At 39.6% G+C, this 72,089-nt stretch overlaps 1 non-coding gene and 1 pseudogene across 1 annotated transcript; one reads left to right on the top strand and one right to left on the bottom strand.

Annotated features, from left to right (window-relative positions):
• The first annotated feature begins 43,761 nt into the window (after nucleotides 1-43,761).
• On the top strand, nucleotides 43,762-44,455 carry LOC133100224 (large ribosomal subunit protein uL13-like; annotated as a pseudogene).
• Nucleotides 44,456-52,981: 8,526 nt separating this feature from the next.
• LOC133079046 (U6 spliceosomal RNA) lies at nucleotides 52,982-53,085 on the bottom strand. Its single transcript, XR_009698018.1, has one exon. It is a non-coding gene; the product is annotated as a U6 spliceosomal RNA (small nuclear RNA).
• Nucleotides 53,086-72,089: the final 19,004 nt, after the last annotated feature.

Here is a 72,089-nt window from a genome sequence, read left to right as displayed (position 1 = left end):
CGATGGCAGAGCAGGAATGAGCAAGGTGAGCTGCTTTGCTGAACTGCCTGGTATGTCTTAGAACAAAAATGTCTGGCTGCGTGTGTCAGCTTTTATTAGATATCTTCAAATTTATGGCACTGCAACAAGGTCGATCAGTCCATCGAGGTGGCGTTGTGGAGGCATGTACTATTTACAATGCATTTAATGTGTTTGGAAACTGAGTTATTGTTTCCAGGACTGGGGGAAGATGAGAGTGGCTGACACAGGGCATAAAACCATGGCTTCACAGAGAATTTCATCTGCGTAAACTACAGTGACTAATTCAAACAATGAAGTATTTAGTGCTTCTGAGCCTATTTATAGTAGAAAATTAGTGGGTCTTTTACACCTGATTTAATGGCCTTTTAAAGAGAAAAAGTATAATCACAGCACAATCAATGGAATCAGTGATATTTACTCATTGAATGAGTAAATTGAGGTTGAATGACGATTAACTATGTGAAGAAGGAGACAAATTTTTCTCTAGAACTTTTGACAGTTGAGGTAGCCTTGAGCTGTGGATGGAAATAAATAACATTTTTGTGGGTATGTGTGTGTGTGAAGCTGGAGACTTCAAACACTGTGGGCAGCAGGCAGAAGGCATGGACTGTTTGCCTCTTATAGCAGCTGAACTGCTTTTTAGGATTTGTTTTAGTAGATCATGGTTTCAAGTGATTCGCTCTTTTTTCCCCATACTGCTAGGTATGTGTTTCTTCCCGCATGAACATTGGCATTCTATCCAAGAGGAACACCCCTAACAATTCCATCAACACTTAGATTTTTCACTGGCTCAGATTTTTCACTGGCTCCACAACTTGCCCTTTGCTTTGATGGTTTTCAGCAAAGTATATTGTATGTAAGAGGGAGTCTTGTTGGAACATTTAAATATGAACCTGCCTCCGAGAGATAGCTCTAGGTCAGGGTTCCCCAAGGTGGGCACTATTGAAATTTGGGGCTGGAAAATGTTTTGTCGTGGGACTATCCTGTGCACTATAAGACATTTAGCTGCATTCTGTTGGCCCCTACCCCCCTAGATGCCACTAGCAACCCCCCAATTGGTGACAACCGAAAGTATCTCCAGATATTGCCAAATGTCCCCTGGGGAGTGTCTGTGCAAAACCACTCCTGGCTGAGGACAACTGCACGGATTGTGAAGTGTGGAGTTGTTGTACGGTGTGTTTAAGAGATTGGGAGTGTGGGATTAGCAGATGCAAACTATTACATAGAGGATGGATAAACGACAAGGTCCTCCTGTAAAACACAGAGAACTATATTCAATATCCTGTGATAAACCATAATGGAAATGAATATGAAAAAGAGTGTGTATATATGTATAACTGAATCACTTTGCTGTACAGCAGAAATTTTCACAACATTGTAAATCAGCTATACTTTAATAAAGAAGAAAAAAGAGTTCTCTCACTTGGGGCTTGCTGGGGTGTATTGAGACATGTTTGTGAGACAGAGGACGTGATGCGACCGTCAACTCTGCCGGGCCTTTGGGTGGTTTCTGAACAATACAGTTTCCTCATCTGCCATGTAGCACTTACCCTCACAGAGTTGTGTGAGAGTTAGAATAGAAAATTAATATTTATTGAACATTTACTGTGTTCTAGGCCCTGTTCTAGGTGTTTCTAGTGAAGTAATTCATTTAATCCCTGTATCAACCTATGGGGTAGGTACTATAATTATCCCCATTGTACAGCTGAGGGAACAGAAATAATTCAGCCAAGGTCATATGGCTGATAGCGGCAGAGCTGGACTATGAACCCAGGCGCTGTGGCTTTGACTCTCCATCTCTACCTCTACACCACGTAGCCCCAATCTTAGAATTGAGTGGATATAGCAGTCCCCCCTACCCTTATCTGTGGTTTTGCTTTCCACAATTTCATTTACCCACAGGCAACCGCAGTCTGAAAATATTAAATTAAAAATTCCAGTAATAAACAACTCAAGTTTAAATTTCACACTGCTCTGAGTAGCCTGAGGAAGTCCCCCACCGTCCCGCTCCATCCTGCCAGGGATGTGAACCATCCCTTTGTCCAGAGCATCCCGCCCGCTGGTCACTTAGTAGCTGATTTGGTTACTGTCATAGTATCGCAGTGCTTGTGTGCAAAGAACCCTTATTTTATTTAGTAATGGCCCCAAAGCTCAAGAGCAGTGATGCTGGCAAATCAGTTATTGCCAAAGAGAAGCCATTAAGTGCTTCCTTTAAGTGAAAAGGTGGAAATTCTCGATCCAATAAGCAAAGAAAAAAGATTGTATGCTGAGGTTGCTAAGAGCTACAGTAAGAAAGAATCTTCTATCCTTGAAGTCGTGAAAAAGGAAAAAGAAATTTGTGCCGGTTTTGCGGTTGCACCTCACACTGCAAAAGTTATGGCCGCAATGCGGGATAAGTGCTTAGTTAAGACGGAAAAAGCATTAAATTTGTACAATAAGATATTTTCTGTGTGTGAGAGAGAGACCACGTTCACATAACTTTTACTACAGTATATCGTTACAATAATTCTATTTTATTATTAGTTAATGTTGTTAATTTCTTACTGTACCTAGTTCATAAATTAAACTTTACCAAAGGTATGTATGCTAGGAAAAAACATAGTTATACAGGGTTTGATAGTATCTATGGTATCAGGCATCCACTGGGGCAGGGGGTCTTGAAAAATATCCCCCAGGAATAACGGGGGACTATTGTATAAGCGCTTTGTAAATGTTAAAGCAAGAAATCCATTGTTAATAACCTTCCAGCGCATGCCCAGACCACTCTCCCTCAGGCTAAAACATCTTAGCAAGAACCTCTCTGCCACAATATTTTTCATTTGCATTGTTTACTTTACATCTCTACAGATTAAAATTCTACACATCTTTGAGACCTAGCTCAAATGCCACCGCCTCCAAGGAGCCCTTCCTCTTAATTCCTTTTAATTTCTGCCGCAAGTGCTTCACACCTCCTTGAATCACCTTCACACTTGATACTGATATTATGGAACTCATCATCCTCTAAAGCAGTGACATGTGTGTGATCCCCCCCCTCTAGTAGCAAACTCCTCGTGTTCATCAGGGACACTCACAGTGACAGGCTCTCACAAAAGCTGACACAGAACCTTGTCATTGTATATATTGAAAGTGAAAGATTTCTAAATTAATGGATGGATTGAGAGGATCATTGGCTTGAACAACAATGACTTCTACCTGTAACCATTTACCTCTATTTTACAAGTGGAGCAATCGGAGGGGGTTGAGGAGGAGAAGTCACCCAAGGAGGAATCTTTGGACTCTCCCCATACCCAGAAGCAGCAGAGATACAGGTACCATAAGCACCTACATAGCGTAGAAATCAGCTGAGCATAGCTGCTTGCATAAAATAGTGACTGAATTCTGCTGGGTGAGCAATTGGTGACAAAAGAGTTCTGAAAGTTGTAATCTACCATTTGCAACTCTCTCCTCAATCTAGGGGCCCTTTTCCTACTTTGTTGTTGTTAGGTCATTGCTCTTGAGCATCACCTTACACTGATTGATGATTTGCCATAGAGGTTGAAAAATATCTCATTGATCACATTTTACCAATTGTTCAGGCAAGAGATCATGAGAGGAGAGACCGGCTGACATGGGCCTGATTACTTTGCTTACAAAAGCTTTTTGTAGCTGTCATTACCTGGGCTTCGCTCCTGTAGTCTACAGTGTCAATTTCTTAGAGAGATTGAACAGGGCTACCAAAGCATTCTTCTTTGTCACATGTTGCACTTATTATTGAGTTTGTACCCAGGGAAACATTTATCTCTTGTGGCAGCATTGCTGCCATGCTTGCTTCTCTGATGCCAGATTTGGTCCCAGGGAAGTTTAAGGAAGTCTTGTTAGAGTAGAAGGAATGGGTGTTGAGCGAATGAGACTAATTAACTTGAAGATGTGTGATCAGGATATCAGCATAGTAAATTGCCACAAGGATGGAGAGTCAGAGGCCTTCCACAGCTGGAGATACTCAACATTAACTCATCGAGATCATGGTGTGTTTCTTTGGTTAACCTTTATTCCAGACTCTGTTTTTAAAGGATGCAAGTCTACAAGGATTCTTCATTAATGGGAGGCAATAGCAACAAATCAAGTAGTATTTGATTTGTTGGTGATTACAGTGTTTTTTTTCTTTTTAAAATCATAATCTAACTGCACCCTAATCCAACATGTCATCATAACACACAATAAAATCAGAGAGATTGTGGTTAAAATGGCATTGTCTCATGGGCTATTTCTTCCCTTTTCTATCTACCTTTATTATAACCACGGGACCAGTGCATCCCTGAAAGAAGCAAAGTCTCTATCAATTGCTAACTAATTGTTATAATATATAAGACCATATTTTATTTTTTACTTTTTATTTTTTTAAATAAATTTATTTATTTTATTTATTTATTTTTGGCTGTGCTGGGTATTCGTAGCTGTGCAGTCTTTCTCTAGTTGTGGCGTGCGGGGGCTACTCTTCGTTGCAGTGCATGGTCTTCTTATTGCAGTGGCTTCTCTTGTTGCAGAGCATGTGCTCTAGGCACACGAGCTTCAGTAGTTGTGGCACATGGGCTCAGTCGTTGTGGCGCACGGGCTTAGTTGCTCCATGGCATGTGGGATCTTCCCGGACCAGGGCTCGAACCCTTGTCCCCTGCATTGGTAAACGGATTCTTAACCACTGCGCCACCAGGGAAGCCCAATATAAGACCATATTTTATGATGCAAGGTGGAGAAAGAATGTAATTTCTACTTCTGATGCAAGAGGCAGAAATACCCCAACTTTGATGAATGATCCATGTTTGAGCATGCAATTAGAAAAACCCTTCTCTCACTTGTAAGATGAGTATGATACAGATGTGACTGAAAACAAATGAATATCTAATTCTTAAGTATCCTGAGCTAAGGAACTCTGCTTCATTTTCTCTCCCCAGGCACAGCCATATTGGGGAAAAAAAAATAGCACAGCAACTTGACAAGTTTTTTTCAAAGGTTTATTTGTTGCAAGAAGCCAACTTTCCTTCTGTCTCTGACTTTTCACACCATGTGAATTCAGAACACAGATCCTGTTTAAAAATAATATTTCTTCAGAAGAGAAAAATAAACTTGCCTGTACATGAAAGATTTCCAAAGAGAGAACATGAACAAACAGGTTTTTAATTTGAACAGGTGGAGAGTAGACCTTTTGGCCCAAATTTCACTGTAGATAAGAAACTCTCACGTCTAGGACTTAACTAGCTACCATCCAATGATGGCTTATTTTACATACACAAATTAAGAGCAACTTATTTATTTACAGAGGAAATGGATAATTAACCATATACAACACACAGCTACATTTAGAGATCTTGGTTTTCCAGAAATCAAGTAGCTGAGAAAGTTTTTGGCATCATCTTATAGCTCAGGTACAAGATGATGGTCTCCTGCAGACAAGTAGCATAAAATGCTTTCCATGTGAAAATCAACAACCTGAAGGGCTATAGCTTACAGTGCAGAGTAGAAGAATGCTTGCATGACAGCTTCCAACCTCTGTGACAGTTTAATCCTTATGAACTGTATCTTTACCCATATGACTTTCTATTCCAGAGAGAAAGAGTCTGACTTCCTGTTTCATACTCTGCTAGGTTTTGAAAACTGGAAGCACATTGTTCAATTAAGAACCAATTAATGTGACATTCCAGCATGAAAGAAGTGTGAGGCAAGAGGAGCCCACTGCAAACTAATCAGTTTAAAGTTTCATTGACTCACAATCTGCTGTTTCTTAAAGGCAGAAGAGTGTTTTGCATTCATACCACCTCTGGCTCTTGGAACTTGTCTGAGTTCATAAACTATGTAGGGTCAAGTTGAGCCAGGATCACATGGTGACCTTCCCAGAGCAGCCCAATTTCTGCAAAAACATGCACACCTCGGGTGTACTGTTTCTCTCACGTTGGTACCAAGTCATTGTTTCCCTGCTGATGCTCTTGTTTGCCATGTGACTCAAAAGATAAATAGCAACTGGAAACTCAAAAGGCATGCATCACAACCCAATTCTCTTGGGCACAGTTTGTGGCCCTGAGCTTCAGTTTCCTCATCTCTTAAATGGAAGCAACAGGATCTATTAAATGGAACTAAGTGAAGAATCTTGCTCACTACCAGAGAAGAATAAGCCCTGGTTTTTTGAATAAATGCCAGCCTCAGCAATTAGTCCATCAACTAAAATTCTTCTTGCAGTTTCAATTAGATTGAGAACCCTTCCCTGGTTTGCACTCAGGCGGTTGTGCAACATTTCTGCAAGGCTAACAGCTGTCTTATTCCACCCCAGAGAGAGCTCTATTTTAGCTACTCCTGCATTTGTAGTTCATAAAGCACTCTGGGATCCAGTGGGTGAAAGGCACTCTTGAGCATCGCAAGATGATATTTGTTAGTAGTAAATAAGCTATGGTAAAAAGGCAAGCAGCGAAGATACCCTTGGTAACAAGTCACTCAACACTCTAGTTGTATTCACTCTATCGAGAGCAAGTTGAATACCAAAAGAACTTGGAATGGCAGGTTTTATAGGGGATTTTTTTTTTAAATGCCCAAAGCTCTCATAAAAGAAAAAACTACCAAAGATGGAAGTTCACAATCTCTCAGCATCATCTCCCGTTTCAAAATGAATGTGCCAGGAATAGTCTATACAGTTGTTTGGCAGATTTATTTATTTTTAACATCATTTAAGGCAGCTTTTCAAATAATACTCTAAAAGGGAGAGCATCACCCACATTCTAGTCTGACCCAGAGAGCTATATATTTGATTACTTTTTCCTTCATTCTCTCCATTCATCTCCATATTCTTGTCCAGCCATTCTCAGCTCCTTCCACTGTGCTCCTTTTCACAATATTAGGAGACCTCAAATACTGCCTTCAGTAAGGTCTCCTTTGAGTCCCCCTTTAACATCTCTGTTGCTTATTGTTCGTTTGTGCCTCTGCCTATCCTTTTCCTGCTCTGAGCCAGAGAGCCTGGCCCTGGTGCCTCCCTCACCCAGGCTTCCTTGACAGCTGGCATTAGGTTGGGATTGGTCAGTGGGATGGGGGAGGAGAGAGGTCCAGGTATTTCTTCCCTCCTCTCTCCTCCCTGCTCTTCTTCATTGTTTGGCCAGGGGCTTCATCCTTCCATGCAATGGCTCCTGGTGCCGGCTCCTCATCCAGAGCTCCAGATCTTACAGGGCTCTGCCAGCATTTCCTCCCCTTGCCCTTCTTCCTAGAGGCATTAATGAAATTCTGCTGTTGCTAGTCTCTGGCTGCATCCACCTTGCAGGTTCCCTCACTCCTGTTCACAACTCTGCCATCAGTCCTTTAAATAAATGATTTGAGCTGGATTCTGAATCCTGCTAGGTCTCTGGTTTTCCTCCCTCTCACCTCACATACACACAAATGAAAAGACAAATACAAAACTGTGCTGAATGCATATGGGGCTTGCTGTCTGATTTGAATTGATTGACTAAGTTCTTTCAGACTCTGAATATACAAGCCCTTATTTCTGTTCTTCTTAGTTATATAATGCAACTTCTGTCATATGATAGAATTAATCATGAAGGAATACTACTTTATTTGGGAATTATGTTGATATAAAGGTAGAAATGAAATAACCATCTAAAATGGTGAGAAAATTATAATTAGTCATATTCAAATAACTTAATAACAGCAAAAGTGAACTATTAGCCAAAATAAAATTTCTACTTATTTTTTTAAAATAATGAATGTCTTTTATTAGCTACTAGTGGTACTAGTAGCTCTCTTGGGGATTAAGCCTAATTTCAGTATAGTCCCAAAGGAGTCCTATTAATTTAAAAGGCAGTAGGTATTTAGTGAAAGGGCTCAACTTGAGGAAGTATAAATTTACTCTCATTACATTGTAAAGGATGGAAGATATTTTTTAAATGGTAACCAAATATTTGTAGCTTGTATACTTCCTTTCACATTACAATATTTGTCATGAAGATGAATTAATATTGTGCCATTTTCTGCTTTTATTACAATCTTGGGCCTGAGATGAAATACTGGATGTTTAATATTTTTATGAATTATAGAAGAAAACTGTACAATGTTGACCTTTTTAATATGCTGGTTTCTGACTGGCTGGCACTTCCACTCCTCCTCTCCCTGCAACAATTTCTACTAACATGGAAGAAAAGTTTAGGATAGATAGCCAACGAGAAAGCAGAGTATTAAAAAGGTCAACAGAGTAAATCTTTTCTATAAATTAAAAAAAATTTATTAAGACATTCAAATTCAAATACTATAGCTCATAAACAAAACATGTAATTCATACTTACGAAAATAATCTTGCGTTAAAATCTTCTCATTACTGTGATAAAGGTACAGCATGATTATTCAAGACTTAAAATAATCTACTAAATATTTTATAATAGACTGAGAATATTTTTTAAAAATCACTAAAGAGGGACATAAAGATCACTTTCTTCTCTTTCCTTATGGTAAAAAAAATTGTATTATTTCTTCAGCAATAGCACCAATATCAACAGAGAGCTGTAGACATGGAAACTTATTTTAAATGGTTGTAATGTTATTCACTGTTTAAAGAATTCTTAATTTAGATTTTAGCAAATAAAAACACCCAAACATTTAAAATTTTATATTCATATTCACTGTTTTATCTAGCACATTTTAATTGTTCAATAAATTATTGGCTGAATGAATGTATATGCAGGAAAATAAAACAAACTGTAGAATTATAATAGCCTTTGCATTATTTTTGGAGGGGTATATGAATCATGGCAAACAATAACAACTGCAAAAATAAGAAAGGGATTATAAGATACAACTGGGCTTTATGGTTCACTGGTGTGTTACTCTTCTTACAGCACCTGATGTAAAGTGAATCTTCAAAAACGCTGCATGAATGAATGAGGAAAATGGAGAATAGAAGCAGAAAAGGGTGGCTCCACAGCATGTGGATTGCAGTAACATCCATCTATATTTTAGTCTCTTCATCATTCTGGCCATTTATGAATTGCGCAGGCCTAATTACAACCCCTCCTCTGCCATTTTCCCCTCACATAATGATCACACGATCTTGGATGACAAAGATTTCTTCCTCCTTGGATACTAGGTTTGGGTGAGGTGGGCATTTAACACAATCAGGGTTGATGTAAATCCACACTGAGGGACTGATAGGAATGCTGAATGAGAGAGAAGCTGCTCTTTTTTTTTTCCTGGCTCACTGGTTGTAAAGACAAAATATCCCTGGAACTTCTGTGGCCATCGTTGCCACCAACTAGAGAAGATCAGCTGGAGACTGAAGCCAACAGATGAAAAAGTAAAGTTACTAGATGAAGAGAGGGAGAAAAAGGCATGGTGACATTATTTCAATGCCTGGATAGGGCTTTGTTTAAAACTCATGCCACCTCTTGAATGTCTCAGTTATTAATTCCCTTTTTGCTTATGCTAATTAAGCTAAGTATGTGTCTCTTATAGTTGGAAGACTCTTAACTGTGGAGTTATTGTGAAGGTTTCTAAGATCCATATGGACCAATTCTCAAGGAATTTAAAGCTCATCTATTTTGCATATATAAAAATGCCAAAATGGTAAAAGATCAATCCTAAGGGAGTGTCCATGAGAGAGGGAGATGGCTACAACTAATTCCCTTCTTCCATTGGCGAAGCAATTCAAAGCTTACTCTGAGACGACTGCAATTCCTGAGCATGTGAGGCTAACTTCTGCCTTGGCTCATGCTGTCCCCGCTGTATAACATGTCCTTCACTCTCCCATAGTGGACACGTCTCTACCTTCCCCCCTGGCCGCCACTTCTCCTACTCCTGTTTAATGCCCCCTCCAGCATTATCCATTTTGCTGAATAACATTGTTGGCCCTGACCTTCTCTACCCTGCCCTCTGCCTCTGGGGGCTGAACTTTAGGGACTGCATCAACCAAGCTTTCTGTTCTCCTGGCTTCCACTTGGGCTGAGCCAGTGGGAGGTCTTGGTGGAAGATGAGAGCTGGACGGGAGGACAGGACCAGGGTATTTCCTCCCCTGGCATCCTCTCTTTTGAGTCACTGCAGGTTGATGGGATCCTTCAAACAAAAGTCACGACTGCTTTCTCTGAGTTCTGGTAGTGCCCCTTCCTCTTGCTCCTTTCATGCTGAGGGCAGGGAATGGGTCCCCACAGTTGGTGGCTTCACCATCCATTGTTGGTTTTCCCTAACCCAGCCACACTTTTATAAATCATCCCTCATTAACCTCTCTGACTGATATGCTTCCTTTTTGAATCCCATCCTGCTGGTCCTTCATTGATGCCTAGTTGAAATGCCCGCTCCTTCCTTTGTCCCCACTCGTATCCTTGTGACCCCTTGAATCATTGCACCTGTCGTACTTCACTGCCCACTTCATTACCATGTTCATCTCCTCCATGGTCTAGGAGTTCCTGGAGAGTAGACTGTGCCTATTCCTCAGTCTTAGGGCCATAGCAGGTGCTTAAACGCCGAATGAATGGATGAACAGCTGAGAATAGTGCCCTAAGTCAAAGTCAGTACCACAGACATTTATATTAGAGTAGTTGGAATGTCACAGTATTTTGGAGGGTCTTAATTCTTGCTTCATCATGGTGAACTCCTATCTAGACAAGGGTTTGATCACTCAAGCTTACCAGGTTTAGAAAGTCCATTCTTTATCTCACTTAGACTGTAGTTAATTGGTTCAAATTTGCCAAACTCAAGAGATACAGATTTTTATAATAAAGTAATTCCATGTTAATAGTTGATGATAGGAACTATAATTGCCAAATGGACAGCAATTATTTTTCCCTGAGTTCTATTGTGAAATTTTTCAAACATAAAAGCTTTGAAAATACAGAACATCCTTATACTCACCACCTAGGTTTAATAGTTAACCTTTTTTCCATATTTGTGTCATTTAACCATCTATGTTTATAGGTGTATAGCTATGCATACATGTATTACATCTATAATATTTTTTGCTGAATCATTTGAAAATAAATTGCAAACATCATTAAAGCTTCACCCCTACATACTTATTCATGCATCTCCTAAGACTATGCCCAATCTCCTTCTAACCACACTACCAGTATCATACCTAAGAACCCTAGCAATAATTCCTTGATAATATCTAATACTTATTGATGCCGTGTGTTTGCCAGCCAGACTTGGGGAGAAGGGGAACCTTTGGACCTCAGAGCTGCTCTGGTTTAATCTCAATTTTCTCTGGCCTGCAGCATTTTGTCTAAATGTCGATATCTGTCAGTTTCTGCTGCAACCACTGAGATCAACAAATTTAACTGTGCACATAATCTGAGAGTCAAGACTAAAGGGAGTTCTTTCTGGGCTTCTCTGGAAGCTCATTCTCAGGGATGAGGCCAGGACTGCCGGAGACAATGGGAGGCAGCGTCTCAGCAAGAAGGAGTTTTAGATCTGCCTCCTTTTATTTCTTTATCTTTTTCCTAATCCTAGGCCACGATATCTTTCTTTCTCTGGGATAGAATTTATTTCTATCTTTTTCCAAAAGAAAGAGGGGAGAAACACCTAGATGTAAAAGATGACCCTCATGTGGAACTTGTAAAATAATCCAAGCAACTGCTAGACCCTTGCTGGGAGGCTGCCCTGGGCCACCCTCTCTCACTGACACTCCATGGTTGTGCTGAAATATATGCTTTATTTGTCAAAAAGTTTTAGGTCCTTCATTTTTTTTTTTTAACATCTTTATTGGAGTATAATTGCTTTACGATGTTGTGTTAGTTGCTGCTGTATAACAAAGTGAATCAGCTATACATAAACATATACCCCCATATTTCCTCCCTCTTGCGTCTCCCTCCCACCCTCCCTATCCCACCCATCTAGGTGGTCACAAAGCACTGAGTTGATCTCCCTGTGCTATGCGGCTGCTTCCCACTAGCTATCTATTTTACATTTGGTAGTGTATATATGTCCATGCCACTCTCACTTCGTCCCAGCTTCCCCTTCCCGCTCCCCGTGTCCTCAAGTCCATTCTCTACGTCTGTGTCTTTATTCCTGTCCTGCCCCTAGGTTCTTCAGAACCGTTTTTTTTTTTTTTTTTTTTTTTTTTTTAGAGTCCATATATATGTGTTAGCATACGGTGTTTGTTTTTCTCTTTCTGACTTACTTTACTCTGTATGACAGACTCTAGGTCCATCCACCTCACTACAAATAACTCCATTTCGTTTCTTTTTATGGCTGAGTAACATTCCATTGTATATATGTGCCACATCTTCTTTATCCATTCATCTGTCGATGGACACTTAGGTTGCTTCCATGTCCTGGCTATTGTAAATAGAGCTGTGGTGAACATTGTGGTACATGACTCTTTTTGAATTGTGGTTTTCTCAGGGTATATGCCCAGTAGTGGGATTGCTGTGTCATATGGTAGTTCTATTTTTAGTTTTTTAAGGAACCTCCATACTGTTCTCCATAGCGGCTGTATCAATTTACATTCCCACCAACAGTGCAAGAGGGTTCCCTTTTCTCCACACCCTCTCCAGCATTTATTGTCTGTAGATTTTTTGATGATGGCCATTCTGACCGGTGTGACGTGATACCATGTAGTATGCTTTGTATTATAGGGTATAAAAGCTACCCTCCATCTGTGGAATGTTAAGCTGACACCCAAGACAATCAAAACCTCTCATATTCAATATCCCACTATTTTCTGGTTGTACCAAAAAACAACCAACCAGCAAATGATTTCATCTCTTAAAAAAAAGCATTTACACTTAAAAAATGGGATGAGGTGGGATTCCCTCCTTTGAAAAAAATGTTTCTAGAGCTACTAAAAAATTTGCATTTACAAAAGAGTTGATAAAAATATTCCTCTGGATTGTACAAGAAGGGAGACAGGGGCCACTGATAGGACCAGGTGTGTGATATTAATCAGACTTGGCTTCTTTCTCTCCTGCTTCATCAGAAGCTGGGCTCTCTTTGTTTTTAGTTTCTCCATTTTCTGCAGGTAAGTCGTCTTTAGTCTCTTGGTTAGCCACTTCAGCCTGTTTTCCCTTTGCTCCCCTTTTCCCTTTTTTTTTTTTTTATTAGCACCTTTATTTATTTATTTATTTATTTAATTTTTCGGCTGTGTTGGGTCTTCGTTTCTTTGCGAGGGCTTCCTCTAGCTGCGGCAAGCAGGGGCCACTCCTCATCGCGTGTGCGGGCCTCTCACTATCGCGGCCTCTCTTGTTGCAGAGCTCAGGCTCCAGACGCGCAGGCTCAGTAGTTGTGGCTCACGGACCTAGTAGCTCCGCAGCATGTGGGATCTTCCCTGACCAGGGCTCGAACCCGTGTCCCCTGCATTAGCAGGCAGATTCTCAACCACTGCGCCACCAGGGAAGCCCCCCCCCCCTTTCCCTTTTGTTTGCACTTTTTTGTCTTAAGATTTATCCTTTCCTGCCGCCTTTTTTGGCTTCGTTTCTACTTTTGCAGGAGCCGGTTTAGCTGACAACCTCGCCGATCTCCTCTTGGGCTCCTCCTTCGCCGCCTCCTCGGCGGAGCTGACCTTCCTCTTGGGCATCGTGACGGCGGGGCAGGCACATGCGCGGTGTCTGAGGGTGGCGGCGCGCCAAGAGCCTTGCAAAGCTGGGCTGCCCGCCGCTGCCGCTCCTCCCGCTGCCCGAGCTCCTGGGACCCGCCCCTCACCGTAGTTTTGATTTGCATTTCTCTAATGATTAGTGATGTTGAGCATCCTTTCATGTGTTTGTTGGCCATCTGCATATCTTCTAGGTCCTTCATTCTTAATTTACAAAAAAAGCAAGAGAAACCCCTAAACTAACAAATTTTAGTTGTTTTCACTGATTTTTTTCCCCCTCTACTTGTGGATCAGTTGACCAGTTATTTTTTTAAAAAAAAGTTTTTCACACTTTGGTTGAAATAACAACATGGCAAATAGAATTAGGCTTCAGGTTTGAGGGCTACTTGGTGCATACTGAAGTAGCACGAATGGAAGTGGATCGTCTTGAAGAACCTCCATGTGTTAGTGGAAGTGACGCACCGAGCACACCAGAGGAGTGGGTCAGGCTCCCAGGGACCACGTCCTCTTTCCTTCTCCATTTACTGAGAAGAGAGTGGTGGGGACCTGAGGATATGGGGAGGGGGAGGGGTGAGATGTGACAGGGTGAGAGAGTGTCATGGACATATATACACTACCAAATGTAAAATAGATAACTAGTGGGAAGCAGCCGCATAGCACAGGGAGATCAGCTCGGTGCTTTGTGACCACCTAGAGGGGTGGGATAGGGAGGGTGGGAGGGAGGGAGATGCAAGAGGGAAGAGATATGGCAACATATGTATATGTGTAACTGATTCACTTTGTTGTAAAGCAGAAGCTAGCACACCATTGTAAAGCAATTATACTTCAATAAAGATGTTTAAAAAAAAAAAAAAAAAAAAAAAAAAAGAGAGTGGCGGTAGGAGGGGACATGGGTATTTCTCCTCTGTCTCTGGGGCCTCCAGCTTTGGGTCCATCTCCACAAAGACCCCAGATCCTACAGCACAACATTCCCTCCGTGATACTAGTTCCCATTAAACACTTCTTTTAGCACCATCTCCTCCCAATTTCCCTCCATTAATAATCTCTGATCATTACCTCACCATCCCGTTTGTCTTCCCAGTTCTTCCATGCTATGTAGCTAATTTCCTATACTATATATCCCCTATAAAGATGGGGAGTAGTTTCTGTTTCCTTGGCTGGACCCTAACCGGTATATCTTCCCACTATGGCCACTTCGTAACTTCATGTAAGGATGGTCAGGACAAATTCAAAGTAAATATGAATTTTCTCCCAAAGTTATTTAGTGCCCACTATGTGTAAGGCACTGGGTCTAGGCACAGGGGAAGCAAATAAATAAATACATATTTTTTTATTTTAAGGAGCTCATAATTTACTGGAGGAAATACATCAACAAATAATTTTAATAAATGGTGATAAATGCTATAAGGACACAGAAAGTATATTCCGAATACCTTCACGGTTTTGCTTTATTTACAGGCTACCTTTGGTGGTGTGGCATAGGAAATGAGCACTAATTAAGAGCCATGAGAATTAGGCTCTAGGTTGGGTCTATTACCACTAACTAGTTGTGTGGCTTTGGGCAGGTCACGGAACCTCTCCAGGCCTCCGTTTCTTCATTTATGAGATAACATGTGCGTTTTCTTTCGGTTTGCCAACATTATTACTATGACCTTTCAATCCCTCATTTAACAATCCGGAGAGCCCACTGGCACTTATTTTAAAGTTCTTTCCAAAGGGCATGACTGAGGCATGACTCACCCCTATTTAACCTAGGAGTCGTGCTTCTCCAATCCACTATACAATACAGCACAGCACAGGAAAACATGGACACACATGCATACACACACACACACACATACGTGTGTGCGTGCACAAATTTGGCACTCCAGGGTCCCTTCTGGGGGGGATGCATGGCTAGCAATTTATACAACCCAACACAATAGACATCACCATCTGAGAGTCAGCTCAGAAGCCGGAGAAGAATGAAGAAATGCTCCCCCCCTGCAGTTTTGGGCTTTGCACATGCTGGTGAGGTGCATCCGGCTTGGACAAGGACAGGTCTCTCTGGCTGAGTTCTTCACAGAAACCTCCGTGATTTCACAGCCCTTAAGTGGTGGTTCCATTTCAGTAGGAACAAAACAGCTTCTTAATGGGGGAGCTGTACAGGAAATCAATCATTTAAATATATTCTTAAAAGTACATTTTCACCAATTTGATTTTTTAGTTACTATATCATCTGGAAAAAAATCCCTTAATCAATTAAATTATTACACTTGAATATTTAATTCCTGCCAATGTACAGTTTAAATAATCTTTTCCAAATAATTTGCTTATGGCCGTTAGATATACCGAAGGTCCTCCCAAGATGTCTCTTGTAGAAGCATAATGACTCCTTTTGCTGATGACAAACTGAGCATAAGAGGACATTTTCAGCCCTACAATATTATTATAGGTGCTGGAGGTATAGTGGCGGGCAGAACAGATAGAGATTCACAGCAATGTAAAGAAAGGGAAGAAAATCTAGACTGGAGAAAAATGCAGAGATTGGTGGGCCTTAAAACAAAGCAAATTTGCCATATTATTCTCAAGAGAGTTATGATTTAAAATGTATTGCAAATATATGGAGAAAATCCTGCTTCAGCTTTATTCAAGTGTTCAACACAAACCAGGTTTAAATTCTAGCAGCAAACTGAATTTTAGAAATGATGCATTTCAGCCCTGTGAATTGTAGGAAGTGCAGCCCACCTGCTGTATCTTCTGTTATAAAGGGGAATTATATGCACTTTATACGGCAGACCAGAGGCTCTTCCTTTCGGTATAGAAAGTGGGGTTCACATCACAGGAAGCTTCTGCTTTTCTTTTTCCCAAATGCTCCTAGGCTTGTGCTCAGATGGAAGGGCCTCCCCTGGCCTCCCTGTCTCCCTTTCCCACGGCCCTAGAATTTGTGTCTGTTACTTCCTGGCAGTGACCAGCTGCTGGGTTTCCTTCTCATCTTTTGTGAAGGCAGGAAACACCGAGGGGGTGCCTTGAGACTGAGGGCAGCTTGCGCAGTGGCACGGCCTCTGAATCACCCTACTTGGCCCTCTGCCAAGGGCACTGGGGCAGACCTGTGAGTGATCCTGATCTTCGGACACAGAAGAATCCCCCTGCCTCCACCCTGGCTACCCCAGTACCAGGATACTGGAGCCCGTTCTGTTCCCTTAAAATTAGGTTTGATGACAGGAAGGACTAACTGGATGCAGAACTTCAGCAAAATCTGCAGTTAGACATTTGTGACATTCCAGGTATAAAAAACGCCAGGAATGCACGCTTCACACTGTCTTGTTTAAATAGCGCTCTCAACCAAGGGCGTTTCATAAAACACCTTGAGTTTTTAATTGCTTTGTTGTGTCCTTAGCCACAGTCTCAACTGAAATAACAGAAGGTATGAATGTATCTGTTAAAAATTAGTTTGCCTGTATATAACAGAAATACTTCCAATGATGGTGCCTTACACACAACAGAAGTTTAATTTTTGTTCACCTAAAAGGAAGTTGACACTAACCCAAGCTCTTTGTAGCTCATTTCTCTGCCATTCCTGGAATGTGGGACTAGACCAGTTTTAGTTTTCAAGTTTCAGGCACCCTTTACACCATTAACACCCTTAAAAATTATTGAGGCACCCCCCCCAAGAATTTTTTTAATGTGGGTTACCATGATAGAAATTAAAACTGAGAAATTTTTTACAAACTTATTTTATTTTAAAATAATAGTAACCCCATTGAATGTAAACATTAATAACACAGATTTCTGAAAATTAATGTTATTTTCTAAGACAAAACAAAATTATTGAGAAGAATAATTGTTTTACATGTTTGTAAATCCCTAGCTAGCTTAATAGAAGACAACTTGAATCAAACATCTGTTACTGCATGCAATCTGTTGCAATGTATTGCTTTGGTTGAAGTCTATGAAGAAAATTCTAGGCTTCACATAGATATGTGATTGGAAAAGGGACTTGAAACTTTTGGGCCTCCCAAATAAGGATTTAGGGGACCCTATGTGTCCTCAGTCTACACTTTGAGAGTTGCTGTCTTAAACCTCATAGTCTGAAGTAGCTGCTGGAGCTCCAGCCATTATATTCACATTCAAGGTGTCATGATAAAGTTTGAAGAAAAGATTGGTACTTTCTCTTTAAGAAGAATTCCTGGAAGGCTCACAGCATTCCTGCTTACATCTCTTTGGCCAACACTTTCATATGGCAACATTAAGCTGCAAGACAAATGTTTCAGTGGGACAGCAATGTACTCAGCTAAAATTTTCTAAAAAGGAAGAGGAAAAAAGCTACCTAGAAGCAATTAGTAGTCTCTGCCACAGGAAGAGTGAGTTAAAAGCATTCCAATGACCCAAACACTTCATCTGCTGTTTCCATGACTGCAGATTATCCAAACACCGCAGATCCCCCTAGGAGTCCCCTGTGAAGAAATTATTGTTTACTCTGCTACGTGATTGGTCTATGGTGTTCAAGTGCATTTGAAAGTGTCTGCAGAGGGATGGGGTGTGAGACGGGAGTCACCAGCTAACTAAAGGAGGCAAGGTTTGGGCTTTCTGAGAAGTACTGACCAGAACCAGGTTCTGAAATGGTAATGAAACTAAATTAAAGAAGGACCATTGTGCTAAGATTTTGCTGAAGCTGTACAGACATTCCTTTATTTTCAAAAATTTTGAAAAACACTCAAAGAATAGATGTCAAGGACAGAGTTCGTTGGAAAACAAAAAATTAAACTATTTTCTTTCTAGTAAAGAGTGACAACACAGAAGTTTCTTATCATTAATAAGAAAGTGTTAAGAAACTAATTTAAGAAAGGAAGGTGCTGTTATTTTTCTGATAAGAAATTGTGGCACAGAGAAGTTCAGCCACTTACCTAAGGTGATGAAGCTGATGAAGGCGAATTTGGCTCCATATACCATGTTCTGAAATCACTAAACAATCCTGTACATATACTCTGAGGAGGAGCTTGGAGCTGAGGTGAAAACTTGAGGGCGTGCATTGGATGAGATAAAAATTTATCACAATACAAGTTAGTAATGATGAAATTTAGTGACAGCCAAACATTAACTGTAACTGAATGCTATTTATTTGAATATGTATTTCAGTACTCTCTGTGTTTAAAAGGAAATATTGGCTATTATTAAAAAGCGTCCTTTCAATTTGTTAGAGTGATCTTTCTATAGAAGGATTCTTAGTTCATCAAGGTAAACCTCATGCCCTCTCTGCCCCTTTCTTTCAATAATTCAACCATAACACTGCGTCCTCACTCACAGCCTGTGGCTTCAGATGCCCCTTCCATCATTAACCCAGTGTCAGGCACCTAAAGTGTGAGCCTACGTGCCTAACACGAAGTGGCACCTAACAGGAAATAATCAGCCTCATGGGACGCATATTAATAACCCAAACCTTTTCAGCAGAGAGTGCAAATTGGTAGCCTGCAGGTGAAATTTTGCTTATAATATGCTTTATTTGGTTTATAGAGTGTAATTTTAAAAAATAGATTTTTGGGGGGACCAAAATCCCAAACCAAAATTTCCCATAAGAATCCAGATGAGAACTTCTGCCCCTTTCATGTTCTCTCCAGTTCAGCTTAGTCCCCGCCACTCCTCTCTTCCCACACCCAGCCTCTCCATGCCTTTATGTTACATTACCTGTCTGTCCCCTGCGGGCAGTTGAGTTTGCAACCCTGTCTTTACGGATATCAAACTCCAATCATATTAAACCCCATATTCTACTGCAGCAGAACCTGTTCTGAAATGACTCCACCTGCAATTTTCAGTTGAACTGATTATTTAGTCACAGCTTATCCACACGGTAGGTTCTGCAATCAATGGAGACGTAGAAGGTATGTGTCCAAATTGCCTGCTCGTACATAAATGATAGGCTGAACAGGACAGGGCTGATCACAAAATAATGGGGCAGATGTTTGGAATACAGTAATGCAGAGCCTGGCCCCTAGTAAGAGCTGAAATGTTTTTGATGAAGGGTTGATGGTACATAGGCAGAGGTTTACTAACTGGAATGCTGGAATTTCTGTTTTGCTTTGATTATCACTATTATACCTGTGAAGGTCATTGCTGTTCTCCAAATATTTCTGGCTCTCTGACTTTGGGTGCAGCAATAGGCTTGCACTTCCTGCCCCCTTGAGGTTGGGTGGGGTCACGTGACTAGCTCTGTCGAATGTGTTGTCAGTGGAGGGATATGTGTCACTTTGGGCAAGACCATGTAATTGCCAGAAAAAGATCCTCCAGATCTGTCTTTCCTCTCACATGGTGACCAGCAGTGTTTGAGATGGTGGCAGCTCCAGTAGCCTGGAATTCTGAGTGTCTACAATGGGCAGAGGCTTCTGCCAACCTGTGATAGACATATTACAAGAACCAGAAATAAAACTTTATTAACACCCACTAAGATATGTGGAGTTTTTTTTGTTTTGTTTGTTTGTTTGTTTTACTGCAGCATAACCTAGCCAACCCTGACTAAAATAGTCACTAAATACTGATAAGTACTAAGTTAAGATTTTTAAAAATCTGAATTCAGTGACTTGGGCCATCAATTTAGAAGTAATGAAAATGCTTCTTTAGGTTCTAGGTCACCATGACTCCAATTCTGGGTCCCATTTTTGAAACCTCCTGTTACCCATGAACTCTTCTCCAGCCTTTCCAGCCTTTATCCTTTGTAACTGAACTGGTCAGTAACAGAGCTTTTTTGTTTGTTTAGGGAAAAGATCCAGCAAGCATCAAGAGGCAGCGTGACCTCTGAAAGCAAACGTGCAGGGTCTTCCCAGGGCTACATTTTGCAGCAGCCTGACACTCAGAGCCCACAGAGAATAGAAACCAGTGTTGCCCAGCTCCTCAGAGCCTTGGCACTATCCCTTCTACAGCAGTTGTGTGTGTCTGGTGGTAACAGAGCTAGGAAAGGCCCAGGAAACTACTGCTCTTTAGAAAGACCTAGACCTGACCAATCCAGTCTGCAATGCAACCCATCTCTTTCAGGTTTCTTTCTCTGTGTGAGTATGTTAACTTTGCATCCGCAATTGAATTTACTTTCTAAACTAGGGATGCATTTTATATTGTTGCTATCAATAATTTAAAAAGAAATCTCCCTTAAGTTTATTTTTCAAAGTGCAGGAAATATCCCCAAGGACCTACTGCTTGGAAGCGTATGACCGCATTTATTGGCACAAATCACCCGTCTGGATGGGAAAAGCTTTACTTAGACCTTATTTTAGACCTTTTTGGTCTGAAAAATGTGAGTTTGGGATGCTCACTAGTGGTTTTAATATACTGTTGGAGAAGTAAGTGTCTGATTAGCTCTTCATTCTGAGCTTTTTATATGATGTTTTAAAGTATTTCAGTAAACATAGAAAGTGCTATTAAGTAAGCAGGATGGTCTATTTGGAGGCTTCATAATCCGTTTACTTTATCAGCAAAGAATTTATTGAGCACGTACTAGACTGTGACTGACCTCCTCAGTGGAAGGGACTGTCTTGTTCACCTTTTATCTCTACTGCCTAGCCCAGTGCCTGCAATATAATGGGTGCCTGAAGTATGCTTTCATAATTACTATTCAAAGTGCCATGCAAATGCACCCAGAGAAACACAAGGAAGTCTTCATATTTGATGAACTAATAGTCTAGTGGATTAAAGTAAATGCACAATGAATTGTAGTCTGTGACAGCAAAGAAAGAATGATTTGAATATTAGTGGTGTAATACAGAAGTATGATGGAGAAAGAAAGGATGTGTGATGGATCCACAAATAATGCAGGAACTTGGGGTCCCTGGGTTCTACTGAGTCTCCACTGACGAGCACTGTGACTGTAGGAAAATTGTTCAACCTTTCTGGACCACTGGGTCTCCAACTGTTAAATGAGGAACTGACAAACTTCTGACAATTACAAACTTTTAAAAATTGTATTACTGCACTTGAGTGCATTCTTATGAATTTCAAACAAGGCAGATAGGGCAAAAGTTCTCCACTGCTTTAGCTGCATCCCATAAATTTTGGTAAGTTTGTTTTCATTTTCATTCATCTCAAAGTATTTTCTGATCTCCCTTGTGGTTTTATTCTTGGACCCATTGGTTATTGAGACTGTGTTGCTTAATTTCTACATTTTTGTGAATTTCCCAAATATCCTTGTTATTGATTTCTAACTTCATTCCACTGTGATTGGGAAACACATGCTTTGTATTATTTCAATCCTTTTAAATTTTTTGAGACTTTTTTATGACCTAACATATGGTTTGTCCTGGAGAATATTCCATGTACAATTGAGAAGAATATGTATTCTGTCATTATTGAATGGAGTTTTCTATAGCTGTCTGTTATATCTAGTTGTTTTATAGAGTTATTCAAGTCTACTTCCTTGTTAATCTTTTGGCTAGTTGTTCTACCCATCATTGGAAGTTGTGTATTGAAATCTCCCATTATTGTTGTTGCATTGTCTATTTCTCCCTTTAATTCTGCCAGTTTTTGCTTCATGCATTTTGGGTGCTCTGTTGTTTTATATATATATATACACACACTATATGTATATTATAAAATATATATTTATTTATACAATATATATTATACATCTATATTTAATATATAATATATATATTATACAATATAATATAGATGATAAAGTATATAATATATAATGTATTTTGGGTGCTCTCTTGTTAGGTGTATATATATATATACATAATATATAATATATATATTTATACAGTATATATTATACATCTATATTATATCATATAATATATACATATTATATATTATATATAGATGTATAATGTATGTAATATATAATACCTCTGTATGATGCATATATATCCTATATTTTCTTGACCCTTTTATCATTATAAAATGTCCTTCATCTCTGGTAACAATTTTTTCTTCAAGTCTATTTTATCTTCAGTCACTTCAGCTCTCTTTTGATCATTGTTTTAAGGTGTATATTTTTCTGTTATTTTTACTTTCAATCTATCTGTGTCTTTGAATCTAAAGTATGTCTTTTGTAGACAGTATGTAGTTGAGTCAAATTTTTTTAACTCATTCTGCCAATCATTTACTTTAACTGGGGTGTTTATTCCTTTTACATTTACTGTAATTACTAAGATAGTTTTATTGACTGTGCCCCCTAAAATTCATGTGTGGAAGCCCAAACCCCCAATGTGACTATATTTGGAGAAAAGACCTTAAAAGAGGTAGTTAAGGTTAATTGAGGTCATAAAAGTGGGGTCCTAATCCAATAGGACTTATATCCTTCTAAGAGAGGAAGAGACACCAGAGGTCTTTCTCTCTGTGTTCACAGAGAAAAGCCCATGTGACGACACAATGAGAAGGTGACCATCTGCAAGCTAGGAAGAGAGTCTTCACCAGAACCAACCGTGCTAGCACAGTTTCCAAAACTGTGAGAAAACAAGTATCTGCTGTTAAAGCTACCTAGTCTGTGGTATTTTCTTATGGCAGCCTGAGCAGACTAATAAAGGTAGGATTTACATCTGCCATTTTACCATTTGTTTCCTACATATCTTATGGCTTCTTGTTCCTGTATTACTCCTTTACTGCCTTCTTTTGTGTTAAATAACTATTTCTTGTGTAGCATTTTAATTCTCTTGTTAATTCTTTTACTATATATTTTTGAATTATTTTCTTGGTAGTTGTCCTGGGAATTACAATTAACATCTTAATTTAAAACAGTCCAGTTCAAATTAAAACCAACTTAATTTTAATAGTATACAAAACATTGTTCCTATATAACTTCTTTGTACTGTTATTATTATAAAAATTACATATTTTTGCACTGTGTACCCTTCAATACAGATTTATAATTATTATTTTCTGTAGCTGTCTTTAAAGTTAGGAGAAACAAAATGTTATAAACAAAAAATACATGAATACAGTCTCAGTGCTTGTTTATTTGACAATGTCTTAATTTCTTCTTCAAAGGATAGTTTTGCAGTACACAGATTTCTTGATTTACACCTTTTTCTTTCAGCACTTTGAAAGAAACTGCTGTCAGCACTGCTTTCTGGCCTCCATGGTTTCTAAAGAAAAATTGGCTGCTAAACTTATTGAAGCCTTTTTTTTTTTTTTTTTTGTATGTAATGAGTTGCTACTCTCTTGCTGCTTTCAAGATTCTCTCTTTGCCTTTGGTATTAGAGAGTTTGAGTATGATGTATCTAGGTATGAATCTCTGAGTTTATACTACTTGGAGTTCTTGGATATGTAGATTAATGTTTTTCATCAAATTTGAGAAATTTTCAACCATTATTTATTCAAATATTATTTCTGCTCTTTTCTCTGTCTCCTCTCCTTCTGGAACTCTCACTGTGTATATGATGGTATGGCTGACATATCTCAGACTCTGTTCTTTTTCTTTTTTAATTCTTTTACACTTCTTTCCTCAGACTAGATCATCTCAATTAACATGATCAAGTTCACTGTTTCTTTCTTCTGGCTGATCTAATCTGTTGTTTAACCCCTGTAGTGAATTTTAAAATTTCAGTTATTGTACTTTTCAACTTCAGTGTTTCTATTTGGTTCTTTTCTTGTTATTTCTGTTTCTTTACAATATCCTTTATTTGATGAAACATTAATCTCATACTCCCCTTTAGCTCTTTAAACATGGCTTCCTTTAGGTTTTTGGTTTGTTTCTTTGTTTGTAACATATTTTAGACAGTTGATTTAAAGTCTTTGACTAGTGAGTCCAATGTCTGGGCTTCCTCAAGGACAGGTTCTATTCATTGCTTTTTCCTCCCTCTGTGTATGGTTTATACTTTCTTGTATATTTGAATGTCTTATATTTTTTGTTGTTGTTGAAAACTGGACATTTAAAATAATACAATGTGCCAATTCTAGAATTCAGAGTCTGCCCCATTTCCAGAGTTTGTTATCATTGCTGTTTTTTGTAGTTGTTGTTTACTTAGTAAATTTTCTGAACAATTCTGTAGAGCCTGTATTCTTTGTCATGTGTGGCCACTGAACTCTCTGCTTGGTTAGCTTTGGTGGTCCCTAGTAATTCACCAGATATTTCATTATCCAAAGGTGAGAGCTTAGGGTATTCTCAGGTCTTTTCTAGTCATGTGAACAGTCCTGACATGCTCACAGCCCTGTGCATAACTTCTTTGCACAATCACTGAAATTGTACAATTTGTATCAATGTATCATGGCTTGTACATGCATATGTATTTTATTCTTACTAGAATGGTGAGAACACTGTACAAAACTAATTCAACTTTTTAAATGTCACTTTTTGATACATGCACATTCCATCAACACTCTCTACCTTAAACTTACTGATTAGTAAGGAATAACAGAAAGGAAAAGGAACTTGCTTCTGTGTTTGAAGCAAGTTCTGGTTTGAATGGAAAACATGCCTCTTAGGGCTGTCACAGCCCCCACTTCCTCAGTTACAGATACAGTGTGCTTATTTTGTATTTGCTTTGAGTCTCACTGAATTTCCATGTATCATGGATCCACTAGAATTCTTTGCTCATTGGTCATCATGAATGCTATACATGAGCAGGGCAACCAGACCAGTGAGCATGCATATTGCACATACCTCCTGGGTTCATGCACCTGCTCCATTGTCCCATTGGACGTCACTTACAACACACAAGTTCAAAGATAAAAGAATTTTAAGATGACTATAACTCGTGTTGTGATGGCATGACAAGAGTTCTCACCAACGAGATGGAGGCAGAAGCCTACTGGGACTTCTGGAAAAGTCCTGCTTTCAAGAAACATTCGTTATTCCTTGTTTCTTTGATTTTATTTTTTTACTCCTGCTTAAAATGGGGACATGAGACTGAAGGATGGGCAGCTGGTTGCCTAGGAGGCAATGAACATGAAGGTAAGAACATGTGGTTAGGAGGTTGGAATAAAAAGCTGAAGGGAACATGGATCTTCAGAGCCTCTACTTCTTATGTGAGGAAAATAAATCCATGTTTGATGAAGCTACTATTTTTAAGGAAAAAAAAATTTTTAATTAATTAATTAATTAATTTATGGCTGTGTTGGGTCTTCGTTTCTGTGCGAGGGCTTTCTCTAGTTGCAGCAAGCGGGGGCCACTCTTCATCACGGTGCGCGGGCCTCTCACTATCGCTGCCTCTCTTGTTGCGGAGCACAGGCTCCAGACGCGCAGGCTCAGTAATTGTGGCTCACGGGCTTAGTTGCTCCGCGGCATGTGGGATCTTCCCAGACCACGGCTCGAACCCATGTGCCCTGCATTGGCAGGCAGATTCTCAACCACTGCGCCACCAGGGAAGCCTTGAAGCCACTATTTTTCAGGTGTCTGTTATTTGTTGCAGAATGCATCCATAACTTATACTTATACTCATTAATTTTAAATACCACCTTTATCATGTACTAAATTCCCATAGACACATGATTCTCTTTCTATACTTTTAAACCAACCCATCCCACTGATTTTTCCCACTGATTTTTAAAACACATTTCTATGCTAAAATCACACTCTTTTAACAGCTATAGATTTATGGTATGTTTTGCAATCTGTTAGAGTAATGCCTCTGTTTATTTTTTTTTAAAGGCCTTAGTTAATTCTGTCCATATTCACTTCCATATGAATTTTAAAACAAGCTTGTCAATTTCTGTGAAAATTCAGTAGAATTTTGATTGAGATTACATTGAATTTATGGATTCATTTGGGAAGAATCGAAGTCTTAAAATTTTCAGTATTTCCATCTAGGAGGAATATAGCATAACTCTCCATTTATGTAGATCTTCCATATTTATTTAGATATTCCATATTTCCTTCAGTAGCATTTTAGTTTTACTTACACAGGGCCTGCACATTCTTGTTAGATTTATTGCTAGGTATTATATCTTTTGTTTCTATTGTGAATGGGATTTGTTTTTTCCCATTGTATTTTCTAATTGGTTTTTGCTAATTTATGGTAAAGCTATTATTTTTTATTAATCTTGATTTTGTATTCAGCCAGCTGGCTAGATTATTTCCCTCAGATGCTTTCTAGGATTCCCATTTCAGCTCTAAAAGTGCTAGAACTTAGGTGTTACAGAACTTCATAATTGGAAGGTGATATTTGGTCAAGGTCAAAGAGCTTCATGGAAGGGGTGAGATTTCATTGTCATCATTATTTAAGGCTAATTCTACTGGAGGGAATGTCTCCAAGTCTGTGTGTTTGTTTATTTTTAGTGGTTTGTTTATTTTTTTTTTAATTAAATTTATTTATTTTATTTACTTATTTTTGGCTACATTGGGTCCCCGTTGCTGTGTGCGGGCTCCCCCCAGTTGTGGCGAGCGGGGGCCACTCTTCGCCGCAGCGCGGGCCTCCCACTGTGGTGGCCCCTCTTGCTGCGGAGCACGGGCTCTAGGGTGCATGGGCCCCAGTAGTTGTGGCTCATGGGCCCCAGAGCGCAGGCTCAGCAGTTGTGGTGCACGAGCTTAGTTGCTCCGCGGCATGTGGGATCTTCCCGGACCAGGGCTCGAACCCGTGTCCCCTGCATTGGCAGGTGGATTCTTAACCACTGCACCACCAAGGAAACCCGGTTTGTTTATTTTTAGTGATAGGCTATTTCTACTTCCTTCAGGCTCCTCTGCATTTCTTTATTGTTTAATCCCTGCCTGCACAATTGTTTCCAAAGGTGCTATAACATGATAGGCTGAGTAAGCATTGCAGCAGAAATTCCCGAAACAGTTCCAGCATTGCTTACAGTTGTTCTTACTGGTAATCAATATCTTCTTTTGTCCCCAAATCCAAAGAGCTAAGACGTGAATTCAGATTTTTTTACTAGGAACTATATTGGAAGTCCACAGCCAAGTTTTTCATTAAACATTTTAGATTTTTGGCTTACTAGGTTGAAATTGAACTTGGAGTGATTCTGAAAGAATAACTGGTAGCCAAGAAGTCATATTACCTTCTCTTACTCCACAACCCTCACTCACAACCCCAAGTCCCTAAAAAATGTGTCTTCTATTGATAGTGTTAACAAATATTTAGCACCCAGCTTCCAACGTCTTGCTTTTGATCATGGGAATACACATGCTTTAATGGACCAGTGTTCAAACTTGGACTTACCATGACAGCTGTATTGCATGTCATGCATGTATCTTCACATCTGGAACATTTTAGGTGTTTCCAAACTAAACGAGCAGTGGGGGAGAGAAAGGGAGAGATGGGAAGCCTTCATTTCCAAATAGATAAGTCTCTGAAATTTTTCCTGAAACTCTTTGAAGATATCTGAGGGATAGTACTCTTTGAGTCAAGAGGCGTGTGTTGAAACCTGGCTCTACTACTTGATAGCTATGCCACTCCCATAATTCATCCTCCGCCTCCCTAAGTCTAGTTTTCCTCTCACAGGAGTGTTGTAAGGGTAAAGTGAGATGAGGTTGACAAAAGAACCATGTAAACTGTAAAGTACTATGCAGATGTGAATTGTTAGTACCTTCAGAATGTTGAACACTTCTCTTTACCTGCTGTAACATGCTTAGAGACGTGTAACCCAAAGGTGAAAAGAACCCCAAAATGGTCCCAATACATAAGAAAATCATACTTCAGCATGATGAAAACCTTTATAAAATATATAATTAAAGTAAAATGCGTGACTTCACGATAAAATATTGATGAAAAGTTTCAAAAACAAGTCATAAAATATAAATGCAAAGTAGTTAGCATTGTTTTGATGTTTGAACTAGTGGCTTCAAAATCTAAAAAGAAAAAAAACAACTGTGACAGCTTGACTGAATCAAATGCACAGAATCACTTCAGTCTTGTCAAGCCCCCTACCTGATATCTTTCCCTAGGGTTAGAGAGCATACACTTTTCTGATTGGTTAGATTCTGTTTCTTGATTGTGTGTAGGAGGCACTGGCTTTCAGATGATCATCATCATTATCATCATCATCGCATTAATTCTTATTGCTGCTGTAACAGATTCCCCCAAACTTCGTGAAAACAACACAGATTTATTATTTTATAGTTCTGGAGGTCAGAAGTCCAAAATGGGTCAGCAGGGATGTGTTCCTTCCAGAGGCTCTGGGAGAGAATCTGTCCCTTGCCTTTTCCAGTTTCTACAGGCTGCCTGGGTCAATGATTCTCTCAGCGTCTCTCTGACATCTGCTTCCATCATCATCGTACCTTCTCTGAAATCTGACCCTCCTGCCTCCCTCTTATAAGGATCCTTGTGATCATCACATCACATCAGCCCACCTGGATAATCCAGGATACCCTCCCCCCATCTCCAGGCCCTTAATCACCTCTGCAAAGTCCCTTTTGCCATGTGAGATAACATATTCACAGATTCCTGTGGAGGTGCACATCTTGGGGGAGGGGCAACATTCAGCCCATCATAATCATTGACAACACTTAACACTCATGAGCACCATTCTAGGCACCTCAAATACATTAAATCAAAGCACCATTCTAGGCACCTCAAATACATTAAATCAAAAAACCTGATGAGAAAGATAATATTCTCTCCACCTTAAGGTCATGCCATTGAGGCGCAAAGAGGTTAAGTAACTTGCTCAAGGTCACACAGCTAGGATTTCAACCCAGGTGGGCTGACTCCAGAGCCCAAACTCTTCACCAGTATGCTTTTGCGAAGTGAACAGATTGGTCCACTCGACGTTGAGGAAGCAGAAACTCCTAAATATAGTTATTGCAGAGGCTATGATTTTATAACAATGATGGCAATATATTTTTTAATCGTGGTTTACAATTTCTAAAGCACATTCCCAGCAACTTCCATGAAACTTTCCCATAATCCTATATCTCAAAATAATCTTTCTTTTCACTAAATCCTCTTCTTTTTTGACTTATTTAAATAGCAAGGGTTTGTAATATGCCTTCCACTGGAATTTGTGTACATGTGTATTTGTTCTGTCTGTTCAACTGTGAGACCCCTAAGTAAAGCAGAAACAAGCATCCATTTCGTAAACAAAGCAAAACAAAACGAAACTTAGTAGAGTCACTTGAAACTGATCATATTCATAAATATGTGTTCAGTTGAATAGTATACATGAGACCGAGTACTGTTTTGGAAGTACTATAGAACCTACAAAGTAGATATGATAGACTGTTACTTTGATGACCCCAAAGAACCATGCCTTTCAGTATCCAAGTTTTTGAGTATTATCCTCTCATCTGACTCTGGGCTGAGTCTACAACTGCTTTAACCAACTGAATATGATGAAAGTGATGTTTTCTCCCTCTTTGAATGGATTTGTACCCAGTGCCTTACATGTCCCTGGATCTGGGAAAGAATTGAGAAGCTTTCATTTTCCAAAGTCCAGACCCCTGATGCCATGGGACTGGATTGTCTCAAAGTGTTTCTCAGGGTTGAGGGGGCCCAATCTAAAGCTGGAAGCTGGGCTCTTCAGGGCCCTGAGAGGGTCAGGGACCTGCACCAGGGTAGGAAGGACTCAAATAGGGCTGGCTGCATGGGTCCTGGAGAGGCTGGAAGCTGCAGGCCACACTTGGGAATCTCAGCCAAGAGTCAGACAGCCCAAGGCTGGTGCAGAGGAGGCTGAGCACAGTGCCTCCTAGTGGACGGTGAGGGCTGTGGCAGAAAGGCCAGGAGGGATCCCTCCTTGAGGTTTTTCTTAACTGCTTAAATGGTAGAATTCATGAATGGCTTCAAAAGGAGAAAAGGGGTAGATCTCACTTCCACACTTGGGTAAGCCCACCCCAGTGTTGTTGAAATGAACATATTTAATGAGCAGTTACTGTGTGCCTGGTCCTTGCAGACATTTCTTCTTTGATGCTCATAACAGCCCTATTATCATGTAGACCAGGTCTCAGAGCAGGACATGTTTGCACTTCAAAACACACATCCAGCTTACCTGAAGCTCAGGCTTTTAGCCACCCTCTTATACCGCCTTTCCCAATTCTAAACTCAATTTTAAATTTGAATCAAATTTAGCAACTTAACCCTCTGATGCTGGGGGTTGAAGTTCAAGAAACAGGTTTAGGAAGGTTTTTCTCCTTAGGCTTTGCAGAGGAAAACCATCTGCAAACATCAAGTGCTGCTGGATTAAAGAGAATATATTTCAAAGAGAGTTGTTATTTTTATTTTCAGGATTAAATGCCCTCCTTTTTAAAATCCTGGGTTTAAAATTTTAAACATAGACACCCAGTTTGGTGGAGTGCTAGCTGAGAACGGACATCTCTCGCCACCACATGCCACCCTAGTCTTAGCCATGCGTCCCCATGTCCAGGTCACTCTGCTACAGTCACGCCTGAGTCACCATTTTTGGACAGAGTCTGTGGCCCCCATGAAGGGCCCTGTAGGGACCAGAAATCCAGCACACTCACAGGAGTCAAAGATGTTTACAATGTGAATCAGCAGTTAAGAGCAACTTCTTCCCCCCTAAAAAGTCACATCTTTCATACAAACTATACTAATTATGCTGTTTAGTTTTGTTTTTCCAAGGCAAATGACAAGAAAAATGTATAACCAAGGGACTGGTTGACAGAAGTGAAGAAATATGAGACAACTAAAACAGAGAACGAAAAATAATGAGAAAAATGATTAAAAGAACTGAATTGTGTGGCTTGCTTTATGGGTAATGAGCCTGAACTAAGTGAAGAAGTTGCATATATTTATGGAACCTACAGGATAGATGGGGGGAGTAGGTTCCTCCCAATCTCTGACTGGATTTTGTTTCCAAACTGGGTGGATAATTTAACAGCAGAGTGAGAGAGCTGTCCTGGGGTCACCCTGGCTGTGACCCTGTAAGAGAAGCTGGCCATGTACACAATTTCCGCTTTTATTATTATTATTATTTTTCTCCTGCCCTTAGATTCCACTCTGTCTGGACTTATCTGGAATTTCACACCCATTCATACTCATATATTCATTGCCTCCCTCCCCAGCCTCAGATCTGCTTACCAAGAGTCTCCCTTTCACCCTATATTAGTTTCCTGTAGTTGTGTAACAAATTACCCCAAATCGGGAGGCTTAAGATCAACAGAAACTCATTCTCTCACTGTTCTGGAGGCCAGAAATCTGAAATCAAGGTGATGGCAGGACTGAACTCTCATTCAAGGGTCTAAGGGAGAATCCTTCTTTGCCTCTTCTGGCTTCTGGTGGCTCCAGGTGTTCCCCGACTTGTAGCTGCAGAACTCAAGTCTCTGCCCCTGTCTTCACATAGCCCTCTCCTCCTCTCCCTCTGCCTTTCTCTTATAAGAACCCTTGTCATAGGATTTCGGGCCCACTCAGATAATCCAGGATGATCTCATCTGGAGATCCTTGACTTACTGGCATCTGCAAAGACCCCTTTTCAGAGTAAAGTCCCATCAGAGGTTTGGGGTGGTCATATCCATTGGTGGGGAGCCATCACTGAACCCCTTCTTCTAAATTCAAGGATTTCTTACTCCCTAGGCAAGAGAATAATCAATCAAAAAGGAATCCATTTATATCCACCAAGGCATTTTGTAACATACTTTCCTGGCCTCTCCAGTTTTCTTATAAGCCAAAGCTGTTTAAGATCATCATTCACTTGTAATCTCTTTCTCAGATCTCCCTTGAAACTCATAGTCTGCTTGGCTTTAGGGTTCTATGTATTCAGCTCTCATTCTAGTTGGTATACCTTTCATAGTCCTTCCTTTGGTACTTTACTATGTATCAATAGATCAATTTAGATTTCCAGACCAGAGGCTGTATACCCTGGTTTGCCTGAGACAGTCCTGGCTGATCTCAGTGTCCTTTCTGGTTGGTACCCTCTTATTTCTCAAAATCCTGGTTTGGATGATACCCCTTAGCTGGAACATTTTCCTTTTTAGAGGCAGGACTTAAGCGACAATTGACAGAAAGGATTCTGTTTAGTGAGTGATGAGTGATGAAGAGGGTGAGGCCTTTGCCTGAACTTGCAAATTTGGAGGCTAAAAAATGAGAGTGGGGAAGGTCTGAAAGAGAGAGTAGCACACAGAATAGGCCACAGAGTAGATCAAGACCAGACTTCTGTCCCACTGACTAAGGGGAGAATGAGCATCTCCTAACAGCTTGGGGGCCTCAGTTTCCCTGTCTGAAATAGTCTAAGAGCAATTAGCTTCTGAAATTTGAACCTCTGATCCAATCTTATTATTTGATTTGGTGAAATATGGTCTCTACAAGTTTGCAAGCAAAATACTTCCCAGAATGATTTGGTGACAATTTAAGCAACTTAAAAAAATTTTTCCCCACCTCTACGCAAGGAACCAAGGGATTCTGTCTTTCGGGGAAGGTGCTCATAGGACAATGGACTTCACCTCTCTGTCTCTCTCAACACTCAAAACACAGGGAGCTGCTTAAAGAGCCGGGCACATTGTTCAGTTTGAAAGAACACGCCTGGTTTTTTGCACTACTCTCACAATCCAATAAATCATCAAAGGGAGGATGAAATGGTGCAATCACTTTGGAAACCAGTGTGGCAGTTTCTTAAAAAGTTAAATATACCCCTCCCTCATGACCCAGCAGCTTGCCTCTTAGGTATTTACCTAAGAGAAATGAAACTTTATGTTCATAATAAGGGTTGTACAGGAATACTGACAGCAATGTTATTCAGAATAGCCCCAAACTGGACAAATCCCAAATGTTCATCCACAGGAGAATTGAGAAACCTATAATAATATAATCATGTAATGGAACAGTAGTTAGCAATTAAAAACAATTATTGATTAAATCAATTGATCACCAAGTCCGATGGACTGTACTCTCCAAAATCTATCTGCTTCCCTCCCCTCACTATCACCATGCTGGTCCAAACTCCTGTAATCATCCCTCACTCTGAGGAATGCAGCAGTCTTCACCTGGCTTCCCCCCTTCTGCTTGTCCTTCCTCACATCCATTCCCCACACAGCAGCCAGAGTGATCTTCCAAAACATGACTCTGATCTTGGCACCCACTTACTAGGACCCTTCCTCCCCTCCCCCATATCCAGTGAGTCAAATTCCTTCATGCACTGGGGTCTGCAAGGTCATTCTGCCCGCAACACAGCACTCCCCATCTTCTCCTGCTCAACTTACTCCTCGTCTCCTCCAGGGAGGTGGGCTCTGGTCCTGTTTTAGAGCAAGACTCTGTCACCCTTTCTAGTGGCATCCTGTGCTTTCTCCTCATGGCGCCATCACAATGATTGTGAAACAGGGTTTAGACTGATTACTTGCTTTTTTTTTTTTTTTTGGTGTTATTTGCCTATTGTGGCTATAACAAATTACCACAAACTTAGTGGCTTAAAATAACACAAGTTTATTATCTTACATTTCTGGAGGTCAGAAAGCCAAAAAGGGTTTCCCTGGGCTGAAATCAAGGTGTCAGCAGGGCTGCATTCCCTCTGGAAACTTTAGGGGAAAATACATTTTCTTGCCTTTTCCAGCTGCTAAAGGTCACATACATTCCTTGGCTTGTGGCCCCTTCTCTCTCTCCTGACTCTGCTTTTTTATCACGTCTCTCTTGACTCTGGTCCTCCTGCCTCTCTCTTATAAGGATGCTGGTGATTACCTTGGGCCTACCTGGATAATCCAAGCTCATTTTTCCTTCTCAAGAACCTTAGCTTAATAATATCTTCAAAGTCCCTTTGTGCAAGGTAACATTTACAAGGTCCAACAGTTAGGAAGTAGACATTTTGGGGGCCACTCTTTGGCCTATCACATTTGTCTTCTCCCCAAATATTGAGCTCCACTGAAGATAAGGACCACACCTGTCTTGTCCACTGCTGCACTTGGACTGCTAGCAGGTGCCTTGCACATTACAGGTGCTAAATAATACATTTGCTGCATAAAGTAATAACACTGGGGCCACTTGCATGCAATTCACTTAGATTTTATAATTCCATGTTTCAGTTTTATTTCCAAGTTTAAGACTGTAATGTCTGTTGTAGTTCTGTAGCCATTAAGGAAAGAGGGCCCATTCTACCTGGACCTTCTAGCCTCAAGTCAAAATTGTTCTAAAAAACACCTGTTCCACGACTCAGTGATTCACTATTTTTGTCCATAGAGTTTTTCTACATTAAATTATCTTTGCCTAATTATCTAACGCTTGGGACCAAACTCCCTTGAACTCCTTCTACTTTAAAAGTGTTCTCACCTGCCTCATGAATGCCACAATTTGCAGGAATCAGCTGCATCCTCCAGCCCAACAGGCTTCTAAGAGATTTTTGGCCCAACAGTGTATCTCCAAGCCAGAGTTCTTCAAACACTATTTCCAACCTCTACATACTACTTCGTTGGCAACTCCGCAAATGGAGTACCTGATATCAGTATTCTTTTTTTTTTTTTTAAACATGTTTATTGAAGTATAATTGCTTTACAATGGTGTGTTAGCTTCTGCTTTATAACAAAGTGAATCAGTTATGCATATACATATGTTCCCGTATCTCTTCCCTCTTGCATCTCCCTCCCTCCCACCCTCCCTATCCCACCCCTCTAGGTGGTCACAAAGCACCGAGCTGATCTCCCTGTGCTATGCGGCTGCTTCCCACTAGCTATCTATTTTACATTTGGTAGTGTATATATGTCCATGACACTCTCTCACCCTGTCACATCTCACCCCTCCCCCTCCCCATATCCTCAAGTCCATTCTCTAGTAGGTCTGTGTCTTTATTCCCATCTTGCCACTAGGTTCTTCATGACCTTTTTTTTTTTTTTTCCCTTAGATTCCATATATATGTGTTAGCATACTGTATTTGTTTTTCTCTTTCTGACTTACTTCACTCTGTATGACAGACTCTAACTCCATCCACCTCATTACAAACACCTCCATTTCATTTCTTTTTATGGCTGAGTAATATTCCATTGTATATATGTGCCACATCTTCTTTATCCATTCATCCGATGATGGACACCTAGGTTGCTTCCATGTCCTGGCTATTGTAAACAGAGCTGCAATGAATATTTTGGTACATGACTCTTTCTGAATTATGGTTTTCTCAGGGTATATGCCCAGTAGTGGGATTGCTGGGTCATATGGTAGTTCTATTTGTAGTTTTTTAAGGAACCTCCATACTGTTCTCCATAGTGGCTGTATCAATTTACATTCCCACCAACAGTGCAAGAGTGTTCCCTTTTCTCCACACCCTCTCCAGCATTTATTGTTTCTAGATTTTTTGATGATGGCCATTCTGACCGGTGTGAGATGATACCTCATTGTAGTTTTGATTTGCATTTCTCTAATGATTAATGATGTTGAGCATTCCTTCATGTGTCTGTTGGCAATCTGTATATCTTCTTTGGAGAAATGTCTATTTAGGTCTTCTGCCCATTTTTGGATTGGGTTGTTTGTTTTTTTGTTATTGAGCTGCATGAGCTGCTTGTAAATCTTGGAGATTAATCCTTTGTCAGTTGCTTCATTTGCAAATATTTTCTCCCATTCTGAGGGTTGTCTTTTGGTCTTGTTTATGGTTTCCTTTGCTGTGCAAAAGCTTTTAAGTTTCATTAGGTCCCATTTGTTTATTTGTGTTTTTATTTCCATTTCTCTAGGACCTGGGTCAAAAAGGATCTTGCTGTGATTTATGTCATAGAGTGTTCTGCCTATGTTTTCCTCTAAGAGTTTGATAGTGTCTGGCCTTACACTTAGGTCTTTAATCCATTTTGAGTTTATTTTTGTGTATGGTGTCAGGGAGTGTTCTAATTTCATACTTTTACATGTACCTGTCCAATTTTCCCAGCACCACTTATTGAAGAGGCTGTCTTTTCTCCACTGTATATGCTTGCCTCCTTTATCAAAGATAAGGTGACCATGTGTGCGTGGGCTTATCTCTGGGCTTTCTATCCTGTTCCATTGATCTATATTTCTGTTTTTGTGCCAGTACCAAACTGTCTTGATTACTGTAGCTTTGTAATATAGTCTGAAGTCAGGGAGCCTGATTCCTCCAGCTCCATTTTTCGTTCTCAAGATTGCTTTGGCTATTCGGGGTCTTTTGTGTTTCCATACAAATTGTGAAATTTTTTGTTCTAGTTCTGTGAAAAATGCCAGTGGTAGTTTGATAGGGATTGCATTGAATCTGTAGATTGCTTTGGGTAGCAGAGTCATTTTCACAATGTTGATTCTTCCAATCCAAGAACATGGTATATCTCTCCATCTATTTGTATCATCTTTAATTTCTTTCATCAGTGTCTTATAATTTTCTGCATACAGGTCTTTTGTCTCCTTAGGTAGGTTTATTCCTAGATATTTTATTCTTTTTGTTGCAATGGTAAACGGGAGTGTTTTCTTAATTTCACTTTCAGATTTTTCATCATTAGTATATAGGAATGCAAGAGATTTCTGTGCATTAATTTTGTATCCTGCTACTTTACCAAATTCATTGATTAGCTCTAGTAGTTTTCTGGTAGCATCTTTAGGATTCTCTATCTATAGTATCATGTCATCTGCAAACAGTGACAGCTTTACTTCTTCTTTTCCGATTTGGATTCCTTTTATTTCTTTTTCTTCTCTGATTGCTGTGGCTAACACTTCCAAAACTATGTTGAATAATAGTGGTGAGAGTGGGCAACCTTGTCTTGTTCCTGATCTTAGTGGAAATAGTTTCAGTTTTTCACCATTGAGGACAATGTTGGCTGTGGGTTTGTCATATACGGCCTTTATTATGTTGAGGAAAGTTCCCTCTATGCCTACTTTCTGCAGGGCTTTTATCATAAATGGGTGTTGAATTTTGTCGAAAGCTTTCTCTGCATCTATTGAGATGATCATATGGTTTTTCTCCTTCAATTTGTTAATATGATGTATCACGTTGATTGATTTGCGTATATTGAAGAATCCTTGCATTCCTGGAATAAACCCCACTTCATCATGGTGTATAATCCTTTTAATGTGCTGTTGGATTCTGTTTGCTAGTATTTTGTTGAGGATTTTTGCATCTATGTTCATCAGTGATATTGGCCTGTAGTTTTCTTTCTTTGTGACATCTTTGTCTGGTTTTGGTATCAGGGTGATGGTGGCCTCGTAGAATGAGTTGGGGAGTGTTCCTCCCTCTGCAATATTTTGGAAGAGTTTGAGAAGGATAGGTGTTAGCTCTTCTCTAAATGTTTGATAGAATTCGCCTGTGAAGCCATCTGGTCCTGGGCTTTTGTGTGTTGGAAGATTTTTAATCACAGTTTCAATTTCAGTGCTTGTGATTGGTCTGTTCATATTTTCTATTTCTTCCTGGTTCAGTCTTGGCAGGTTGTGCATTTCTAAGAATCTGTCCATTTCTTCCAGGTTGTCCATTTTATTGGCATAGAGTTGCTTGTAGTAATCTCTCATGATCGTTTGTATTTCTGCAGTGTCAGTGGTTACTTCTCCTTTTTCATTTCTAATTCTATTAATTTGAGTCTTCTCCCTTTTTCTCTTGATGAGTCTGGCTAATGGTTTATCAATTTTGTTTATCTTCTCAAAGAACCAGCTTTTAGTTTCATTGATTTTTGCTATTGTTTCCTTCATTTCTTTTTCATTTATTTCTGATCTGATCTTTATGATTTCTTTCCTTCTGCTAGCTTTGGGGTTTTTTTGTTCTTCTTTCTCTAATTGCTTTAGGTGCAAGGTTAGGTTGTTTATTCGAGATGTTTCCTGTTTCTTGATGTAGGCTTGTATTGCTATAAACTTCCCTCTTAGAACTGCTTTTGCTGCATCCCATAGGTTTTGGATCGTCGTGTCTCCATTGTCATTTGTTTCTAGGTATTTTTTGATTTCCCCTTTGATTTCTTCAGTGATCACTTCATTATTCAGTAGTGTATTGTGTAGCCTCCATGTGTTTGTATTTTTTACAGATCTTTTCCTGTAATTGATATCTAGTCTCATAGCATTGTGGTCGGAAAAGATACTTGATATGATTTCAATTTTTTTAAATTTACCAAGGCTTGATTTGTGACCCAAGATATGATCTATCCTGGAGAATGTTCCATGAGCACTTGAGAAAAATGTGTATTCTGTTGTTTTTGGGTGGAATGTCCTATAAATATCAATTAAGTCCATCTTGTTTAATGTATCATTTAAAGCTTGTGTTTCCTTATTTATTTTCATTTTGGATGATCTGTCCATTGGTGAAAGTGGGGTGTTAAAGTCCCGTACTATGATTGTGTTGCTGTCGATTTCCCCTTTTATGGCTGTTAGTATTTGCCTTATGTATTGAGGTGCTCCTATGTTGGGTGCATAAATATTTACAATTGTTATACCTTCCTCTTGGATCGATCCCTTGATCATTATATAGTGTCCTTCTTTGTCTCTTGTAATAGTCTTTATTTTAAAGTCTATTTTGTCTGATATGAGAATTGCTACTCCAGCTTTCTTTTGATTTCCATTTGCATGGAATATCTTTTTCCATCCACTCACTTTCAGTCTGTATGTGTCTCTAGGTCTGAAGTGGGTCTCTTGTAGACAGCATATATATGGGTCTTGTTTTTGTATCCATTCAGCCAGTCTGTGTCTTTTGGTGGGAGCATTTAATCCATTTACATTTAAGGTAATTATCGATATGTATGTTCCTATTCCCATTTTCTTAAATGTTTTGGGTTTGTTATTGTAGGTGTTTTCCTTCTCTTGTGTTTCTTGCCTAGAGAAGTTCCTTTAGCATTTGTTGTAAAGCTGGTTTGGTGGTGCTGAACTCTCTCAGCTTTTGCTTGTCTGTAAAGGTTTTAATTTCTCCATCAAATCTGAATGAGATCCTTGCTGGGTAGAGTAATCTTGGTTGTAGGTTTTTCTCCTTCATCACTTTAAGTATATCCTGCCACTCCCTTCTGGCTTGCAGAGTTTCTGCTGAAAGATCAGCTGTTAACCTTATGGGGATGCCCTTGTGTGTTATTTGTTGTTTTTCCCTTGCTGCTTTTAATATGTTTTCTTTATATTTAATTTTTGATAGTTTGATTAATATGTGTCTTGGTGTGTTTCTCTTTGGATTTATCCTGTATGGGACTCTCTGTGCTTCCTGGACTTGATTAACTATTTCCTTTCCCATATTAGGGAAGTTTTCAACTATAATCTCTTCAAATATTTTCTCAGTCCCTTTCTTTTTCTCTTCTTCTTCTGGGACCCCTATAATTCGAATGTTGGTGCGTTTAATGTTGTCCCAGAGGTCTCTGAGACTGTCCTCAGTTCTTTTCATTCTTTTTTCTTTATTCTGGTCTGCAGTAGTTATTTCCACCATTTTATCTTCCAGGTCACTTATCCGTTCTTCTGCCTCAGTTATTCTGCTATTGATCCCATCTAGAGTATTTTTAATTTCATTTATTGTGCTTTTCATCGTTGCTTGGTTCCTCTTTAGTTCTTCCACGTCCTTGTTAAATGTTTCTTGCATTTTGTCTATTCTATTTCCAAGATTTTGGATCATCCTTACTATCATTATTCTGAATTCTTTTTCAGGTAGACTACCTATTTCCTCTTCATTTGTTAGGTCTGGTGTGTTTTCACCCTGCTCCTTCATCTGCTGTGTGTTTTTCTGTCTTCTCATTTTGCTTATCTTACTGTGTTTGGGGTCTCCTTTTCACAGGCTGCAGGTTTGTAGTTCCCGTTGTTTTTGGTATCTGTCCCCAGTGGCTAAGGTTGGTTCAGTGGGTTGTGTAGGTTTCCTGGTGGAGGGAACTAGTGCCTGTGTTCTGGTGGATGAGGCTGGATGTTGTCTTTCTGGTGGGCTCGTCCACGTCTGGTGGTGTGTTTTGGGGTGTCTGTGGCCTTATTATGATTTTAGGCAGCCTCTCTGTTAATGGATGGGGCTGTTTTCCTGTCTTGCTAGTTGTTTGGCATAGGGTGTCCAGCACTGTAGCTTGCTGGTCGTTGAGTGAAGCTGGGTCTTGATGGTGAGATGGAGATCTCTGAGAGATTTTCGCCGTTTGGTATTACATGGAGCTGGGAGGTCTCTTGTGGACCAGTGTCCTGAAGTTGGCTCTCCCACCTCAGAGGCACAGCCCTGATGCCTGGCTGGAGCACCAAGAGCCTTTCATCCACACGGCCAAGTACGTGGGGATTTTCTTGCCTTTTGGGAGGTCTGACGTCTTCTGCCAGCGTTCAGTGGGTGTTCTGTAGGAGCAGTTCCACGTGTAGATGTATTTCTCATGTATCTGTGGGGAGGAAGGTGATCTCCGCGTCTTACTCTTCTGCCATCTTGCCCCTCCACCACCTCTTTTTTTTAAAATTTATTTTATTGAGGTATAGTTGATTTCTAAGGTTGTGTTAGTTTCTGCTATACAGAAAAGTGATTCAGTTGTACATATATATACACATTCTTTTTCGTATTATTTTCCATTGTGGTTTACTATAGGATATTGAATGTAGTTCTCTGTGCTGTACAGTAGGACCTTGTTGTTTTTCCATCCTGTATATACTAGTTTGCATCTGTTAACCCCAAACTCCCAATCCATCCCTCCCCTCCCCTCTCTCCCCCTTGGCAACCACAAGTCTGTTCTATATGTCTGTGAATCTCTTTCTGTTTCACAGATAGTTCATTTGTGTCATATTTTAGATTCCACATGTAAGTGATATCATATGGTATTTGTCCTTCTCTTTCTGACTTACTTCACTTAGTATGATAATCTCTAGGTCCATCCATATTGCTGCAAATGGCGTTATTTCATTCTTTTTTTATGGCTGAGTACTATTCCAGTGTGTCTATATGTTATACATATGCCACATTTTTTTCATCCATTTATCTGTTGATGGACATTAAGGTTGTTTTCATGTCTTGACTATTGTAACTGGTGCTGCTATGAACATTGGGATGCATGTATTTTTTTGAATTATAGTTTTTCTCAGATGTGTGCCCAGGAGTAGAATAGTTGGATCATATGGCAACTCTATTTTTGTTTTTTGAGGGACCTCTATACTGTTTTCCATAGTGGCTGCACCAATTTACGTTCCCACCAACAGTGTAGGCGGGTTCCCTTTTCTCTACATCCTCTCCAGCATTTATTTTTTGTGGACTTCGATATCAGTATTCTGAGAGCCATATGATAGCACAAAAAGTACAATAATTTCAACTGAGTTTTAAGAGTATTGTTTTAGCCTCTGCCATATTGAGAATCTCCCAGGTCAGGAGAGGGAAAGAAGAGATGAAAGAAAGGTGTGTGTGTGCGTTTAAAGCAGGGACACACTACAACTGCATACTGAACCCATTTCTAAATGGAAACTTTCGTAGATAAGTGAAATAAGTGAATTCTTTCAATCGACTAAAACAAAAATAGAGAAAATTGTCAGTCAAACCAATTCCTCAATATCATGTCCTCAAGAAAGGAAAAGTTGGTTATCTAAATTTTTTGTTTGTTTTTACAGCTGTTTTGATTCTATGTAGGACCAGTCTGATTTGAAAGTATTATTCATCTGGTAAATAACCAGATTTAGGACACTGCAAACCTAATTCCACTCACGAACATCTTCTTGTCTTATCTGTTCTGTTTTGAAATCTTGTCTTGGCTTGTTTCACAAGGACCTTATGAAGTGTTCCCCTCCACTCCGCTCTGGCCCCCCCCCCCCCAAAAAAGTGGAGCAATACAGTCATTAAGCCCATTGTCTCCTCCTAGCCTTGCCTGGACTTAGAGCACAATGCCTGGATGTATGAGGCTGTGGAGCATTATTCATTGCTCACAGAGAGGCCAAGTGAGTCGGGATTAGCCTCAACAATGCACCCTGCTATTTGCTATTTGGCCAGGAGCAGGGTTCTCATCCAATACAATGCTTGTGCACATTCAGCTCATTGCTTGTCCGTGTACATCCCCACACACAGGGAGGAGTTTTACAATCCAAAGTGACAACCATGTGTCCTTGGCTTTGTTCCCACCAGGGACAGGAAGGAGACTGCTCTGCGCTCTGCATTCTATCTCCTTGGCTGCTAACCCTCTAATGCAATTATCTGGGCAAAGGACTCGAGTTTGCTTGTAGCCTTTATATGGACATCTTGTGCTGGTTATTAAGGAATTTTCTTTAATAAAGAGGCATTTTGACTTAACCTCAAGTGGTCACTAAGGTATCCAGGCATCATGACAAGAACGTCACTGGATCAATACTAGAAAATTACTTCAAGAAAAGGGAAATCAAGCTGAAGAGAAATATGGCCAAGAGACTCATATATAACTAGTCCTCTGTTTAGGGATATTAAAGCCTGTGTTGCTGAACATAAGTAGGAAGCTTGAAGAATAGGCTTAAATTTTACAAAGGGAAGAAGACTGTTCCATTGAGTGCTAAAAGTATTATAAAGTTTCCAAGTCCAGGTCTTGTAAAGTCATTGCCTCCCTTCAGTCCTTACGTGATTTAGATCCCCTTTGGCTGTGAGGGTAGAGTGTGAGGGACTCCTTCCGATTCATAGGAAACCAGTGTAGCTACAAGCACCTGCCTAAGAACTACCTATCATTTTGAGTCCAAATATTTATTCCAGCAGCAGAGGCTGACAGAAACTGACAGGCATTTTGAATTCAGTCCTTCATACAGCAACAGGTAAGCAATGATCACCTGTGTATGAGGAAGCCGCCATATGAGAAATTTACTCAGCCAGGTACGTCCCTGCTGTGACCAGAGGAAAAAGCAGCCCTTCAATTCAATACCTGTATTATTTTCCTGTCGCCTCTGTGACAAATTACCACATTACTGGTTTTAAGCAACACAAACTTAGCATCTTATAATTCTGGAGTTCAGCAGTCCAAAATGGGTCTGACTGGACAAAAATCAAGATTTCAGCAGAGTTACTTTGCTTCTGGAGACTCTAGAGGGAAATATGTTTCCTTCCCTTTTTCAGCTTCTAGAAGTTGCCCTCAATCCTTGGTTCGTGGCCCCTTCCATCAATCCCACCACTGTGACACCTGCTTCCATTGTCACGGTTCCTTTTCTGACCCTTCTGACTCCCTCTTTCTCTTATAAGGACCCTTGTGATTACATTGGGCACAACCAGATAACCCAGGATCATCTCAAGATCATTATATTTAATCACATGTGCTGAATCCTCTTTGCCATGTAAGGTAATATGCTCACAGTTTCAATGACTAAGACTTGGACATCTCTGGAGGCTATTATGCTGCCAAACTCAGTACCCCTTTCCATTTTCAAGCCAGAAGCTATTGGACATTTCTATATTTAACTCTTCTTGCTCTACTCATCTCAACTGACCCAAAGTATTACTTGTAGCTTCCTACTCCTTTACAAGATTGAGAGCGTCTAAGAAAAGCAGATGCTGTATTCTGCTTACTTACTATTGTATTCTTCGTAGTCCTTAGCATGATGGAAAAAAAAGTCAATAAAATGGACTTATTGAAAATTAAAAACTCCTGCTCATTGAAAGACATCACTGAGTGCTTTGCCAGGCGGCTGCCGAAGATGGCGGAGGGGCAGGTCCTGGCGCTCGATGGCCAAGGCCATCTCCTGGGCCGCCTGGCGGCCATCGTGGCCAAGCAGGTGCTTCTGGGTCGAAAGGTGGTGGTTGTGCGGCTGTGAGGGCATCAGCACTTATGGAAATTTCTATAGAAACAAGTTGAAGTACCTGGCCTTCCTCCTCCAGCGGCTGGACACCAACCCCTCCGGCGGCCCCTACCACTTCCGAGCCCCCAGCCGCATCTTCTGGCGGACAGTGCGAGGCATGCTGCCCCACAGGACCAAGCGAGGCCAGGCGGCTCGGGACCGCCTCAAGGTGTTTGAGGGGATCCCGCCACCCTATGACAAGAAACAGCGGATGGTGGTTCCCGCCGCCCTCACGGTGGTGCGTCTGAAGCCTGTGCGGAAGTTTGCCTACCTAGGGCGGCTGGCTCGTGAGGTTGGCTGGAAGTACCAGGCAGTAACAGCCACCCTGGAGGAGAAGAGAAAGGAGAAGGCCGAGAGCCACTACCGGAAAAAGCAGCAGCTCCTGAGGCTACGGAAGCAGGACAAAAAGAACAGAGAGAAGAAAACTGACAAATTCACAGAGGTCCTCAAGACCCATGGGTTCTTAGTCTTAGCCCAATAAAATTGACTGTTTATTCTTCATGCTTGGCCTGGCCTGCCCTTCCTCCATCGCCACCCTAGGATGTGGGGGCCCCCAGGGGTTGCCATCCAGGTGCCACAGGCAGCCTGGGGCTTAGAAGACTGGGTACAGTGAAGCGGCCTTAGCCACTGCTGTTTAAGAAAGGCCATTTTAAAAGCGTAGACAGTTATACGGGCTGTGCAGGCAGAATTCGCCTGTGACCTATTCATTCATGAGAGTTTTAGGACACAGACAGTTGGAACAACCAGTGCTGTTGCCATATTGGCAAAAGTGAGCTGGAAGACCTAATTGGAAGGGACCCCCGCATCGCTTACAGGGAGTCTGTTTAAGTGTCCCACATGGTCAGTACTATACTCTGCAGCTGTTAGCGTGTGAGAGAATGCTTGGGCAGCACGAGTCTGGGGTTCTAAAAGGTGTTTATGGAAGGGAAGTATGGCCCAAGGGGTCACAGGCATCGCCCTTGTGTCTTCCCTATATTTTGTGATCCAAAACTACTAAATTATTTTTAAAGAAAAAAAAAAAAAAGAAAAAGAAAGACATCATTGAGTAGCGGGGCAAAATTAGATGGGATTTCTGCTTCCAGCAATGTCTAAATAACAGAGACTAGGTTTACCTTCCTTCCTAAAACAACTTTAAAAATCTGGATAAAATATATGGCACAATGGTTATTAAGATTTGGACAACAAACAATGAAAGACAGTGAACCCTGAGAGATGGGAAATAAATGCAGTGAACCCTACGCTTGCCTTGATTTGCCCCCTGGAGGGAGTTTCTGTCTGAAGCGGAGAATGGGATCCCAGGGAGAGTACATTGATGGAGTGTGTGTGGATAGAGTTTGCAGGGTAGAGAGTTGGAGGAGAGAAGAGAGACCTGTAGAGGGTCCTGCTCAAGTCTTCAGCTAAGTACTGATCAGTGCAGGTTTGTGAAGAAACTGTCCAGGTCTGGGGAAAGAACTCTCTGAAAAGAATAGAAGAACAGTGCCAGGAACTCACACAAAGCCAGAAATAGTTCCTATTCCCAGCAGGCAGAGTAGAAAACCTCATAATTCATGGGGCATTGGGTAGAGTTCTCAGAAGGCTTAGCTTCAGTTTTGAGACAAAGGTACCCTAGAATAAAGTCTGCTTTAGTACCAGATAACAAAGCTCAAAAGCGAGTTCTGAAATGATAATACTGTTTGTAAGTAACTCAACTGTATCCCAGAACAAAGCTCAAAAATATTTACAGAAATACTACAATATCCAGCAAACAAAAAGGTAAAATTCTCAATGTCTGACATCCATTCAAAAATGAACAGAATTAACATTCTGAATTAACATTTGGAAGACGTCAAGTATGACCCATAATGAGGATGAAAATCAGTCAATAGAAACTGATCTAAGAAGTATACAGATAATAGAATTAGTAGATAAGACATTAATAGGGTTATTACAACAGCATCCCATAAGTTCAAGAGGCTAGAGGAAAGATTGCACATGAAAACTAGACACGTAGAAGACATAAAGTGACCCAAATTATCTTCCAAAGATGAAAACTAAAATATCTGATATAAAAAATACAGCAGATTAAACACTGGAGAAAAAAAGATTAGTGGACTTGAAGACATACCCATAGAAGCTATCTAAAATAAAACCCAGAAAGAATTTTTTCAAAATTGAAAAATAATAAAACAGAAACTAACACACCATTGTAAAGCAATTATACTCCAATAAAGATGTTAAAAAAAAATTTGAAAAATAAGATGAGCAGAGCATCACTTGAGGTGGGGGGGAAGCAACTTTAAACATTAAATATACATGTAATTGGACTCCCCAGAGCAGAGGAGGGATTTTCAGTTCTGATCTATTTTGAATACATTTGCTATGAATATTCATACATTATGTGAACGTATGCTTTAAATTCTCTTGGGTACATACCGAGGAGAGAAATTGCTGGGTCCTAGGGATCATAAAATTTAACTTTTAAAAAAAACTGTCAAATAATTTTCCAAAGTGGTTTTATCATTTTACATTCACTACAGCAATGCATTAAAATTCCAGCTCCTTTGCATCCTTGCCAATGTTTTTACATTATCACTCTTTTTAATTGTAGCCATCTTAATGGGCGTGTAGTGATATTTCATTGTGGTTTTAATTTGTATTTCCCTGATGACTAATATTGTTGAGCCTCCTTTTATAGGCTTATTGGCCCTTCATATATATTTCTTTATGAAATGTCTGTTGAAATCTTTTCCCCATTGTTTTATTGGGTTATTTCTCTCCTTATTATCAAGTTGTAAGAGTTATTTTATATATTCTGGGTACAAGTCAAATATAAGTATTGTAAATATTTTCTTCTCTTCTGTGGCCTTTATCATTATTATAGTCGTGTCTTTTTAAAAAGCTCTGTTGAGATATAATAGACATACAATAAACTACACATATTTAAAATACACAATTTGATCAGGTTCAACATACATGTACACCCATGAAACACTGATTCCAATTAAGTTAATGAACATTTCCATCACTGTCAAAAGTTTCCTGGTGCCCCGTTTGAATACTGCTTTACTACCCTTCCATGTCCATCCCCAGGCAACCATCAATCTACTTGTGTCACTATAGATTACTTTGCATTTTCTATAATTTTATATACGTAAAATCATAAGTGTTACATCTTTTTTTCTACTTTCTTTCACTAGCATAATTATTTTCAGATGTATCTACATAGTTTGTATAATAATATTTCTTCTCTTTTTATTGCTGAGTAGTAGTCCCTTGCATAAATATAGCACAATTTATGTATTTATTTATCTGATGATGAGCATTTGAATAGTTTCCAGATTTTGACTATTAAAAATAAATCAAATGAATATTTGTATAACAATATTTGCATGCACATATGCTTTCATTTCTCTTTGGTCTAAAATCAATGACCTCAGCATCCATCTTAAGACATAGAAAAATAAAAGCAAATGAAATGTATAATGAGCAGATGAAAAGAAACAGTAAAGATGAGAGCTGAAAAATCAATGAAAGCAAAAAGAGAAAAACGAGTAAAAATTAATAAAGACAAAATTTGTATTTTCAGAAGGTAATAAAATAGTAAACGTCTAGCAGACTGACAGACTGATTAGGGAAAGAAGACACCAAAAGACACACACACACAAACACACACACACATATATGTGCGTGTGTGTGTATGCCTATATATATATATATATATACACACATACACACATATATATATGACTTCACCAAATGAAGAATATCTGCTCTTCCAAAAATAGTGCTAAGAACATGAAAGGGAAGACTCAGACTAGGTGAAAATATTTACGAATTGTATATCTGATAAAAGCCTGTATCCAGAATAAAAACAACAATAAAAATAAAAACCAACAACCCAAATTAAACACTGGCAAATATTTGAACAGTCACTTCACCAAAGAAGGTATATGGATGGCAGATAAGAACATGAAAAAGTGGTGAACATCATTAGTCCTTGGGGAAATGCAAATCAAAACTACGGCAAGATATAATTATGTATCTATTAGAATGTCTAAAGTTAAAAAGATTGGCCATATCAAGTGTTGGTGAGGATGTGGAAGAACAGTACCCCTCATAAACTGCTGGTGGGAATGTAAAATGGTACAACCACTTTGAAAAACAGTTTGTCAGTTTTTCAAAAAGCTAAGCATACATCTACTAAATGACCCAGCCATCCCACTCCTAAGTATTTTCCAGAACACAAATTTAAATCTGCAAATTTGAATAACCCAAGCTTTGGAGGGAGCTTCAAGTTTGTGGTTTAGTTTCCTTCACAAGAAAGTGTTATTCAGATATCCAATGTAGATAAAATACAGTCATTCTGGTCAATGTGAGGTTTCCTGTTGCTGATTGGAGAACCATGTTCAGCCTCTAGGTTGAAATATCATTTATATCTTTCCGAAGTCACAACATTATTTGAAGAGCATCCTTCATTCATTCAACATTTATTAAACATCTATTCTGATTAGTAAATATTTTCTCCTCCATGGTTACATACAGGCCTTAACTAAAGCTCTAAACAAAATATTTCTTATTAATTTGATCACTTTTAAACTCTCTTTCAGTATATCATTATTTTGCACGTTTATTAACTGTCTATTCCTCATTATCTAAAATCTCTTAATAGCTCAACTACATTTGGAGCATTTTTTTTCCTGGCCTAGTTCAGGTCTTCCGTTATCATCTCTGATTCATACTTCCCAGTGAAAAAAATATTTTAAATTAAATACATCCTCATTTTAGAGTCTTCAAGACAAAATTTCAGCAAGCAGGAACCTGACTGATATTTCAAACCTGAAGACAAATTTGATGCTTGTTTCCTTTGTGTAAACTTCTCTTCGGTCATGCGCAGTAGCTGGGTTCACAGATCAGCAGATGTGATGTGAGAAACACATTGGGTCAAGCCTCTATCATGAGATCAGGGAAAATCGGCTTTCTCGCCAGTAAAAACGGAGCAACGTGTTTTCAAATCTCGCAGCTCCCAGCAAGCTCTTGTGTTTCCATTTGGTCTGTGAAGAGGTTCAGCTCACCCTCTCGTGATGTTGTGACAGCCTTTGTCTCCGCCCCAGCAGCACAAAGACTAAAGGAAAATGGGATGGGTAGCAGTTTTTCTTGCATTGGAGAAGACAGACATGATTTCACAGAAAAAAAAGATATCTGATCTTTTTAGCCCCCTTTGTTTCCTCTCTCCAAGTTTTGCAGCCCTTTTTATCTGTAAATAAATTAAAAAAAAAAAAGTTGTACATACATTTTCAAAATGTGCTGCATAATACAACTTCATACATTTAGGAAGCTGACAGCTGCCCTCTGAGGTATATAGCCTGACAGCCTAAAATCCAGAAATCAATCACTTAGATATAGCGATGCTATGCTCTTGCTCCTGGTATGTACTGCGGCACCCAGGAATCACTTATTTGAGACATGCCACCGTAGCTCTGAGAGATTAAACACCACATCCAGGAACAATTGTGTTGGGGGGAGGGGGATGTTCTCATAGATCTGCCATGTTACAACCCAGAATCCAGCAGCCAACCGGGCAAGTCTGTGCTGAATCGGAGCTTCCAGAAACCTGTGAAGAAGCGGGATGACAGTTCTGTTCTTCAACAGCCCATTATGAACTAATTAGCATACATGAATTGCAGATTTGAAGCATTAAAGTGATGTACAAATCATTAATTTTTTGTCAAATCCATGTCATCCTTGTGTATGCCTTCCTATTTTAATGTTGCATGACAGTGAAAAGAGGTACAATCCTCTGTATGTAAAGAGGAGAGATTTGGTGTAGCTGATATAATGAGATCTATTTAAACACTATGTATTTTCCAGCTTTGAATAAAATTACTTGGAAAAATGCTACAGTTGTCCCATTAGGGTTAATTGTGAAAGGATGTTAATATATTCAAAACCCCAGGGGTAGTTCTACATGTTGTCTGAGTGAAACAGGGGATGTAAGACCAACTTCACATTTAAGCTTTCTTTTTAAAAAGTCCTCTTTCTGATGAATACAAAGAGCCATAAAATCTTTCTCACCAACTATGTAAAGTGTAACTATTTAGAATGGGAACTGAGCTTTTGGGTGTGTGAGGGCTCCAACACAGCAGATCTATTCTCGTTAACCCAATGCCAAACTTAATTTATAAACATGTATAATGCAACGCAATGGAAAAGGGAAAACAACATCAAAGCTGATTTTCACACTAGAAAAGGCTTCTAAATATTAATTTGTGTCTTTTTAAAATTTTCTCTGTGTATTTAATTACTAAAGCTATTTGTGCTTAAACAAATGCTTGGTGTTTCATTTGAATTTCTTTTTTTCTTATTACAGCAGAGTCGCAATGCTTAATTTGTTAGTACTGTAATAGTTGTCATGGTAACAGACTCTAATGTTATATATAAATATGTATGTGGTGTATATATGTGCATATTACAAATATATAGTATGGATGATCATGACTTGATACCAAAAGCATATTTCAGAAGACTTAGCTCTCAAGGAAAACCCTAATTAAAAATGCAGTTATACTTTATGAGCCTAAAGATATTGTCACAAACTCAAGTCTCCTTTTTACTTGGGAAAAATGCAAGTTCTGAGGAAGGGGGAGATGTTTGCTCTCTTCTTGTGGGTTCTCTTCTCCTTGAAAGCAGTCATCCATGCCTGGGGTTATACTCTACAGACTTTTTCTTCTCCCCACTCCCTTCCCCACCAACTTTTCTTTAACCTCAAAAAGTCTACCTAAAATGAAAACCAAGACCAAACCCTAGGGGCAGATCCTTTTCCAAAAACCATTCTTATTATAATGAGAAGACGGAGGGATGGATTGAGAAAGGAGTAGTAGAGGGTGAGATGATTTGTTCCATTTGTATTGGTAAGAGAGGGGACTTAATAATAATGAAAAATACACACATATGTACCACTTGAATTAGACATCTCACACAACCCTCAGTAAATGTTTAAGATGAATTTGTATAGTCTTCATTTTAGAGATGAGGAAGCTGAGGCTCAGGGTGGAGGAGTAAAAATTGTCATGAAGGTTAGATTTGCTAAAGCCTATACTCTGTACAATGTCACCTTACTACCCTGAGGCCTTCTTTCTTTTTTTGAATTTTTGAATTTTATTTTATTTATTTTTTTATACAGCAGGTTCTTATTAGTCATCCATTTTATACATATTAGTGCGTATATGTCAATCCCAATCTCCCAATTCATCACACCACCACCTCCACTCGCCATGTTCCCCCCTTGGTGTCCATACGTTTGTTCTCTACATCTGTGTCTTTATTTCTGCCCTGCAAACGGGTTCATCTGTACCATTTTTCTAGGTTCCACATATATGTGTTAATATACGATATTTGTTTTTCTCTTTCTGACTTACTTCACTCTGTATGACAGTCTCTAGATCCATCCACATCTCTACAAATGACCCAATTTTGTTCCTTTTTATGGCTGAGTAATATTCCATTGCATATATGTACCACATCTTCTTTATCCATTCATCTGTCAATGGGCATTTAGGTTGCTACCAAGACCTGGCTATTGTAAATAGTGCTGCAAGGAACATTGGGGTGCATGTGTCTTTTTGAATTATGGTTTTCTCTGGGTATATGCCCAGTAGTGGGATTGCTGGGTGATATGGTAATTCTATTTTTAGTTTTTTAAGGAACCTCCATACTGTTCTCCATAGTGGCTGTATCAATTTACATTCCCACCAACAGTGCAAGAGGGTTGCCTTTTCTCCACACCCTCTCCAGCATTTGTTGTTTGTAGATTTTCTGATGATGCCCATTCTAACTGGTGTGAGGTGATACCTCATTGTAGTTTTGATTTGCATTTCTCTAATAATTAATGATGTTGAGCAGCTTTTCATGTGCTTCTTGGCCATCTGTATATCTTCTTTGGAGAAATGTCTATTTAGGTCTTCTGCCCATTTTTGGATTGGGTTGTTTGTTTTTTTAATATTGAGCTGCATGAGCTGTTTATATATTTTGGAGATTAATCCTTTGTCCGTTGACTCGTTTGCAAATATTTTCTCCCATTCTGAGGGTTGTCTTTTCGTCTTGTTTGTAGTTTCCTTTGCTTTGCAAAAGCTTTTAAGTTTCATTAGGTCTCATCTGTTTATTTTTGTTTTTATTTCCATTACTCTAGGAGGTGGATCAAAAAAGATCTTGCTGTGATTTATGTCAAGGAGTGTTCTTCCTATGTTTTCCTCTAAGAGTTTTATAGTGTCCAGTCTTACATTTAGGTCTCGAATCCATTTTGAGTTTATTTTTGTGTATGGTGTTAGGGAGTGTTCTAATTTCATTCTTTTAAATGTAGCTGTCCAGTTTTCCCAGCACCACTTATTGAAGAGACTGTCTTTTCTCCATTGTATATCGTTGCCTTGAGGCTTTCTTTAGTGCAAGGTACCAGAGCCATAAGCCTACTCCTTCCAAACTAATTGACATCACACCTGGTCCCCCATACGGTTGAAGCTAAGTCAATGCCAATGATATGTCTTATGCTGGAGATGACTTTGGTAGTAAACAAGAATAAACCTGATTGAAGGGGAGAATAGCATGCACACCTCTATCAGTTGGTATTGTCTTCAGCTTCATGTAGCAACAACAACAACAATGAAACTACTGCCGCTTAATTAAATAGAGGTTTATTTTTCATAAATCATCACAAATCCAGAGATAGGCAAGTTTAGGAAGGTATGGAGGCTCCACAATGCTATCAGGGACTTGGCAGTTAAGCAGTTGTTTATCTTTCTACTGTGCCATCCTTAGTGAGAGACTATAATCTTCATGCTCATCAGATGGCTGCTGCCCCACTGGACATCACAACTGCATTCCAGGCAGGAAGAAGAAGAATGAATAAAGGGAAAATGCATAAGCCAGTAGAGCTCATCTCTCTCTCTCTCTCTCTCTCTCTCTCTCTCTCTCTCTTCCTCTCTCTGTCTCTCTTTCCTTTTGGTGGGGAAAATCACCAAATTTGATGCCACGTGCTGTGCTTTGACTCATTGTTCCCTTGGTATTAACCAGTGAAGTATCAAAACTTCTGGGAACTGTACAAAATACAGAACACTTCAAAAATATGCATGTCATCCTTGCACAAGGGCCATGCTAATATCTGTATTGTTCCAATTTTAGTATATGTATTGCCAAAGCAAGCACAAGCTTGTATCTTTTCAGCAACAAACAATAACTTTTCTGGAAGCCCTAACCGAAAGACTGTGCTTACTTACATATCATTGGCCAGTCTTGTGTCATATGGCCAGCGCATAGAGGCAAGGAAGTCTATGGACGTGAGACATTTTAACTGAGGCTACTGTTGCCCTTAGTAAAATGGGAGTTCCATTAGTAAAGAATAGAGAATGGTTATTGGGAAGGCAATGAGCAATGGTCATCTTCTGTGGTAGATATTTCCTTGTGACTTCATCAAGAGTACACACTGATGTAGAGAAAGAAGGCCTTTGTATCAGGGAAAAATATTAAGTGCATATTCTGGCATATGCTTAAACACCATCTTGGACTTTACCCATTTTCTTGCTATTTCTGGAATCTTCAGTTTCCATGTTCAGACTCCTCCTCTGTTTAATCCTTCTAAGTTGAAGTATAGATTAGCTGCCTTATTGGTATTTAACCATTGCCTTGTTTGCTTGGTGCCTCTACTACCCAAGTAAGATGGTGGCAGTGTTCACAGTTTGAACGATTTGATTTTTCAGAAGCTGCATAGTGGGTGCTCAAGAGCTCAGGATTCATACAGAATTGGGTTAAACATGAGCTTCACTTCTTACAACCTGAGTGACTCTAAGCAACTTACTTAAGTTCTCTGAGCCTTGGTTTCCTCATCTGATAACAAAGATAATAAAAATACCTTCCTCAGAAGGTTTCTATGAGGAGGAAGTGAGTCGATGCATGTAAAACATCTAGAGGAATATCCAAAGCACAGCAAGCATTTGACCAATGTTAACTATTATTATTATTATTGCTATTAATCAAGTTGACCTGGATTCAAATCATGGATCTGCCATTTTCTTGGGCAAGTTACTAAAAGTCTTTGATTCTCAGTTTCATTATGTAGAAAATGGTTACTGAGTAATGTTAGAGATGGTAAGTATGTAAAGTATATGACAAAGTGACTGGTAAATAGCAGGAATAGTAAGCACTCTTAGTCACCTGTCACTACCCGTTCCCCTACTTCCTTGCAGCTAGGAGATGACAAAGTCAATTTAATGTAAGTTTAATTCCCTGGAGAGAGCTTTCCTTCCTGAGTAAAAAGGCAAAAACTTATTTTGTGAAAGCCTTTTGCCCCCCGTGCTTCCCCATTGTATGCCTGGAGGTGCTGCAGCCATCTTAAAAGCATGAGGACAAGGGGCACAAATGAATGATAACAGAGCAGGAAGATAGGCTTTGAGTCCCTGATTGCACCACTGCAGGCCTGCACCTGCTTTAGATTGCCCAACTCTAGATGTATTATATGAAAAGAAAAAACCTTCGTGGTTTAAGCCAATACTCCTCAAGTTTTATTTTATATGCAACCAAACACAATCCATGGTGACATTGGTTTTAGCCTAATGGAAATCGTATTAACAGTCATCACCATCATCATCAACATCATCACCTCTATCTATGATATGGCCCCAGGATGTCCGTATCTGTGTTAATTACCAAAGGGTTTGATCATGGCCTCGTGGAAGAAACTTAAGTCTGCAGGAAGTATTGGTCAAGACTCCTCAGGTCTTCAGTTCCCAAAAGGGAAGTGGAGAAATCTTAACTGCCTCTGGGACTTGGGGACAAGGACCATGCAATAGTCAGAACAAACCATAGAGTCCTGAGGGGACTGCTAACCCAGGAGAGCCCTCTGCACCCACTGAATCCCACTGAATCCCTCTGGGTCTTGAGTCTGGAGATCTATGAGGTTTTTACTATAGGCACCTGGGTGACATTAAGAATATCTAGCAGGTGGCTAAAAAGAGATAAATGCTGAGTGAAGGGTAATGTTGCAAAGATTATTTTGTGGATAATGTAACCACCTATAATTAGAGATGGATGAGGAGTGACTATGTCCCATACAACCTCTTCACTAGTTTGTATTAGAAGGAATCTCTGACCAAATTTGGCCACATAAAGGTACCTATTAAACATTTATTATGAAGCAGGCACAAAACAGCTCATATACCCTTTTGGATAAGTTTGATGAAATTCCAGTTCTTGGCCTTTTACGTAGTCTAACTACACCGTGCATGCAATGTTCACTTGGGGCAGAAATGACCATATTCTAGAGGCAGAGTTCCGTTAACCTTATGGTAGATATCAGGCCACTGGTGGCCTGAGGGCTGAGTCAATGGCCGGACACAGGATAATCAGGAACAATATCCCTAATACAGGTCACAGGGTTTTCTAGATTCTTAGTCTGTTTATAAAATCGGGGAGGGAGTCTCAAGAATATGTTATACAATCCACGTATCTTTAAAATCACTATTTGCACCAGTTAAAAGCCATTTTTAACATCCCTAATGCAAACTGACAAGTCATTAATTTTACCAATGAAAACCCATTTTAAACATGCCTTCTGCTAATTAAGAATACTCCGGAGGGAGACCTTCAAGATGGCGGAGGAGCAAGACGTGGGGATCACCTTCCTCCCCACAAATACATTAGAAATACATCTACATGTGGAACAACTCCTACAGAACACCTACTGAACGCTGGCAGAAGACCTCAGATTTCCCAAAAGGGTGCGCAAGGAGAGGGAATTCAGAGCACTGCCTAAACGAGCTCCAGAGACGGGCGCGAGCCATGGCTATCAGCGTGGACACCAGAAACGGGCATGAAACGCTAAGGCTGCTGCTGCAGCCACCAAGAAGCCTGTGTGCAAGCACAGGTCACTATCCACACCTCCCCTCCCGGGGGCCTGTGCAGCCTGCCACCGCCAGGGTCCCATGATCCAGGGACAACTTCCCTGGGAGAACGCACGGTGCGCCTCAGGCTGGTGCAACATCACTCTGGCCTCTGCCACCACAGGCTCACCCCGCATCCTGTACCGCTCCCTCCCCCCGCCTGAGTGAGCCAGAGCCCCCGAATCAGCTGCCATTTTAACCCCGTCCTGTCTGGGCAGGAACAGATGCCCTCAGGTGACCTACACACAGAGGTGGGGCCAATCCAAAGCTGAACCCCAGGAGCTGTGCAAACAAAGAAGAGAAAGGGAAATTTCTCCCAGCAGCCTCAGGGGCAGCTGATTAAATCCCCACAATCAACTTGATGTACCCTGCATCTGTGGAATACCTGAATAGACAACAAATCATCCCAAAATTGAGGAGGTGGACTTTGGGAGCAACTGTAGACTTGGGGTTTGCTGTATGCGACTGACTGGTTTCTGGTTTTAGGTTTATCTTAGTTTAGTATTTAGAGTTTATTATCATTGGTAGATTTGTTTATTGATTTTGTTGCTCTCTTCCTTTTTTTTATATATAGATTTATATATTTTTTCCTTTTTCTCTTCTTGTGAGTGTGCGTGTATATGCTTCTTTGTGTGATTTTGTCTGTATAGCTTGGCTTTTACCATTTGTCCTAGGGTTCTGTCTGTCTGCTTTTTTTTTTTTTTTTTTAAGTATAGTTTTTAGCGCTTATTATCATTGGTGGATTTGTTTTTTGGTTTGGTTGCTCTCTTTCTTTCTTTTTTCTTTTTTTAACTTACTTTTAAATTTTTTATTTTTAATAATTTTTTATTTTAATAACTTTATTTCTTTTTCTTTTATTTATTTATTTCTTTTTTTCTCCCTTTTCTTCTCAGCCGTGTGGCTGACAGGGTATTGGTGCTCTGGCTGGGTGTCAGGCCTATGCCTCTGAGGTGGGAGAGCCGAGTTCAGGACATTGGTCCACCAGAGACATCCTGGCTCCACATAATATCAAACGGAAAAAGCTCTCCCAGAGATCTCCATCTCAATGCTAAGACCCAGCTCCACTCAACAACCAGCAAGCTACAGTGGTGGACACCCTATGCCAAACAACTAGCAAGACAGGAACACAACCCCACCCACTAGCAGAGAGGCTGCCTAAAATCATAATAAGGTCACAGACACCCAAAAACACACCACTGGATGCAGTCCTGCCCACCAGAAAGACAAGATCCAGCCTCATCTGCCAGAACACAGGCACCAGTCCCCTCCACCAGGAAGCCTACACAACCCACTGAACCAACCTTAGCCACTGGGGCAGACACCAAAAACAACGGGAGCTACAAACATGCAGCCTGTGAAAAGGAGACCCCAAACACAGTAAGTTAAGCAAAATGAGAAGACAGAGAAACACGTAGCAGATGAAGGAGCAAGGTAAAAACCCACCAGACCAAAAAAATGAAGAGGAAATAGGCAGTCTACCTGAAAAATAGTTCAGAGTAATTATAGTAAAGATGATCCAAAATCTTGGAAATAGAATGGAGAAAATACAAGAAACATTTAACAAGGACCTAGAAGAACTAAAGAGCAAACAAACCATGAGGAAAACACAATAAATGAAATTAAAAATTCTCTAGACAGAATCAATAGCCGAATAACCGAGGCAGAAAAACAGATAAGTGACCTGGAAGAAAAAATAGTGGAAATAACTACTGCAGAGCAGAATAAAGGAAAAAGAATGAAAAGAATTGAGGACAGTCTCAGAGACCTCCAGGACAACATTAAATGCACCAACATTCAAATTGTAGGGGTCCCAGAAGAAGAAGAGAAAAAGAAAGGGATTGAGAAAATATTTGAAGAGATTATAGTATAAAACTTCCCTAATATGGGAAAGGAAATAGTTAATCAAGTCCAGGAAGCACAGAGAGTCCCATACAGGATAAATCCAAGGAGAAACATGCCAAGACACATATTAATCAAACTATCAGAAATTAAATACAAACAAAAAATATTAAAAGCAGCAAGGGAAAAACAACAAATAATATACAAGGGAATCCCCATAAAGTTAACAGCTGATCTTTCAGCAGAAACTCTGCAAGCCAGAAGGGAGTGGCAAGACATATTTAAAGTGATGAAAGGGAAAAACCTACAACTAAGATTACTCTACTCAGCAAGGATCTCATTCAGATTTGACGGAGAAATTAAAACCTTTACAGACAAGCAAAAGCTAAGAGAACTCAGCACCACCAAACCAGCTTTACAACAAATGCTAAAAGAACTTCTCTAGGCAGGAAACACAAGAGAAGGAAAAGACCTACAATAACAAACCCAAAGCAATTAAGAAAATGGTAATAGGAACATACATATCGATAATTACCTTAAATGTAAATGGATTAAATGCTCCCACCAAAAGACATAGACTGGCTGAAGGGATACAAAAACAAGACCCATATATACGCTGTCTACAAGAGACCCACTTCAGACCTAGGGACACATACAGACTGAAAGTGAGAGGATGGAAAAAGATATTCCATGCAAATGGAAATCAAAAGAAAGCTGGAGTAGCAATTCTCATATCAGACAAAATAGACTTTAAAATAAAGACTATTAAAAGAGACAAAGAAGGACACTACATAATGATCAACAGATCAATCCAAGAAGAAGATATAACAATTGTAAATATTTATGCACCCAACATAAGAGCAACTCAATACATAAGGCTAACAGCCATAAAAGGGGGAATTGACAGTAACACAATCATAGTAGGGGACTTTAACACTCCCCTTTCACCAATGGACAGATCATCCAAAATGAAAATAAATAAAGAAACACAAGCTTTAAATGATACATTAAACAAGATGACTTAATTGATATTTATAGGACATTCCATCCCAAAACAACAGAATACACTTTCTTCTCAAGTGCTCATGGAACATTCTCCAGGATAGATCACATCTTGGGTCACAAATCAAGTCCTGGTAAATTTAGGAAAGTTGAAATCGTATCAAGTATCTTTTCCGACCACAACACTATGAGACTAGATATCAATTACAGGAAAAAATCTGTAAAAAATACAAACACACGGAAGCTAAACAATACACTACTTAATAACAAAGAGATCACTGAAGAAATCAAAGAGGAAATCAAAAAATACCTAGAAACAAATGACAAGGAAAACACGACCACTCAAAACCTATGGGATGCAGCAAAAGTAGTTCTAAGAGGGAAGTTTATAGCAATACAATCCTACCTCAGGAAACAAGAAACATCTCAAATAAACAATTTAACCTTACACCTAAAGCAATTAGAGAAAGAAGTACAAAAAAACCCCAAAGTTAGCAGAAGGAAAGAAATCATAAAAATCAGATCAGAAATAAATGAAAAAGAAATGAAGGAAACTATAGCAAAGATCAATAAAACTAAAAGCTGGTTCTTTGAGAAGATAAAGAAAATTGATAAACCATTAGCCAGACTGATCAAGAAAAAAAGGAGAAGACTCGAATCAATAGAATTAGAAATGAAAAAGGAGAAGTAAAAACTGACACTGCAGAAATACAAAGGATCATGAGAGATTACTACAAGCAACTCTATGCCAATAAAATGGACAACCTGGAAGAAATGGACAAATTCTTACAAAAGCACAACTTCTGAGTCTGAACCAGGAAGAAATAGAAAATATAAACAGACCAATCACAAGCACTGAAATTGAGAGTGTGATTAAAAATCTTCCAACACACAAAAGCCCAGGACCAGATGGATTCACAGGCAAATTCTATCAAACATTTAGAGAAGAGCTAATACCTATCCTTCTCAAACTCTTCCAAAATATAGCAGAGGGAGGAACACTCCCCAACTCATTCTATGAGGCCACCATCACCCTGATACCAAAACCAGACAAAGATGTCACAAAGAAAGAAAACTACAGGCCAATATCACTGATGAACATAGATGCAAAAATCCTCAACAAAATACTAGCAAACAGAATCCAACAGCACATTAAAAGGATCATACACCTTGATCAAGTGGGGTTTATCCCAGGAATGCAAGGATTCTTCCATATACACAAATCAATCAATGTGATATACCATAGTAAAAAATTGAAGGAGAAAAACCATATGATCATCTCAATAGATGCAGAAAAAGCTTTTGACAAAATTCAACACCCATTTATGATAAAAACCCTCCAGAAAGTAAGCATAGAGGGAACTTACCTCAACATAGTAAAGACCATATGTGACAAACCCACAGCCAACACTGTTCTCAATGGTAAAAAACTGAAACCATTTCCACTAAGATCAGGAACAAGACAGGTTTTCCACTCTCACCACTGTTATTCAACATAGTTTTGGAAATATTAGCCACAGCAATCAAAGAAGAAAAAGAAATAAAGGAAATCCAAATAGGAAAAGAAGAAGTAAAACTGTCACTGTTTGCAGATGACATGATACTATAGATAGAGAATCCTAAAGATGCTACCAGAAAACTACTAGAGCTAATCAATGAATTTGGTAAAGTAGTAGGATACAAAATTAATGCACAGAAGCCTCTTGCATTCCTATACACTAATGATGAAAAATCTGAAAGAGAAATTCAGGAAACACTCCCATTTACCATTGCAACAAAAAGAATAAAATACCTAGGAATAAACCTACCTAAAGAGACAAAAGACCTATATGCAGAAAACTATAAGACACTGATGAAAGAAACTAAAGATGATACAAACAGATGGAGAGATATACCATGTTCTTGGATTGGAAGAATCAACATTGTGAAAATGACTCTACTGCCCAAAGCAATCTGCAGATTCAATGCAATCCCTATCAAACTACCAATGACATTTTTCACAGAACTAGAACAAAAAATTTCACAATTTGTATGGAAACACAAAAGACCCCTAATAGCCAAAGCAATCTTGAGAAAGAAAAACGGAGCTGGAGGAATCAGGCTCCCTGACTTCAGACTATACTACAAATCCTTGCTGGCACAAAAACAGAAATATAGATCAATGGAACAGGATAGAAAGCCCAGAGATAAACCCACGCACATATGGTCACCTTATTTTTCATAAAGGAAGCAAGAATATACAACGGAGAAAAGACAGCCCTTCAATAAGTGGTGCTGGGAAAACTGGACAGCTACATGTAAAAGAATGAAATTAGGACACTCCGTAACACGATACATGAAAATAAACTCAAAATGGGTTAAAGACCTAAATGTAAGGCCAGACACTATCAAACTCTTAGAGGAAAACAGGCAGAACACTCTATGACATAAATCACAGCAAGATCCTTTTTGACCCAGGTCCTAGAGAAATGGAAATAAAAACAGAAATAAACAAATGGGACCTAATGAAACTTAAAAGCTTTTGCACAGCAAAGGAAACCATAAACAAGACCAAAAGACAACCCTCAGAATGGGAGAAAATATTTGCAAATGAAGCAACTGACAAAGGATTAATCTCCAAAATTTACAAGCAGCTCATCATGCAGCTCAATATCAAAAAAAACAAACAACCCAATCCAAAAATGGGCAGAATACCTAAATAGACATTTCTCCAAAGAAGATATACAGATGGCCGACAAATACATGAAAGGATGCTCAACATCAGTAATCATTAGAGAAATGCAAATCAAAACTACAATGAGGTATCACCTCACACTGGTCAGAATGGCCATCATCAAACAATCTAGAAACAATAAATGCTGGAGAGGGTGTGGAGAAAAGGGAACCTTCTTGCACTGTTGGTGGGAATGTAAATTGATACAGCCATTATGGAGAACAGTATGGAGGTTCCTTAAAAAACTAAAAATAGAACTACCATATGACCCAGCAATCCCACTACTGGGCATATACCCTGAGAAAACCATAATTCAAAGAGAGTCATGTACCAAAATGTTCATTGCAGCTCTATTTACAATAGCCGGGACATGGAAGCAACCTAAGTGTTCATCGACAGATGAATGGATAAAGAAGATGTGGCACATATATACAATGGAATATTACTCAGCCATAAAAAGAAACAAAATTGAGTTATTTGTAGTGAGGGTGAGGTGGATGGACCTAGAGACTGTCATACAGAGTGTAGTAAGTCAGAAAGAGAAAAATAAATACTGTATGCTAACACATATATATGGAATTAAGAAAAAAAAAAGGTTCTGAAGAACCTAGGGGCAGGACAGGAATAAAGATGCAGACGTAGAGAATGGACTTGAGGACACAGGGAGGGGGAAGGGTAAGCTGGGACGAAGTGAGAGAGTGGCATGGACTTATATATGCTACCAAATGTAAAATAGCTAGCTAGTGGGAAGCAGCCGCATAGCACAGGGAGATCAGCTCGGTGCTTTGTGACCACCTAGAGGCGTGGGATAGGGAGCGTGGGAGGGAGATGCAAGAGGGAGGAAATATGGGGATATATGTATATGTATAGCTGATTCACTTTGTTATAAAGCAGAAACTAACACACCATTGTAAAGCAATTATACTCTAATAAAGATATTAAAAATACATAAATAAATATACATATAGACAGTTGCAAACAGAAAAAGGAAAAAGAAAGAATACTCTGGTGATGGTGTTGGAAGGCTAAGATGGCTAAATCCTTGCTGGGAAGCACCTCTGGATGGTGGCATTTCTGATGAGAAGACTGATGACACCTAGGGTGTGACATTTTGATTAGGGCAAATGACCACCCTTCAGGTGTAGCTTAAGCTAACTGACATATACATAACTTTATACTTCTTATAAACTAAAAGGGTATGTTTAAATTATGCACATTCTATTAAGCAGTTCATGTAATTAATAAAGGGCAAAATCAGAACTACACCTAAGCTCCTCTGACTCCCAAATTTGAAAGTCTTACTACTATAACATTCCAAGTTGGCATTAATTGTAGAACAGTCTGAACTCATTGCTCTAAGAAGTAAACTTTTCTAAGTTAGCCTATAATCAAAATTTTCCCACTTAAAAGCAGCAAATTTAGTTGCTGCTATTAATCTTGGAGCATCACTGTAAATGAGGTTGAGGCAAGATTAAAAAAACAGAGCATCAGATAATGAAAGTTTGGATTTATAAGATGTGGTCAAATGTAAAATGAAAAATCATTGATTATTAGAAAATTAAGAGGAAACATGATAAATGTTGCAGAGAAGTTCAAAGCAAACTTTGTCGTACTGTCACCCTCCTCTATTTTGACGCTGCAATGTCTGTATTTGTAGGCCTGCTCTGATTTCATAACCATTTATGTTAACCTCTTAGATAATTTTTTTTTTATTAATAAGCGTCCACTTTATGGATGGCTTCTAATTTATTTTCCCAGAGGAAATCATAGGAAAACAATTAAAGAGTTCCTAAATGTGATCACTGATTTGTAGTGGTATTGTCTATACTTTCAAAGAAGCCAAGACAGATTCTGCTGTGGGGATTCAATGGTCATCTGAAGAAATAAAGGGGTTCTATACCTATCATTCCCACGCTTCTTCAGAGGGCTAGGCCCACTGCCCCACTGACACAGAGGGGAAGCCTTCCAATTCCTACACTTGCTTTATGGCTGTATGTAAATGTGTTTAGGGTTCTTTGGCTATTCTTCTTTAGGAAAATCATTCTCAACTGTGCTCTTTTGTTTGTTTGATTGTTGTGGAGGTGAAGGCTGGAGATTGCCAATACAGCATTTTAAGAAGGTCTCATTTTACTGGAGAGTGTGGTTCAGTAAGCATGAGTACACTGATTGAAACCAAAACTATGATGAAATTGTTGGATTTCTTGAAGGAGTGATGAGGAGTGGGTAGAATTAAGTTCCAGCTAAAGAATCGGATACTTCCCCAGGTCCCCCCCCAAAACAATGGTGTACTCTCTCACACTTTCTCCATTTGTGAAACAAAGATAATTTTTCAGCTTCCTTCATGGAAATGACAAAATAAAAGCTCCTATAAAAGGCTTAGTTAGACACTAACTGTTAAGTCAGTTCTTAATGATAATCTACTGAAGTCTTTATTGTTTCATCTTCTGGGAATTAAAAACCACTGTGCCTTCCTTGAAACCCTCCCCTGAGAATAGCATATGGCTCCTAGAGTCTGTGCAATTAAGTTCCTGGAAAGGAGGAGCCTGGGAAATTGTAGACCTCTGAACGAATAGATGAAAACAAAAAACAAAAGACAAAAAAAAATAAATAAATAAAGATAGCTAATAGGTAAATGGGTTAAATGATTAAGTCGTGACAAATCTGAGTATTGGCTCTTTCTCTATTAAACCTAATAGCAAAGGAAGAATGCCATGATAAGGAGTTCAGAAGTACCCTAAGCTTGAAACAGCTTTGGAAAAACCAAGCTTGTTGAACTGATGTAGTTATTGTGGATTCATTGAAGTCTGAACAGCAAAGTATTTAAAGCACTGTCAGGAAATATTAAATCTCTCTGCTGAGACTGGGATTGAAAAAAGGCAGGACAGCTCAGTGTTTACATTAAAGCAGGATTGGGCCTGATTAGTATTTGAAATATTTCTTTCCCAATTTGGGGCAGCATTAGATTTTGGCTAGTAAAATAGAAATGAACATCAATTGTACATGACAACTGCTGATCCAAACCACTTAAAATTCCCCAAATGTCTTTTTCTTAGATGGGCTGCCAGTATCTCATCATCAAAGCCAGCAGAGCTGACCAAAGGCAGCTCTGCGGTGGAGGCCCCGCCTAAGCTGTGAAGGGTTAGAGAGATAGCTGTTTGTTTTGTGTGAATCACTATCGGGGCCATTACAACATTTCAAGCTAGGTCACAGTACTCTAAATCACTCTGCATTTTGCTCTGAGGCCAGGGAGCTCAGAGAATTTTTACTGCCCCTTTGTTTCAGTGGAAATCAAATCCATTTCAATCACCACTTCCCATTGAGACTGAAGAGTTGAAGAGAAGCATACAAGCATCACGTGTTAAAGAAGCCACAATCATAAAGATGACTAATTTACCTAGTAAATGTTTTTGTTTATGATTTGGAAAACGGGTTAGGACTAAAAAAATATTAACTATCCTTTCATTCCTCCTTGGAGGGAAATTTAATCATGTTTAGCCCTTGGCCATCATAATGGGTTCATTGAAGCAAATTCCTAGGCCAAAATAAACAGTTCATTATATACAAACTAATTCAAGAGATAAGATTGATTTGTCTCTTTTTGGAATCAAGGTCCTTATCTTTCCATTAGTCTAGTTTAAAAATATGGCAAGCAAATTCACCTAAGACTCCAAGCTCTCTCCAATACTCTCCCCCCTCCCCCGCAAAGCGACTCGATTTCAAGATCTTGTCTAAAAAATCTATTAGAACAAAGAGCCCACTAATTAAGCACCTAAGCCCAAGACTATGCTGTTAGCCTGGTGGTGGTGGGGGGAACTTGTTTTATTCCATTAATTTGAGAGCTGTTACTTTATCTCCAGTGGTAATCAGTGTGTTAAGTCTATCTCTACCCACTTATATGGGAGGAGATACAACAATTTACTCTAATTTGAACTCAGCTTTATACCACACTTTAGACTGGCTAGTCCCACATTTTTCTTTGTTAGTGATCTGGAAGAAGCATCCTTGACAGAGTTTTGGAAGACTGCTCCACCTTTATCTATTACCCATGCAAATGTTTTGTGTTTAGCTAAGGCTGTAGCTGATAGAACCAAAGCGCTTAGCAGATTTTGGATTGATTCTGCTCTCCACAGCCCAGTTTGCTCTTTGTTGTATGAGTGGAGCATGAAAGGTCACAGTAAATAAATCCTGGCCTGGGTTTGCAAAAATGGGAATAGCAGGTAGTCAGTCACGGTAACTCCCTTTTGTGAGAAGGTTATTAAAGTTCACTGGAAAACAATTTCCCCAATCTCACATTTATAATTGAATACTGCTGTTGTGAGGTTTCAATGAGATGAAGTATGTGAAAGTGCTTTGTAAACTCTGCAAAATAAAAAGTCTGAAAGAAGAACCATATAGCTATTAACTAGGGTTCCTGCTGAAGAATGGGATCAGGGTGGGGGTTGGGGGGGGGAAACTGTCTCATTTATATACTTCTCTAGTGATTGAATTTTTAAAGCTACAAATATGTATGACATACAGTCAGCAAAACATATAAGAATCTTTCCTTTTTTAAAGTGTTTTCCACAGGAAAGAATGTAAAAATAGGCGATCTTTTGCCATTAAAACTCATTGTGCCCTGGATTTCAAATGACTAAAATGGGTAATTATCAATAGTTTTTCAAGGAAAAAAAAATCAAATATCATATATGAAGTCAAGAATAGGAAAAATGAAATTACATTTTTTCCCCCAGAATCATAATATATTCTATAGGTATAATTAGAAAACTTTTTTAGAAATTTCGAAATGAGGTCTTATTTTGCTTTTAGCTGTGTGTAAAAACAACACGATCAGGGCTTTTCTGGGGAAGGTGTTTGAGGACTGAATATCAGGCACCAGGGCACCGAGAGGATTGGCCCAGGTGTGGTTCAATGTAAAAAAGATAGAGACAAATATAGAAATTGAAATCCCAGGTACACCAGGGTGGCCTAAGGGGACCCCGTTATGAAGGGGGCAAATATCCCACCTCTTCTCCCTTCCTTAGTAAGTTCTCACCCTGCTGTTCCCTGTTCATCAGTGTTCTCATTCTGGGCTCCAGACATCCACACTTCCTTTGGACTTCGGAGTCAGAAGATTCGAGTTCTAATGCTAGCTCTCCCTGTTATTAGTTTTTGGAAGCTGGGTTCATGCTTTAAGCTCATGGAGCCGTCTCTGTTAAATAGAGGTCTGGAGATTAAATGAGACTGATAACAAAAGCCACCCAGAAAGTGCATATCCACAAACAAATGTAAGATCGAATTTTATTTATTTACTTTTCCCTACTACCTAGTCCCTGTCGATATTTATGCAGCTGATGTCCCATTGCCTCGGGACCTTGTTTTCTGCAGTTAATCTGATAAAGTAAGCTCTGCTTATGTGTTAAAAGGTGCTAATGAGTTAATTTAGTGCCCTTCTCAGGTAATATATTTACATTTGGAAGGAACTGAAAGGGTCTTTTTCCTTGTTAGGTTTGGGAAGGGGAGGAGATGGTGGGAAACCGTGTCAACACTAAGGACCTTCCCCCTGCGCCAGACACTCTGATGGGAGCTCCATATTCACTGTTTTTAAAATCCACACGACAAACCCATGAGACGTGTACATGGGCAAGATTTCATAACAAGCTTTGTCTATCTATGAGTGGATCAGTTCATCAGGGAAATTTGAAGGTTATAGTGTGTTCAAAGCAAGAATGGGCATCATGATTTGGAACATGCATCTGAGGAATTCTGAAAAACGTTAAAGCAAATTAATGACTTTGTGTTATTTCAGTCCTACAAAACAATGATGAAAATGGTAATTTTTCTTTAAAGAAGACTTTTTCCTCATTGACCAGGGCTAACTGATTACTCTGAAACACAACTCATACAAGAAAGTTAGGTTCAATGCTTAATTTTCCCGTTTAATTGCCAGTTGTCAGAGTGAAGTATTATTTACTGATTACCTCCAATGGTGACCAAAGAGATTGTGTGTGTGTGTGTATGTGTGTGTGTGCGCACTGCATTTTGATTTTGCTTTTACTGCTTTGGCTACCCCTCTTTGTTTGAGTACCATTATGGACTCATGGACTTTTTAATGTATTCAGTATTGTAGCAGATGTGGTTGGGGCCCTGCTCGTATCACCCCAATGCTCACCTTTCCTGAATATGAAAATGGCAAACACCTGCAACTCTTCACCTGAGAATTTTCTCATCTTATGAATAGGACCATCAGGAAGTGCCAGAAAATTGACACATTGGGAGTACCCCTCAGTCAGTGATGTAGGAGGACAAGTCCGAGGTGTGTTCCACACCATTTCCCAAGGGTCCCGGCAGGACTGAGCCCCAGTTGCCCTCCACAGTAACCTGCTTATTAACATACCTTGTATTGGCTTCCTACACCTTCCTGTCTTGCTTTCTCATTCCCTGACCCCTCTCCCCTAGAGTCAGTCCCCATAAACCACATACACTCAAATCCTTGTCTTGGGGGCTGCTTCTTGGAGAACCCAGCCTAAGTAGGTATAGGAAGCAGACACTCAGAATGGCATACTGATGGGAAAGATGGGGTAGCCCCCATTAAGTGAGGCAACGATTACCTCTGGCATGGCATAGCACCAGTTTCTTAGATTTCACCTGTGGTGGATTGAGAGGAGGAACTTGTGGAAGGAGGTGTACTGGTTTATGCAGCAGCTCCAATGCTTGGAAGATATGAGGACTGGGAAATTAGTTGCATACATACATAGGAAGGAAGAAAATAAAAAACTCAGGTCAACAATCTATCAATTCAGGGTGTGGTCTGAAAACCAGAATGCATCAGTGGCATTGTTTAAAGAGATCTTTATCTCCTGCATTCAGAAGTCTGTGCTAATAATCAGACCCAAGATTTAAATATGAGTGGTGGAACGACAAAGAGGCTGAATTCACAACTTGAGACCTAGAACAAGGGCTTCTGGGTAGATGTGCTTGAGCTCTGTCAACCCCCAGATTCCTCTGACCCCTGGACCAGCAAAGGTGAGCCTTTCCCCTTGGCTAGAGGAAAGCAACCTTGCATTTTCTGAAGACCATGCAAGATCCTTCCCTGCGACGGATGACTTCAAGATGTGTTTGTCCTCCTTAAGATCTCTACCTTTTCCCAGCTTCTTCACTGGTTCTACAGCTGTGTTGTCCAATCCAATAGCCAGAAGTCTCATGTAACTATAAACCAGTGGAAATGAAATAAAATCAAGAATTTTTCTTCTCAGTCACACTAGCCATATTACATGTCCGAAATAACCTCACGTGGCTAGTGGTTACCATGTTGGACAGTGCAGAATTTACATTTTAATCTCACTGAAAGGACTATTGGACAGAGCTGATCTAGACCAGGGTTGGCAAACTGTTTTTTAAAGCGTCAGATAGTAAATATTTTAGGCTTTGCAGGCCCTATGGCCCTTGTTTCTACTACTCAACTGTGCCATTGTAGTATGAACATAACCATAGACAATACATAAATAAGTAGGCGTGGCTGTGTTCCTTAATTTTACAACTTTCAGTGTCCAGCCCATGGGCCCTCATGGACCAACCCCAGATCTATACCAAAAACTAGGGTCAAGTCTTAGTATAGTGCAAGTAAGAAGCACTATTCATACGCAAGGTACGTGTAATTTCCATAATAGGAATACAGCTGGAATGCCAACGAGGACCCATGACCCACAGGACTCTGTGAAGTTATCGAATAGACCATGGTATTCCTAGAGGCAAGAAAGCTTGGCAGCTGATGATGGTGTTGTTTGACTTATACAACCAAAACATCAATAGTGGGAGAGTAGAAAGCTGATGTCAAGCACCATCTGGGAAAATCACAATTCCTCACACTGTTCTACACAATGGGAAAAAAGGGGAATTATTCACCAAAGGGCTTATGTACACCCACAAATTTCAAGGCAACATGCTTGCAAATGTACCTTAAGGCTGCTCAGAGAGGAGGAATACAAAGTTTGATAAGGAAAAGCGTATTGATAGGAGTACTGGCAGGATTTCCATCCTGGCAAGGGTTTCTGGAGCCAAGCCTAATCTACGGCAGGAATGGCAACTTAACTCACGAGCCTCCCATTTTCTGGAGGCCTAGAGTAAATAAAGTGGAGATACCAGAATTGTCTTGGCAGAGTATTAAGGAAAGGGTCAAAAGGATCAGAGATGTGGACATGTTTGAATGGATTTATTACATAATGTAAAAAGAAAAAAAAAACCCCAAACGAGCTCTCTATTCCCCAGAGGGCCCAGAAGATACCCCTTCACTAATGCAATAGGGAATGAGAGAAGTTAATGGTGGTTATCATTTGTGAGCCGGGGTGCAATGGAAGGTTATTATAGACCTGGGCTACTTAGTATCAGTGGGGATGATAAGCCTCCGGCCCACTACAGGCCAGGTGGCAGCATTTAACCATCAGAAGCAAGGTGAGTGTATCAATAATTTCCATAATGGGTGTGCAGCTGGAGTTACAATGAGGCGCCCATGGCCCGCAGGAATCTGTGAAGATATCTAACAGATCAGGGTGTTCCTAGGGGCAAGACAGTTGAGCAGTTGATGATGGTATTGCTTGACCTATATAAACAAAAATTCAACAGTGGGCCAACAGAAACCTGATGTCAGATGCTGTATTGGAAAATCACAATCCCTTGCACTGTTCTCAGACCCAGAGCCCATTAGCTGAGGGGGAGGTTATTTCCTTCAGAGGAAAGGTGCTGTGATGTCACAGGAAGTGTGACAGTACATAGCAGTAGCTATTTCCCCAATCTACCTGCAAAGGACTTCAGGTCATTTACTGAATAACTGTACATTCAGGAAAAGCAGATTTTTCAAGGGCTGTTGGGTATTGGATTATAGGTGATACTGATAGAGCAAGGGAATCAAAATGCCTATAGGGGCTATGGAAGTCATGCGATATGTAGGGTCCTGTCTCAAGTCCATTATACAGTGAATACAGTGTATGTGTGGACCATGCTATGATGATTTTCCCAGCCCTAAATACATCATTAGGGTGATTTACCTAGAAGTCAACAGAGCCCTCACATTCATTACTTGATTGTGGAGTGTTATGATAGGGGGAGTTAGTGGAAGCATGGTAGGTGGGTAACGGCTCCTCAAGGATGTCCATGTCCTACTCCCTGGAAACTGTGAATATGTTAAGTTACATGGCAAAGGGCAGTTAGGTTGCAGATGGAACTAAGGTTGCTAGTCAGCTGACATTAAGCTGGAGAGATTATTCTAGATTATCTGGGAGGCCCAATGTAATCACAAGAGTCTTTATAAACGGAAGAGGGAGGCAGAAGAGGAAGTCTGATTCAAAGAGAGATTTGAAGATGCTATTATGCTGGCTTTGAAAGCAGAGGAAGAGGTCACAAGCCAAGGGATGCAGGAAGCCTCTAGAAGCTGGAAAAGTAAGGAAAGAGATTCTCCCCAGACCCTCCAGAATGAATATAGTTCTCCCAATACCTTGATTTTATCCCACTGAGAACTTCAGAACTGTAAGATAAATTTCTGTTGTTTTAAGCACTAAATTTGTAGTAATTTGTTATAGCAGCAATAGAAAACTAATATAGGAAGCTCTTAAATTTGCAACTACTCTCCACCCCTGCAAGGAATTAAAATTAAAGCAATAACACATCCTGGATGAATGGCAGCGGTGAGTACCACTCTCAAGGACTTACAGGTTGCTGAGGTGGTGGATATTATTCTCTTTTGATTCACTGTATGGTCCCTGAAAAATCAGGTAGATGATGGCAGAGGATGGTGAACTATCATAAACTTAAACAAGTGGGAGTCCCAGTTGCAGCTACTGTGTCAAATGTGGTATCTTTATTAAAAGAGATCAAAATATCCTCTAGTACTTGGAAAACAGCTATTGATCTGGTGAATGTATTCTTTTCAATTCCCATCATGAAGGAGGATCAAAAGGAGTTCAGATTCACCTGGGAATGAGAACAGAGCACACTCATTTACAGTTATGCCCCAGGGTTATGATACTTACCTAGTTTTGATAGTTTGACATTCCAAAAGATATGAAGTTGATCCAACATACTAATGATATCATGTTAACGAGACCTGTCGCACAGGAAATGGCAAGTACTCTGAATGCCCTGAAACAAATGTGCACAACATGGTGAGAGAGAGATCTTATGAAGATTGAGGGACCTCCCACATTGGTGATATTTTTAGGGGTCTAGTTGTCTTACTGTGCCAGGACACTCCCTCCAATATAAAACACAAATTATTGCACCTTGAACCTCCTACCATGAAGAAAGAGATATGCATTTTAGCATTATTTCTTTGTTTTAATTTTTTTCATATAGTAAAAAGTATAAATTTTAAGTGTATGATTATATATATATAGAGAGAGAGAGAGAGAGAGAAAGAGACAGAGAGATGTCTCAAGTAATCATGACCCAGATTGGCCCATATCAAGGACATTCCTATTGTCCCAGAAACTTCTTCATGACCTTTCCAGTCAATACCCCACCCTCCCAAACGTAACAATTATTCTGACTTCTGTCTTCATAGATTAATTTGGCTTGTTTTTTACTTCATCTAAAGGGAATCATAGTACATGCATTTTTGTGTTGGCTTATTTGGCTCAACATGATTTTTGAAATATATGTATGTTGTTTTATGTTTCAGTAATTGGTTCTTTTTTCTTGTGGTATAATATTTCACTGTATGGATACACCAAAATATGCTTATCTCTTCTTCT

Source organism: Eubalaena glacialis, chromosome 1, assembly GCF_028564815.1.
Source record: "Eubalaena glacialis isolate mEubGla1 chromosome 1, mEubGla1.1.hap2.+ XY, whole genome shotgun sequence".
In the NCBI taxonomy this organism is placed as follows: domain Eukaryota; kingdom Metazoa; phylum Chordata; class Mammalia; order Artiodactyla; family Balaenidae; genus Eubalaena; species Eubalaena glacialis.
This window is presented reverse-complemented; position numbering and strand designations above follow the sequence as displayed.